Source organism: Apteryx mantelli, chromosome 1 (genome assembly GCF_036417845.1).
Source record: "Apteryx mantelli isolate bAptMan1 chromosome 1, bAptMan1.hap1, whole genome shotgun sequence".
NCBI lineage: Eukaryota > Metazoa > Chordata > Aves > Apterygiformes > Apterygidae > Apteryx > Apteryx mantelli.
The window spans coordinates 138,655,790-138,727,878 of record NC_089978.1 but is presented as its reverse complement, the minus strand read 5'-3'; the positions used below and the strand labels follow the sequence as shown (position 1 = coordinate 138,727,878).

At 41.4% G+C, this 72,089-nt stretch overlaps 2 protein-coding genes across 6 annotated transcripts; one reads left to right on the top strand and one right to left on the bottom strand.

Moving 5' to 3' along the window:
* Positions 1-21,434: 21,434 nt before the first annotated feature.
* NDUFA9 (NADH:ubiquinone oxidoreductase subunit A9) lies at positions 21,435-53,567 on the bottom strand. Of its 5 annotated transcripts, XR_001293422.1 has the most exons (12): positions 53,466-53,567; positions 37,840-38,010; positions 36,991-37,088; positions 36,708-36,799; positions 33,649-33,790; positions 32,298-32,400; positions 31,027-31,094; positions 30,792-30,868; positions 26,756-26,851; positions 26,279-26,361; positions 24,656-25,299; positions 22,032-22,059 (listed from the first exon to the last, which is right to left on the bottom strand). XR_001293422.1 is itself a non-coding variant. In XM_013948753.2 (11 exons), the coding sequence occupies exons 1-11, from the start codon at positions 53,521-53,523 to the stop codon at positions 21,889-21,891; spliced, it is 1,143 nt and encodes a 380-aa protein (XP_013804207.1). In that variant the 5' UTR covers positions 53,524-53,566; the 3' UTR covers positions 21,435-21,888. The 5 variants fall into 5 exon arrangements, 3 of the variants coding, with proteins under 3 accessions (XP_013804207.1, XP_013804208.1, XP_067160567.1); XM_013948753.2 differs by lacking the exon at positions 26,279-26,361 and having other exon boundaries at positions 21,435-22,059; positions 24,656-24,722; positions 53,466-53,566; XR_001293423.1 differs by lacking the exon at positions 26,279-26,361.
* A 7,330-nt stretch (positions 53,568-60,897) lies between these two features.
* Positions 60,898-66,944, top strand: AKAP3 (A-kinase anchoring protein 3). Its single transcript, XM_067293898.1, has 4 exons — positions 60,898-60,990; positions 63,561-63,615; positions 63,834-65,704; positions 66,609-66,944. The coding sequence occupies exons 1-4, from the start codon at positions 60,898-60,900 to the stop codon at positions 66,762-66,764; spliced, it is 2,175 nt and encodes a 724-aa protein (XP_067149999.1). The 3' UTR covers positions 66,765-66,944.
* Positions 66,945-72,089: the final 5,145 nt, after the last annotated feature.

Below are 72,089 nucleotides of genomic sequence, written 5' to 3'. Positions count from 1 at the left end.
TACAAATAAATGATGAATAATAGCAGGCAGCAAAAGAAGGACCTGCCCCCAGAGGCAGGTGTGAACACATGAATATTTGTGCATTAGATTCATTATTATGTACACTGTATTTTGGGCTGCATCTACCAAACCATTAAGGTGAGATTGCCAAAGATGCCTAAGTCAGGACGTTCCCAAAAGAGAAACTCCTGCCATGGAAGTATAAGATAGTTCCACTGGGCCAACACTAAGTCATGTGTTTAACTGCATAACACAATCTAAACTGGACTGAACTAACCATGCACAGAAAACATGAGCAATAGGAAGCTCCAACAGTTTTGCTCTGAGTTTGTATTCAATGTGTATTATAAACAAGCAAAACATGCTAGCATTAAAAAAATGAATACAAGATCCTCTATACCCACTTTTTAAGCACTTAAAAACACATATGTACATGGTTTAATGTGCTTTCTATTCCATCCCTGCAATAAATACAACTGAATTCACAGCACTGTGGGAACGTGAACTGGAACAGTATGTTTCAGTCCTCAGAAACAAAGAACTCAAAGTAGTGATAAATTATTATTCACCAAAATGTTCAATTAATTTTGTGGAAAATAATAATATATTAATATTTTAACAATATTTTAATGATATTGTTATGGTTATTAATTTATTTATTACCGATATTTTATATCATTAATATATTTTATTGTATTAACATTTTAATTAATATTTAATATTAATAAAAATATACATTTACATACACTCATTTCTCCTCTAAATCCAATGCACACCTTCATACTATTAAATGCACCATTTTAAAGTTGTTCCAAAGCTAGAACCTCTAACTACAAAGTGTTTTGATGTTCTCACTGTCCTTGTGCTGCCTTCTTTGGGAACATTAATATTTCATGATTGTCACAGATGGTGTAGAACCACAGACACTTATTTCTTTGCTCCATTGTAGCTTTCTGCCTAGTTCTCAGTGTGCACTGAATTGCATCATAGTTTCTTTTAGGCAGCACATCTTGGCAAAGAAAAATTAAAAAGCAGAAAAACAAAAGATTTCTAGATATAGCACACAACACTCTTGGGCAGCCTTCCCTCTCTTTCCCACTTCAGGCAAATTTTACAATGTGCAGTGACTCCACAAGCAGAATACACACAACTGAAGACAACAGAACAATTACTATTTGGCACACTAGATAATTAGGCCTAATGTACTCCCAGGATAAGCATTAATATGTTCACTCCACCCAAGAAAATACCTGATGAGTCTTGGCTGGTGAGATAGTCATCAATCTACAAGAAAGTAATGGCCTCCACTGCTTCCTGGAACAGGCTGATTCTAGATGTTACTGAGTCGTTGTCTTCTCACTCCCTCTTTATTTTCATTTAGTTTCAGTCCTTGCCACGTGAGAAGTTTTCTTCCTGAAATCTTAAGGTGCTAACCATTCTCATCTCAGAAATTTTACTGCTGTTTTAATTTTCTTATGTTACATGGCTTTAGCATAGAGACTTTCTCAAACCTTAAAAACAGTCAGTAAAACATATCAATAAAACTGATCAATAAGGGTGACTAAGCATTGGATTAGGTTTTCCAGAAAGGTTGCCAAATTTCCATCCTTGGAGAGTTTCAAAACCTGATTGGAGAAGGCCCTGAGCAACCTGCTCCAACTTTGAAGTTGGCTCTGCTTTGGGCAGAGGTTTGGACTACATGACCTCTGAAAGGTATCTTCCATCCTAGGTTATTATATCAGCCTGTGGATCTAAATATACACAGCTTCTTTCTTGTCTGTAAGGTAAATGCCACCATCAAAACACAAGAAACCAGAGCTCCTCAGCTGTTGCTGTAGGAAGGTGTAAGGGAGGAACATGGCTGAATTACTTCTGAGCTAGAACACAGCAAGAGTGCAGGATCCAAGGTGAACATCTGTACGCTTCAAAACACCCCTTGTGCATGTAACACAGAAAGCAAAGGGTCCTTGGGACAGGGCAGAGAAACAAGACTTGGAAAATGTGGATATATTCTATTCGACAGTGAATGCAGTGAGCCCTTTGCTGTAGTTTTGCCTTCAGGTAGACTAAGACAGAAGAACTAGTTCTCACATGACTGACAGGAGGATTGAAACATTTTGTTTCAAGTGGAATGAGGAAAGTAATTTGCAAAGCTACAGACATCTTTATTTTTCAAATCAGTTGTGTGCTTGAACAAAATATCATCTTCTCCTGAACAAGAGATTTTTCCAATAGAGTAACCAATCTTGTGATAGTGTCACATCTTGAAAACCAAAGCTACAAAGTAAAGACAGGCAATTGGTATGTCTGAACATTAGCTGCTGTTTAAAACCTAACATCTGTGAAGCTTTTAAAAATACATTATAACACACTCCTCACTGACATAGAACTAAAGAGGCAAAAGGTATCCTGAGCCCTGAACATGTGTTTACCGCAGATAATTTCACAGTGCTCTGACCTTTTTATTCCAGCCATACAGGTCCACGAAAATTCCCACAACTCTTTGCAAAAGCCAATGTACAACATAAAAATGAATGTGTTGACATTTTTTTGTAGCTCCTCCTGCAAAAGTTGCACCATACTCTGCAAAAATTGTCTTATCAAGAAGATGTTCTGATATTCCTACTATGAAAAATCTTCCTTTTATCTCTATGTAATAAAGAGAAAGGTTGTGAAACTGAGTGACAAAATAAAAAAAATTCCACACGGACAATGAGGGAAATTTCAGACATACTAAGAAGTGGGAGAAGGAAGAGGAGTGGTAAAAGAATATAAATTCAAAGTTTCTCTCTAACCTTAAACAGATGCCCCGGCACTTCTCAGCAGTCCTGGTAGGTGATGTCTTTTGTTCCCAGTTGAATTTAACAGTGCAAAGGAAATTAAGAGATTCTAAAATTTAGTCTTGATTTTACAAATTTAATATGATTAGTTTCATTTGCTATGTTCTTTTGTTTTCTTTTATAAAACAGTTGTTTGATCACTATGTATACCCAGATGTGATGGATGTGGGCTTCTTTTAATGTTTTGTTATACTGAAGTTTGTGTATGATGTGACGTACATATCATATTGCTAGTCAGCATTTGTTTGGTCCTGTATCATCTATACTGACATATAAAGAAATAGTCCCTGGGTCAAAGATTTTAATATACCTAGAGGAAAACAAAAAGTTGCTTGAAGATATCTAATAACAGGAGAAAAATGATTACTGACTTGTGGAGAATTTCAGAGAGCTACTGAAGTTTTATTCAGAGTAAAATGCTGCAGTCAGCATTCCTCCTGGAGAAGAGCAACCCTGCTGGGCTTGCTCAGAGTGAAGTTCTGACTCATTAGCATGACATTGGCACATATTCTGTTCAAGGAGAAAAGTTCTCCAATCATATCCAGCTCAACCTACAAATAAAGTTGTATGTCCTATAATCTCTTTTTCTCCTAGTTCAACCGCAACTGAAGCTAAGTTTTGTGGGCTCAGCTGTGTTTCTTTTCTTATGGACTGATTACTCTAACCAATGAGCTGTTTGATATTGCTAATATATCAAAGTTTGCTCTGTACCACAAAAACTCTCAGATCACCAGGGGGATGGAAAACAGTATAAACTTACACATATTCAGTAGCACAAAGATAAAAAAAATCTGCAAGCCATGTAGAGAACAAGATCAAAATTCAGCATGACCTTAAAAATTTTGATAAGCTATCTGAAATCAACAAGATGAAATTCAGTAAATAGCAAAGTACTCTTGGGAAAGAGACTGACGAAAAACAAAGTGAGGGAACAGCTAGTTAGAAAAAGAACTTCGATTTGAAAAAGATCTGAGGGTCATGGTGTATCCAAAAGTAAATACAAGTCAACAGTGCACTACTGAGGAGCAGCTGAAGGATTACACTTGGGAAAAGTCTCAGGTGAGACTTAAGCCTTCAGTTATATTGTTCTAAAGAAACTGATTGTCCACTCCTGAACCAGAGATGCTCTCAGTATAACAGATAATGGTGGGAATAGTGAAGCACCCAAAACGGATTCCTGGGGAGAAAGGCATTCCTGGTTGCCTCAGAGAGCAACATAAAAGGATGAATCCCAGACAGCTTAGACCAGATGATTAGTTTTTACAGACCTAAAACTAGGTGAAATAAATTCTGTACTAAGCATTTGAAGAACAAGCTATAAGTTTAAAGCCTGAAATATGTATTAACCAAAACGATGCAGAAGATGTTTTTCCCATTGCTCCCAGCTGTGTTCCTTTCTGTCTTTAATACTTTGGTACAACTTTCAGTGTTTCTAATCACAGAATCACAGAATGGTTGAGGTTGGAAGGGACCTCTGGAGATCATCTAGTCTAACCCCCCTGCTCAGGCAGGGTCACCTGGAGCACGTTGCACAGGATCGCATCCAGGCGGGTTTTGAATATCTCCAGAGAAGGAGACTCCACAACCTCTCTGGATAACCTGTGCCAGTGCTCTGTCACCCTCACAGTGAAAAAGTATTTCCTCATGTTCAGATGGAACTGTCTGTGTTTCAGTTTGTGCCCATTGCCTCGCGTCCTGTCGCAGGGCACCACGGAAAAGAGTCTGGCTCCATCCTCTTGACACCCTCCCTTCAGATACTTGTATACATTAATAAGATCTCCTCCCAGTCTTCTCTTCTCCTGCCTAAACAGGCCCAGCTCTCTCAGCCTTTCCTCATAAGAGAAATGCTCCAGTCCCCTCATCATCTTTGTAGCCCTCTGCTGGACTTGCTCCAGTAGTGCCACGTCTCTCTTGCACCGGGGAGTCCAGAACTGGACACAGCACTCCAGATGTGGCCTCACCAGGGCTGAGTAGACCTCCTGGCAACACTCTTCCTGATGCACCCCAGGAGACCATTGGCCTTCTTGGCCACAAGGGCACATTGCTGCCTCGTGCTTAACTTGGTGTCTACCAGCACTCCCAGGTCCTTCTCTGCAGAGCTGCTTTCCAGCAGCTCAGCCCCCAGCCTGTCCTGCTGCAGGGCCTTATTCCCCCCTCGGTGCAGGACCCTGCAATTGCCTTTGTTGAACTTCAGGAGGTTCCTCTCCGCCCACCTCTCCAGCCTCTCCAGGTCTCTCCGAATGGCAGCACAGCCCTCTGGTGTATTGGCCACTCCTCCCAGTTTTGTCTCATCAGCAAATTTGCTGAGGGTGCACTCTGTGCCTTCATCCAGGTCATTGATGAAGAAGTTGAGCAAGACTGGACCCAGGACTGACCCCCTGCGCGGCGACGCTAGCTACAGGCCTCCACCTAGACTCTCCACATCAGTGGAGCACAACCCTCTGAGCTCTGCCGGCCAGCCAGTTCTCAAGCCACCTCACCGGCCACTCATCTAACCCACACGTCCTGAGCTTGTCTATGAGAATGTTACAGGAGACAGTGTGGAAAGCCTTCCTGAAGTCAAGGTAGACAACATCCACTGCTCTCGCCTCATCTACCCAGGCAGTCATTCCAGCATAGAAGGCTATCAGATTGGTTAAGCATCATTTCCCCTCGGGGAAGGCATGCTGACCACTCCTGCTCGCCTTCTGGTCCACCACAGCCTTAGAGATGGCCCCCAGGACGAGCTGCTCCATCACCTTTTGAGGGATGGAGGTGAGCCTGACTGGCCTGTAGTTCCCTGGGTGCTCCTTCTTGCCCTTTTTGAAGAGTGGGGTGATGCTGGCTTTCTTCTGGTCCTCAGGCACCTCTCCTGTTCTCCAGGACCTTGCAAAGATGATGGAGAGTGGCCTAGCAATAACATCCGCCAGCTCCCTCAGCACTCGTGGGTGCATCCCAGCGGGGCCCATGGATTTGTGGGTGTCAGGTTTCACTAAATGATCTCTGACCCCATCCTCCTCAACCAACGGGAAGGCTTCCTTTCTCCAGACTTTCTCTCTTGCCTCCAGCGTCTGCGAGTCCTGAGGGCTGGCCTGAGCAGGAAAGACTGAAGCAGAGAAGACATTCAGTAGCTCTGCCTTCTCTCACCAGGGCAGCCACCCCATTCAGCAGCGGGCCCGCATTTTCCCTAGTCTTCCTTTTGCTCCTGATGTATGCGAAGAAGCCCTTCTTCTTGTCCTTGACATCCCTTGCCAGATTTAATTCCAAATGGGCCCTGGCCTTCCTCGTCGCATCCCTGCAGACGCCGACAACGTGCCTATAGTCCTCCCAAGTGGCCTGTCCCCCTTTCCACATTCTCTCTACTTCCTTCTTCTGGCTGAGTTTTGCCAGGAGCTCCTTGCTCAGCCATGCAGGCCTCCTGCCTCCTTGCTTGCCTTCTTACTCATAGGGATGCTCCGATCTTGAGCTTGCAGGAAGTGATGCTTGACTATCAACCAGCTCTCTTGGGCACCCCCCGCTCCTTCTAGGGCCCTAACCCATGGGATTCCTCCAAGTAGGTCCCTGAAGAGGCCAAAGTTTGCTCTGCTGAAGTCCAGGGTTGCGATCCTGCTTATTGCCCTGCCTCCTCCTCGCAGCATCCTGAACTCCACCATCTCGTGGTCACTGCCCCCAAGGCTGCCCCCGACCTTCACATCTTCGGCCAGTCCTTCTCTGTTTGTTAGTACGAGGTGCAGCAGCAGCACACCTCTCCTCGTTGGCTCCTCCACCACCTGTGTCAAAAAGTTGTCATCAATGCTCTGCAGGAACTTCCTGGAGTGTTTGTGCCTAGCTGTGTTGTGTCTCCAGCAGCTATCAGGCTGGTTGAAGTCCCCCATGAGAACCAGCGCCCGTGATCGTGAGGCTACTTCCAGCTGTCTGTAGAAGGCCTCCGCCACTTCCTCTTCCTGATCAGGTGGCCTGTAGTAAACACCCACCACAGTGTCCCCCATGCTAGCCTGCCCTTTAATCCTTCCCCATAAGCTCTCGACTCGCTCTTCAGCCACCCCTAGGCAGAGCTCGATACGTTCCAGTTGCTCTCTCACCTAAAGAGCAACTCCACCACCTCGCTTTCCTGGCCTGGCCTTCCTAAAAAGCAGGTAGCCATCTAGGACAGCACGCCAGTCATGCGAGCTATCCCACCATGTCTCTGTAATGGCAATGAGATCATGGCCCTGTGACTGCACACAGATCTCTAGTTCTTCCTGTTTATTCCCCATGCTGCGTGCATCGGTGTACAGGCATTTCAGAGAGGTGATTGAGCATGCAGGTTTCCCAGGAGGGATACAAGAGGATCCTCCATAGCCACATCCCATGCGCACTTCCCCGGCTGCATTCACCTGCTGGAGGCATCCTGACTTGAGCTGTCTTTTGCCAGCTACCCAGTCACTCTAACGCTCCCCTTCCCCCATCTTTCCTAGTTTAAAACCCTCCTTACCAGGTTGGCCAACCTGTTGGCAAAGACACACGTGCCCTGCCTCGTGAGGTGCATCCCAGCTCTCGCCATCAGTTGTCGATCTTCAGACAGGGGCCCATGCTCATAGAAACCAAAACCCTCTTGCCAACACCAGCGGCGCAGCCAGTCGTTAACTTGGGAAGTCCGTCTCCTCCATCCCCCTCACTGGCGGGATTGAGGAGAAGATGACCTGGGCTCCCAGACCCTTCACCACCATCCCCAGAGCTCGGATATCCTGTTCGATGGTTTCCAGTTTGCCCTTGGTGTCATTAGTGCCCACATGGAAGAGCAGCAGTGGATAACAGTCTGAAGCGTGGCCAAGCCTTGGCAGTCTTTCCATGATATCTCTCACACGAGCCCCTGGCAGGCAACAAACCTCTCTAGACAAGAGGTCAGGTCGGCAGATAGGTGCCTCCGTCCCCTGCAGCAGGGAGTCACCCACAACAGTCACCCGCCGCTTCTTCCAGGCATTTCAGCAAGGCACAGGGTCTGTTTTCCCAGGTACTTCCCTTGCAGCCATGTCCAGCTCCTCCTCATCCTGCAGGGCACTAAACCTGTTCTTCACTTGCAAGTCCTCGGGAAGAGTAGGAGCCTTTCTCCTCCTATAAGCAGTGACCAGCTTCCAGGCGCCTTCTACAGTGTTATGATGTACCGTTTCACATGGCACAGAGCCCTCCCGCAACTCCACTGCTTTGGGGCCTTGAGACTCCTGGAGCTGTACAGTCTCCAAGAATACCCTGTCTAGCTCCTTCTCATCTTCTCGGATACTACACAGCCTACTGACTTCCTCCCATAACTCCCTTACCTGATGACATAATTCATCAACAGTTAATGTCAGTTACCTGAAGAAGTTACCACAATCCTCACACAATCCTCATCACCATTTAAACCACAATAATTCCAGATCACTTTTTTCCCCTCAAGGTTGGCCATTTCACTTCCTGCACATGTTTACCACTACATTTTTTCCAGTTCCCTCAATATGCTTCTGATTTTTAGGTGATCAAAAAGTCCTAGGGAGGTCTTTTGCTAGGGTTTAGGTAGGGTTTCTTATCTCTCTACTTGGACAGACACTCCACATGCAGCAGCCTCCAAGAACTGCTCTGATACTTTTCTTATCCCAGCTTATCCTCTTGCCTGATGCCTTCACTTACTGATTATTCTCACCTCAGGTATCAAGTGAACTTTTTGAGAAAAGGTGCACATGGTCATTGTATTTATTCAAACCGTAGCACTGCTGACAGAAGTCCACAGACTTGCCCATTTCTGCCATATCTCCTCAGCCCTCAGAGGTTTTCCCTCTTCTTATTTCGCTGAAGCTGTCAGAAAATTAGAAAAATTTGGCCATCCTCCCCTTGCTATTGTATGTCTGTTACTAGACATGTTATTCCTGACACAGTATCCCGTGACCCTCCCGCCCCATATTATGGCTCATGAGTTGCTCAGATATATTTTCCTTGAAACACTGCTGTGAGGTTTGAGCACTGCCCAGTCCGCATTTTATAGATGGGGATGTAAGATATAGAAAGACTAAGGTGATTAGCCCAATGGCAAGGTGCAAGGGAGCAGAAGATTGAATCCAAATCCCAGATCCACACTGCAGTCTCTGAGCCAACCTTCTGGCCTATCTTCCTGCTCCTGCACCCTTGTATGACAAACATTATGGAGGGGGATGCAACGTTGCACTTACCAAGTCACTTCTGAGGGGAGGTTGGCCCTTTAATCCAGTGCTTGTTTCACTCATTGCATTTTGTTATCTGGTTTCTCTAGTGGTTCTGACTCTGAAGTGTTACTACTTGTCGTGAAAGGAGTGATGCACTTCACTCGTAAGAGGGAAGCAGCACTATGTTTATTGCAGTAAGACAGCAACTTAACAAAGTTCAGTCGTGAATAAGAATGATTTAACAAGGTTCGATTGGCAAGGTTCACTCGGTTATTTACTGCATGAAGGACAGGGTCAGATGCATGAGCAACGGAGACCCTCCTGTTGAGTCACGAGGTTCAGACTGGACCCCCTTGCTTTCTAAACTCCTTCGGAGAGGAGCCTAGGTGCGGCTGAATCCAGTCCTAGTCTCAGACTTGGTCAATGGTTTATGTCTAAGGAATTATGTGAGCAATTAGTCAGAGATATAACTCAGCAAAGTTTCGTGAAGTTCGCAAAAGTTCAGCATGCTATTAATCACTTACCAAGTATCTGTCACGGGTAAGGAATCTCTCTCAACCTCAAGGAGTAACCTTGAGAGGGGTCCCTGCTCAAGAGGAGGTTCTGCAGTGCAGCCCCGCTGCTGTGCAGGAGAGCTCCATGGGCTCTGGGCTGCCCTCTATTTATGGGGGGGAGATGATTGACTCATAGTCATATTTGCATACTAGACAGGCCTTAGTTGGCACATGCTCAACTAGCCCCTACATACATGCTGTTTACAGGGAGGTCAAATTGAGGGGGAGAGAACACATCGGGGGGGGGGGGGAGGGGAGGAGCACACCATCACACTACTGTCCTTCTAGGAGGAGTTGCAGAGTCACCAAGATAGGTTATGCTGGCAGAGTTACTGTGCTACCACAGTTACCCCCAGCCTGGGTAAGCAGAACAGAGTAAGCGGTGCAGGGTAGACCATAGGCATCCCCAGTTAATAGGACATACCTTGTTAATTAATGGGAAAGAGAAATGTGACCATGAAAACTCAGCTCCCACTAACTCTCATCAAGAAGGGAGAAGAGGTAGCATAAAGAATGTCCTGGATTTTCTCACAGGGAAACATGTTAAGAGCCAGCCTGTACAAATGTGTTAGAGGGGTGGACCTACACAATTAGGGTGCATCCTGTGCAATTTGCTGTAGGTATGACCATTGGAATGGATACAGAGCAGCCACACCAGCCTGCCAGGACATCCCTATCTTACCCATGCTGCCTCTGAGTCTCTGCACAGAGAGCATTTTGTCCATGGGGGAAAGAACAACGATGGGTGTATGGATATTTTCAGTCTCTGTTCTAATCTCTCTTTGGCCCTGCTTTGTTCTGGCAGCAGAGAATTAATAATAAAAGATACCCCAGCTTCAAATCATCTGTGACAGTTTTATGTTCATTTAGCCTTTCTTTTGAAAATGAAGGGGCTTCTTTCCCCTTTTTAGTCATGGGAATAAAGGTGGCCTCCAATAATGATGACCACAGACGTTAGATGGCAATATCTAATTTTGCAGCCTTCATTGTGCAGACTGGCAGCACACCTGCCACCTCAAGTCACTCAGAAATTTCTCAACCCACCTCACACACACCTATGTTGCAGCATCTCCAGCTGCTTAGTCCTGACACTCCATCTATTCTCTCCAAAGGAGTACTACTACTTCTCCTTAAACCTGCCCTGGAACTATCCCATCTCCCAACACTGTCCTGGGTTCCCTAAACAGCTCCAGCAATGCCCATCACCCTCGTCCTGTGCAGTCCTTCTGCCATCCTAACATGGCTCTGCCAAAGCTCTTCAAGTCTACCTTGATGTCTCCTTACTTTTTAAACTGGCCATTAGATGTTTCCTCCCCCCAAAGCCTTCTAAATATATTCAAATTCTTAATAAAGAATTACACAAAATGTGAAGACAAATACCAAGTGATAAACTTTCTCCTCCTATGAGCAGTGACCAGCTTCCAGAAGCCTTCTACAGTGTTATGATGTACCGTTTCACACGGCACAGAGCCCTTCCACAACTCCACTGCTTTGGGGCCTTGAGATTCCTGGAGCTGTACAGTCTCCAAGAATACCCTGTCTAGCGCCTTCTCATCTTCTCGGATGCTGCGCAGCCTACTAACCCCCTCCCCCCATAACTCCCTTACTTGATGACACAACTCATCAACAGCAGCACACCTCCTGCAGGAGAGCTGACTGTCAGCCCAGGCCTCCCAGAGAGGCCCCAAGCACTCCCTGCAGCCCGAGACCTGTAGAGCTGCATCTGCTGTCAGAGGGTCTGTCTGGGTCCCAGCCTCTGACACAGCCAACGCAGCAACTCCAACAGCCACTGGGGAATGTGCTCTGCAGTGTGTCATGACCATACTTGAGGAAGCGTACACGGGAGGGATCGGAAACAAAGGTGCCTTCTTGCACCCTTCTGTGCAAACTGCTGCCCTCTGGGAGCTGCGTTCTGGGCCTGGTTCTTATATAGGCCTCTCCCTAGCACTGACTCACAGGGTGCTTGACTGCCCTAATCAAGGGCCACCCGGATCAAAGGCCCCAACTCCCTCTGGTCAGGGGCAACCAAGAGAGCTCATCAGCTACACCTAGCTAGAGCTTCTCCCAGGAGAAGTTAAGGCCTCCTGCAGTTGTCCTTGCCTAGCTTCCCCTTTCCTGTTCACAGCAATCACCTTCTAGTTCCTCGGGGGTCCTTAGAAAGCCCCACAACTTCCAACAAGGTCCTCAAGTTCGAGTCAGAGCCCAAACACAGCTGCACAGACTACTGCCTCTGTTTGCTGCCTGTTAGCTGTGCTCACAAGTGAAGGTGATTGTAGCTCCACAGAGCTCCCAACACTTCAGCCTGAGAGGTCTAAGCTGACCCTCTCCATGCACCTAACTCCCTTATCACCAAGGTAGGGATTCTCAGTAGCATTTACTCACTCACCTTTGCCTCCAACCCTCGTGACAGCCACACTTAACTACAGTTGAAGGGCTCCTCAGCTGCAGGCAGTTGGACAAATCAAGGTAATTAGTGTACTGGGTTTCTGCTCTCCACTGTTCTGGGTTCTGTATTTGATATTACAGAATGCTTTGATCAGAGATCAGAAGCTGAGGGTCATCTCCTCCATGTAAAGTCAAATTTGCACAAGCCAAGTTCAGGGATAACCTTGAGAGATGTGAACTCAATAGTTTTGAAGCAAGGAACATGCACCTTCTATTGCCAAAATCCAAAAGGTGCACAAGCCTAAGAAGTTGCATATGCAGGAGGAGTTTGAATGCCCAGCGAGTGACACCTAGCTATAAACAAAGGCAACTAAACTGACCTCAAAGAGGCTAAGCTATTGTCAAAATCTGCTGTTGGTCAAGACCAGTAATTCCATGGTAGAGAAAAATCTTGGGATATAACCATGCCAGTAGACAGAACACATTCAAAGCACAGGATCATGCATTTCCCCATTATTGCCAATGTTGTAAATGTTGACATGTTCCTACTTGCACCATCAAGGACTTCTCCATAGAATACCTGGTGCAAACTGGGTAATAACACTTGCAGGGACTTTTTCCCCAGTAGGAATAGCTTGGGCATGGCCAATGTGTTCTTGAGTGGGCAAGAGAGGAGTTAGGTGTGCCAGCAAGAGCCATGTCCTTCCATTCACTTCTAAGGCCAAAGAGCAATCCTCCACTAGTCTTGCATCGTAGCACAGCAGTAGCTGTATGTACAGTACACTGCACCTCTTTCTGCTCAATGACACTGGCATAGCAAGAAAATCAGATGAAAAAAATCAGAAAAAAAAATCCTACTCAACTGAACAGTGTTTGTTTTGGCTTTTTACAATTCCAGGAATCTACAACTTAGATGAGTCAGTAGGTTGATTTATATCTGTTAGAAAGTTGACTTTCAAATCAAAAGAGATAACGGAAATTAATCCGAAACTCCCAGTCCAAAGCACAAAAGAGAAAGCATTCTTGCTTAAGGTACTCCTGTTTATTTTCTTACATTAAACTTGAAGATCACTTTTGAGGGGGAGAGAAGAGAAGAAAGGAAAGGAAAAGATAAATCCTGGCACCCTCTTAGATTTTTTTTTTGTTGTTTGTTTTTTAAAAACAAATCATTCCAATTTTCCCTTTTTCATGAAGAGTTATAAAGAGAAGGGGAAAGCATTTTCACCAAATATACAGATGATGCTGTTTTCAAATTTTTATGGAAACTCAGGAAAAAACAAAAAATAAAGAGGGACTTCAGGACAGAAATGGCCAGAAAAATGACAAAATGAGATTAATCCTAGAAAAGAAAAAAGCTGAGCGAGCAAGAGCACAGTAAATTTTATAGTGAAGTCCAGTAAACAGTATAATTGGAAACAAACAACTGCAGTCAAATTAACTACAACATAAAATGCCAGTAAAAAGAGGTAGAGCAATTCAGGGTTTCCAATGAGGTGACATGCCACCGTAGGCAGCAAGATAATAGTCTGCTCACTATAATTCCACCAATGCCATTGGTTGAAATATTATGTTGAAGTTTTGCTGCATTTTAGAACCATAAAAAAGAAAACTGGAGCGAGCTGAGGAAAGAGGAACTAGTGCACACAATGGGTCTGGGCAGGTTAATGAGCAAAGAGAAATACGGATAATCTAAATACCCACACCAAAACTAAAGAGATAAGTAATCAGCTGCAAAAGTGGCGACTGCAAGTATAGAATTGCTTGCTTAGTACAACAGAAAGGAAAAGTGGTGAGAGGGAAATGCACAAACCAACAAAAGGTATACTTCAATTAATAGTACAAGTATAATCCAACAGTATTTTAAAATACTTCAAGTATTTAAATGAGTTCTGAAATACTTATTTTTAAAATATTCAGCATTTGGTTAGAAGTACTAACAAAGTATTTCTTTGGTAACAGGAATAGTTTCTGCATGACCTAGGCATATTGGGGTAGGCAGGAGAAAGGAAGTAAGTGTACCTACAAGGGCTGTACTGTTCCATGCACTTTCAGGGCCAGAATGATCCTTCACTGGTCATGCATCACAGCACAGAGACCACTGTGTACAAGACACAGAAGGAAGAAGGGAGGAAGAAACTATTTCTAAGACACAGAATTTCTAAGCACACTCAGCACTCTCCACACCTATCAAGGAAACACTGAGTAAACACTCACACAACTGGAGTCAGTAGGATTTCTGCCACCATCTTCTGCAAACTCAATTTCTACTCTGAGGGCAGAAACTGAGCACCACCCAGGGCAGGCTCCTAAGAACAATGATAGCTTTCCAGAACAAGGAAAGACAGTGCATTAGAACTGGACTAGAAAGAAACGGTCCAGGCCAAGGAAAAAGTCTACATTAGCCAAGAAAAGGCGTTGTTAATCACTCTTTACATTGGTTATATTAGTTCTGGTTACATTGGTTCTGAAATGATTTGAAACCACAGTTTTCAGGAATGGAAAGTCTGGAGGAAAGAGCATAAGCTGGTGTAGACAGTCATTGTTATAAGCAGAGTTATGCCCTTCATCACCACCCCAAGACACACTTCTAACCTTTAAACCATGAAGCAGTCCCATGTGCACCATGCACTATAACCTTCAAGCTGTTCAGCATATTTCTTTCCCAGTAGCTCCTTCTCACTTGATGTCTGACGATTTTTCTCCCCCAAATGCACTGGTCTGTATTTTTCCTGGCTGATATATTTTTGTTCTTTCCTGTCCACATTCCTAACATCTTGAATGTCCATTCACATGCCTTTATCCTCATAGGTCTTTGCCAAGCTTTTGAATTTAGAACCACTGGCAAATGTCCTAAATGCACCATCTGACTCATCCTGCAAATCATAGGGAAAAACTGCATTACATAAAAAATCATCCAAGTGTTCCTCCTCTTTAAATCAGCACACTATGGCTGTGTACACTGTTGTCAGCACTGTATTTGGTTTGCAGTCCTTAAGCTTCTCCAGCTGCATTTAAATCCACATTCACACTGAAATCCCCATCAATCTGAACCACATTTTTATATTGGAAGGAATGCATATGGGTGTGCTGGAGTCAGAGATGGAACACTGCCAGGATCCACTCATTTTGTCATCAAATTTGAAGAAACTGACACATGCTCTCCAAATGTTCTGTGGTTCTTTTATCCTGTTTCTTCACAATTATTTGCCTTTGTATTGTCCACCTAGGTTTTAAAGCAAGATACTCAAACTGATAGTTGCTCAAAATAGATGGAGCTGGTCTCCCTAACTAAAAATTGAACTATGTGGTTTCCAGTTTATTCCCAATCATGCAGGTTTTGCCAGAGCTGATCCAAAATTTTCAGCTATTTTTATGAAAGTAAGTTTTTCAATTGAAATATAGAAATGTTTGGTTGCCCAAGATTTTCTCAAGCTCCCTCTCTCTCATGTTTTTCTTCCCCTCCAAGTAAAGGAAAAGGAGGCAGCATAGCAACATGAAACATGAAGTACCCAATACAGCCATGATAAGCCCTGTGCCAGGAAATTATTTTCATATTTCTGCAGAAGCCATCAAGTTGTCTCCTTTTCTCCTTTTAAGTTATAATTTCTTGTATTATACCAGGAAACTTAAGTATAAAATAAACAAATTCTCCTTCTATGTATATATTTAAAGCAGAAAACTTTGAAGAAAATTATTTAATGTCATTTCAATCAGTTTTACCAGTCCAGAGGATAAATGGTGGCCAAGAAAGAAGTTACAGCAGAGGTGGAAAACCTAGAAATACAATTGCTAAATCAGTACTACCGACTACTGATTGATTAAATTCTAATCATGGTTCTGGTAACACATAGGCTGAACCAAAGGACATGCATTATTATGTATGTTCCTCAAATCAGGCAGTCAGCTGAGCACTGTGTCCTCCTCCAAATCAGAATCATAATAACAAAATCTCCAGGATCTGGATGATACTCCCTGGTGACAATCAGAAAAAAACTAATTTTCATTTTATAATTTTCACCAAGAAATCAAATGGGCTTTGCCTACTAACATTAAAACATCCTCTGAAATCTTGGAAGTAGATCAGCTGTGATTTTCAGTTGCTGATTTATATACAAGCCAAGACAGAAATCTGTGACAAAACATACCTAAGCAAGCACAAAGGAAAAAGTAGAGATTCACTAAAAGACAAATCTGGCTTCATTCAGAATTTTGTCCAAAAGGTATCATTTGCTTATTAGAAATATTTTGAGGCAACCAACTTTGTAAGCTCTTTCAAGAAAGAACAGTGTTCAGGGTGAGTGAATCCTGTCTATAACTAGCCATTACAAGGATAGAAAGAAACCATGGCAGCACACTGTGGCTCCATTCTCAGCTCTGCCACCAGCCTTCCTTTGTCACCTATAGTGTCCTTCATCTTCTGCAAGAAGCAGGAGAATATTTGGGAGGGGAAGCATTCTACCAATAATGGTCTTATTCATATAATTTCTCTACACACCAGCCAAAATCTGCCTGAAAACATCATATGAACTACAGTTCATATGTACTCTACATATGTACACATGTAACATATGTACAGTAACTACATTCTTCAGAAGTGTCGACTTCTCCTTCCTGTCTGAGTGCTGAAAGTGAGAAGTGATGTTTTAATGACACCTATGCACCACTTCCTTTTTTCTTCTCAGCATCAGGGAAGTGCATACTTTCCACCAGACTGTCCAAGGTTGTGTGTATACACATAGACCACTAGCTATATATGGGTGTGCATGCATATACATACATGCATGTATATCTACTTAGATACATACAAATAAAATGACTGCCACTGTGATTGCTTTTCCTACCTCTTCACCCATTATTGGTCCTTAACCACTGCCTTCTAATGGTATACAAATACACACATATACATATATGTAAATATATACACATATACACGCACACATACATACAGAGCCATGCAAACACAATCCAGCTGGTCCACAGAGAGCTGCTGCCAAGAGTCTACTTTCCCATAAGAACCTCTAGAGCAGGCTAAAGGTGGGCTATAGGTTAGATTAATATGGTGACATTCTACAGCAAGCTACTATGTTTTCCAGAAGACCCTATAGGTGTCCCATTATAAATGACGGATACATACCTACACTAAGTAATGGGAAAGGGCCAAAGCATGTTCCCTCCCTGTGTTGGGTACCAGTACCATATATTATTTTCATGACACTGTATCTAAATTTATCCATGCACAGTTTAGGGACTGACCTGAAAATCCCGTTCTGGGCAGCCTTCTGCCCGTGTGCACGTAAAAAACATCAGAAATGTCAAAGTCCAAGCAGGAGACAACTGCAAATGGTAGAAGTTGCTAGCGTGCCTAAAGACCGCTGCCACTTTCTGCTCTAGCAGTGACCTCTTGTGGGCAGGGCAGAAAATAACACCTCCTCTTTCTCTCCCCATCAATACTGTTGCTTTGAACAACATCCCTTCCAAAGGCATCAAAATTTGTGCCTCTAAATTCCACCTGCTTAAAGAACCTTCAGTACTTTGCAACTTGGCAAGAAAGCAACTGCAAGCTAAGAAACTAGAAACAGTGTAAGAAGGAAGATCTTCTCACTGATAAACGAGTAGGAATAAAATTACAGATTAAATTCAATGTTTTTTTCCATGTGCACTACTTTATCCTGATAGGTTCTAAATGAGATACTACTATTTAAAAAAAAGTGATCTTGGCAATATTGTAAACAATGCTACGAAAACATTAGTTCAGTGCTCAGTAGCGGTCCAAAAAAAAAAAAAAAAAAAAAAAAAAAAAAGAGGCTTATCAGATGTTAGAAATTATTAGAAAAGGAATACAAAACAAAGCAGGAAAATGTCACTGCACCACTCTGTAAACCCACAATGAGCATATCCCTTGAATGCTGTATGCAGTTATGCCTTTCCCCTCATCAGACAAAGGATATAACAGGACAAAAAAAGAGACAGTGAAGGGCAGAAAGGAATACAGCAGCTGCTAAGTAAGACCAACAAAACATATAGCACTTAAAGGGGAAAATAAACAAACAAAAAAGAATAGAAGTTTATAGATTGACAACAGTTAAAGGGAAAGCAAATAGGGAACCATTATTTCCTCAAGCTTGAAAATAGAAGAGAAAGGGATCATCAAAATGCAGTCAATCAAAGGAAACACTGAAAATGAGGAAATATTTCTTTCATGCAGTATGTCCTCAATTTGCAGAGCCACAACATTTTAAAGAATGATGCAAGTTTACTTAAGATTTAGAAAGTAATTAGGCAAATAAATGGAGGATCAGTCCACTGAGAAGTATTAGATGTCCAGCTCAGGAAGACTTTGAGCTACAAACCGCTGGGAGAGGGTACCCAAAGAAGCACCACTCTAATTGCTCTGTTGCAGTATGTTTCTCTAGGCATCTGCTATTAATTTTTGTCAGTTACAAGATACTGGGCTAGACAGACTTTTCTCTGACCCAATACAGAGATTTGTTTAATGTATCCAGCAATTTACCACAGGATATGCCACTACAATAGAGTGGATATTCAAGTTGGGATTATTCCGGTTTTTTTTCATAAATAAAATTGAACACCAGGAGAACCTAAATTATGCCCTCTCCTTTCATCATGGGAATTTTCATATGCATTTGCATTAAAAAAAACAAAAAAACAAAAAAACAATGAAAGCTCCCTACCACCTAGTTATTATTTAGGATTTAACTTGTTTTGAGAAAGACTGAAAAACAAGCCAGTATTTTATCTTTTATGTTTATTCTCCAATCACCTCCCTTTCATACTCACTCTCTTCAGGGCATATATATATATATATATCCCTGCGCTCTTCACAGATTTAGACAATTAAGCACCATAAAAAAGACTCTCACTTCTCCAACCACAGAAACAGATGCTTGCATATCAAAGCAAGGGCAGGGCTGAGACTAGGACACTGGTTTTCAGATCCCTACCAAGGGCACTATTCACATTCTACTAGAAACATAAGAAGCATGTGCTGATGATTCTGTGTCTTTAAAAGGTTCTTCATCAGTGTTGTACTACATTTCTCAGGCAGAAACATTTTTTCTAAATCCAAGTGATAGCAACTGCCAGAAAGCCATAAGCCAGCTGGGATAAAACTGATAGATGAGAAAGCATTGAAGGAGTTAAGTAATGAAAGAAACAGACTGTGTAACACAATGCACAGATGAATCCTACTGAATTTACAAGTGTGTTTTGCCTCCCCTGTCTGAAACCATAGGTGTCAGGTCACTTAGCTGCATCCACAGAAGAGCCTTTACAACACAAGAGATATATGGCCACCTGCATTGGGCAGGTGTGGGGGATTAAAAATAAAAAGCCATCCCACTAGATTGGATGCCTCATCTACAAATAAAAACTAAATATATTTTTAAAAATTCATCACTGAGGCTGCAATATCAGAGTCCCAAAGACGGGAAATGTCACAGTTCAGGCCTCATACACTAGCTTAATTTGTTCCCCTTGAATGTTATGTTGTGGACTGTATTACAAAACATAAGTGACTTATACATTCAAAATCTCTCTGTGCTAGAGAGAACGCTTTGGAGGGGTAAATAATGAGAAATAATACTGCACCTTCTGCAAGAAAGGAAACAGAAGTGCTATGTAAGGCAAAATATTGTGGAAAATCGAAGATTTTCAGCAACAGCAGCTGAACACTACTGTGACTCTCCTCTTACCAGTATTCCCATCTGGTGTGGAGCAGGTTGCTTAAACCAAATACTTTTCACAGCTATTCATCACCCACAAGTTCTCCATTTAGTGGCTGTCTGAATTAAGATTCTGCATTATTCTCTATGTTGCAAATGAAGTTACTGAAAAAGCAGCACTTTAAAAGGAGAAAAAAAAATCACCAGGTTATGGTAAGCGTTCTCAGAATAGTAAGTCATTTCAAATTGGCTCACATCAGTGGAGCATTGCCTTTGGCAGTTTTCTTCGGCCTCAGTTTGCCACCTGAAAAAGGAAACCGTCCATTATCCACACATGAATATCATGATAATTGTGTATCCCTGCACTCCATGTGAGATGATCCAAAAAAAATTACAGTTTTCACAGTAGGATTTGAATAACTTGCAGTAAATCAAATATATGCCACCTATATTAAATGAGCTCAAACAAGGCCATTTAAAGTTATGGTTCTATGGAAAAAAAACATACAATCAAGTAAAAAAAATTTAAAAATCATAACAGTTAAGGATCAAATTAACAATACAGACTTCACTTCTAGTTTTTGCTAGCCTTTGAATGTGTGACTTGGCAAACCTATTTTTAAAGTGAGTGAACTTACTTTATCAAAAAAGAGAAATGAACAATCCATGAAAGCCAACATGAGTAGGCAGGATCAGAAAACCCATACTATCACATGGACCGGCCTCCTCCCAACAGCGTAAACATTATCAGAAGTAGGCTGCACATCAAAGAGCAACACGGGACACCACTGAAATTAAATAAACACTTTGCCTATGGTTTTACAGTAGTTTGGTGACAGCAGAGAAACTGAGGTTCTGATCTTTTGCTCCAGCAATGACTGTGATGTAATGGAGAGATTTGTGTGCTTCTCCTCACCTTGACCTCTTTGCCCTTGTTCTTTTCAATCTGCTCATCTTTTTTTTTTCTTCTTCTTCTTTTTTTTTTTCCTCCTTTCTCCTATGCTCCATTTTAATCATCTACTCAGCCCCAATCTCCACTTCCAGTTTCTCCACCACCATTAGGTTTCTACCTTTGACACCCTAATCATCTGTCCATCTTGTCCCAGTTCCTCCTCTCCTGATGTCACATTCAGCAGAGGCAAGTAGTAGGAAACTTGATGGTGAAAACACAAGATGTTCTGTCACTCCCCGCATCCCCTCTCCCAGCCCCAATTAAAACCAGGTTTCTCACCAATATCAGCTCATCCTAGTTTATGCAACTTGGCCTTCTCCAGAACTGGCAGCTCCCTCGATTCAAGGAATTTCTTCCTTCACTTTTCTTGGAGCCATCAGAACACTGCACTGAAAACAGAAGACCTAGATCTCTGCTCAGTCCAGTGCAGAGATCTTACTCTGTCCTAAGCTGCACCATACCTAATGGTGCCCCTGTCAAAATTTAACCAAAGTTTAACCAAATAGAAAGCACAGTACTTGGTCAAATTCAGGCAGGGTTCTTTCTTTGATCTTTAAATAATAATAATTAGTAGTAGTATTCAACTTTGAAACAAAGCTCATCCCCCTTGCCAAAAATCAAGGCAATACCCCAACACATTAAAGCTTTGAGCATCTCAAAATAATGAGATTCTCAAATTCAAAAATGGGGGAAATGACACATTTCCCCATGTCTATGAGACACAGCACACATTTATTACAAGAGACCAGCTGATATGCACTTTGCATGCAACTTGTTTGCCTGTCTAATCCACCTTTCTTGATCTTAGAAACAGCATATGCTATTTTGGTTGGTATTTTTTTACAAAAATTCAGCTCAGGGCAGATGGAAAACAAAGCTCAAAAAAGTCAACAGCAACTAAGAAAATGATTTTATTTCATATCTGATAATCTGAAGAGGTGGCAGTACTGGCTCTGCCTATCAGAAAAGACATATGCCAGATCACATAGTTTTGAACTGTAATGTTCTTCAAATCATTTAAGGAAAGCACTTACTAAAACCCAGTGAAAGGCTTGCTTTGAGAGTATAGGGAGAAACTGACTATAGAGTTATGACACATTGCCCCTCATCCCAATATTTTAATGCTCACGAACTACGGAACAATATGCAAATTTGCTTTCATAACCTTTTAAAGGGAAGAATTACACATCACTGAGATTCTTCCATAATTAAAAATGAGACAATAACACTAGCGAAATATAGTTTACGTGATTAACAGATTTTACTCAGTATGTACACGGTTCTCCAAACTAGGTCACAGAAAGGCAGTTTAAGAAGCATGAGTAACCACCTTGGCAAATGTTACACAGGATATGTCTTTGCTGGTTTTGCTTCCTCCAGCTCAGCCTCCAACCAGCGGTATCTGCGGTGACGGCGCAGAACTTCAATTGCTTTTTGTTCTAGAGGTGTTGGTTGAATACCCAGGTCCTCCAGACCAGGAAGATCAGGAAATGTCATGTCAGTTGTGTGAAACTTTTAAAAAATAAAAAAATAAAAATAAAAAAAAGAGAGAGGGGGGAAGTCACTTGACAGAATGAACAGCATTACAGACGATGTAATTATGCACTACAAAATACTATGTACTTAAACCTGAGATCACCTTTTTCTTTTATAGAAACAAACTAGCACAGATCACTAGCACTAGAAAAATTTTAATATACCTCAAAACAATTTTCTACAGATGGCAGGTCCTGGGAGATTCAACTGCAATTACTTAGATTTTCATTTGAAACACACCTTTTAACAAAGGCTGCTGAGGTAAAATGTTTCCCCCAAGAAAGAACCCTGCAATACAACACACTGCCACATCTTGTACTCGATCTGAAGAATTATTCAACCGCAAGTTTGGGCTCAGCTGACTATTTATCAACCCCAAATCCCTGACAATTATTTTGTGTGTTTATTTTTCTTGGGAGGAAGGAACTATACAACATGGCCCTACAGAACTATGGCCTAATTTTCAGAGATAGTAAGCACTTAATCTACTTTAATAGGAGGTACAGATGTTCTGCAACACTACAAAAAATCCTTCAGATTTGGATTTAGGAATGAAGAGCAGTAACAGATGCAAAAATTTTATTCATTTTCTCCCCTTCATCTAAATATTATCAGGAAATTTAGGTCAAACTTATAAAGGCATATTTGAACTGCAATCGTATAAATCTTACTTTGTCAAGTAAGGTCTTACTTTTGACAGAGTGACAGAAATCTTACTTTGTCAAAACTCACATTGAATTATCACCTTTGAAACGTTGGTTTACTCAGTTTATGGTTTAGAACAAGCTATTGTTACAGTAAAAATCATTTTAATTTTATTACCATATTTTCAACACATATGACCTGTACCTTAGCAAACTGGGGCCTCTTTTAAAGTATTATTCCTTGAAAGGTCTTAAGTCAACCACATCTGATTGTGTGTGGATTATTTGAGGATGAAAAGCTGGGAAAGGGGGGGGAAGAATCAGATACAGGAGTGACTTGCCATGCTGTAGCTGAATTGCAGTAGTTTTAGAGACTGGTGCAGGGTTCTTCTATGAAATATTTATTACCCTGTAAACTACAAAGGCAGTTAGAAGTTTTCAGAAGATGTTATATCTACAGCCTGGGTCAATACAGTCAGAGTGATGGTGGCAATTCTCTCTTGCGTGGGGGAGGGTCAGCAGTTTGAAAAAAAGCTTTGCACTAGACCATGAATAAAACTTAACATCTTCACTATACTTACTGCCCATGGTTTTTCAAAATGATTTACAACAGGATAGGAAACTGCTGTTTATTTCACAGAATGAGAAATTTAAACATAGAAGCTAATTGCTTACAGCTATCAATAAGTAGCTCTACAAATAGGATCAAGTTCCCACAGATTCACTGTAGTACCCTGTCTCCAATTAAATTTGGGATTATCAGATCAGAATAGGCTATTGATACTGCATCAAAACAAAAGACATCAAAACTTCAACTTTGTGGGAGAGTACCTGCAAACTTCAGAGAATAGCATGCATAGTGTCTAAGTGTTAGAGTGCACAACCCTACCTTTGCTAACCTGCATATAGGCCAATAGTTTTGACATTAATACTTGTTAAATCTACCATTTCTTTACTTGCAGTATGTTTTTTACAACTTATTTGTCCACATACTCCACTACTCGCATACTCTGAGAAGTCAGAAATAAACATGAAGCTGCAACTTCTTCATTAGTTATGGAGTCTAATGTTAAGCATGAATTTTGGCTGTAACCAGTGCAGTTAAGTTTAACTTGAGTTGTTAAAAATTCCATTATCTGGATACTATAAGCCCATGCTACCAATCTGAATGCAGCTAGAGGTACCTAAACTCACTAGTTACCTAAGGTGGGAAGCATCCATCCACAAGGAGGAAGGAGGAAAAAATATATATCAGCTAGCTGCACATTGGATCTCTACTTTGGCTTTTCTGTTCTGAATATTGCTTTTTTGTTTGGTTGGGGGTTTTTTTGTTTTTGAAATAGCAAGCAGCCTTGACCACTTTTAACACCTGGAAGGATGGGCCCTCCCCGGCCATGTTACTTTTTGCTATACAACCTTCCCACCAGTTGTTTCAACCTTTATTAAATATATTTAGAAAAAGTTGTTAACTACTCTTCCTCCACCAATGCTAGCATTAAAGACTACATCCTAATGACACCTTTAAGAAAAAAAAAAAAGTTAGTCTGCTAAGTCTTTGCAAGGCTAGACCAGAGGAATCTCCAGACTGCTTTGACAGTGCATCGTACCCTTTGCAGCGTAGCAGGCCTGGACAGATAATTGTGAGATTGCAGAAGAGTAGATGAAGTAGTTGTATGGCAAAAAACATAGCCATTTTTGAGGAAGGTGACATAATCAACTTCAAAAATGTAAGCTGTTGTACAATGCTCACACAGTCTGAAAGCAATTCTTCATAATCAAAAATTCACTAGCCAGTGAACTGACTGAAATACTGCAACACGTAATATGCACGCATTTCAGCACTCCTTGAATGGCAAAGTTACAAGCGGAGGTTACAAGCACACAGCAAAACATTCCCAAGAACAACTTTTGGGCTGTCCTGCACTTACCCGATCCACTTTGTCTCGTGTTAACCATGGTTCAAATGGATTAATCTCAAAGCATCTTGCAATTAAACTGTAATCAGAAAGAGTATTGTAGAAGTATAGTCATTATCCAGACACACAGGAGAAAATAAGAATTGGTAAGAGCATTTCAGACTCAATTTGCCCATAGTGAGCAAGAGGTTGTTTCGTGGCTGCTCTTCTAACCTAAAAATTCATTTAAGCAGTGAACAAGCAAGTCAGCAAGTTCTTAGCTGCATTTCTGGTAACACTAACTTTGCTACAAATTCTTCAATCCCCTATTCTTCCACTTCTGAAGTGAATGGACAAGCAGATATCTGGAAGTAAAACTGTGTCTTAGCGAGTGGGGAAAGTAAACCTCCACTTTCAATTCCCCACACACCACAGGGTTCAGTCTTGCTCCCATCTCTGCTCCAAACTGTGCTCTCTAGTGGTGTAGGCAGTAATCCAGTTAGTCACAAACTTTGATTCATTGCCTCCATGGGAAAACACACTTGCTGACAACTAAATGATTTAACAGCCATATAAACAAGATGATGGAATCTGGAGCAATCTGCATCTATAAAAAGGATGAGGATCAGAGTACTTGCAGTTTCCAGAAATGAAACTTCCCTTCAAAGTAAGTAAATCTGGCAGAGAAAAGAAAATAATATAACAATTTTTCTTCAGTGTCTCAGGACCAACAGTATTTAAGGTAGAATCTCTTACAGAAGTGCCCACCTGGCAGGCTAGAAGCTCAGATAATTAAGTTACTGCACATAAACAGAGCTAGACCTATCAGCCTTAGATGCATCTTTCCTCAAAAATATGAAATATTACTTAGTTTAGCCTACAAATAAAGAGGCTTAACCTGGCCTGAAGAGAATGTAAACTAATAAGAACAGCTGCATTGTTACTTTTCAACAAGCTCCCCTGTGTCACCTGAGCCATGTTAAGCTACTGATGGCCAATTTCTTCAGGAACAGTTGCAACAGTTTAAGATGTTGTTCTAGTATTATTCATCATCAGTTACAAGAATGCAGTGTGGAGACTGGTTAGAAGATTGGTAGGAGGGTTCTAATACTGGTGACTTTTCTAGCTAAGTAACTTACGTTGTACTAAAATGGAGGAGATTTACCCAAACATTAACACATCTCAACAGTGCCAAGGGTAACTTTTGAAATGGTGTTTAGTGCTCAAGGTAGCTCTTCAAAAGGATGTCTGACTATACCTTAAGGACTAAGCCTGGGCTCAGATTAATACCGCACTTTTTAATGCAATATTACTTACTAGTTATGATTTGGCAGATCAGTCTCCCCCCTCATTTACCATCCCAGTGCCTCCAGCATGTAAGATGTGCAACTGCAGATGACATTCAGTGCATGCAAACTGAGCCTTCACAACACATCTACTGTAGTCATCTGAAGTGGTACACAACCTTTCTCTTACTCCCTCCCCACTTATTACTATCTTCTAAAAATGTTACTACCCTCATATCACAGATGACAAAGAAATGTGGGTTCACAACTGCATTGCTCAAATTCCCAGGCCAGCATCTCAATACAAACTTACCTCCACCACTGACTCAAATCAAAGGACTGAACTAGAACAGTCAAAATACACACATACCCATCCTTATACCAATTCTGCTTCCAGGACAGCAGTGTTCAACAGACAGGAAGGAGAGCTGACAGTAGCAATACATTAAGCAGCTGTAAAACAATCTGTCAGAGCCTACAGTCAAGAGCATACACACAGATTTTCTCTGCGGTACTATTAAAAGTTCACTTAATTTTCTAGTAATAGTCTATACTTAGGACCTTTTACTTCTTGACTCAGCAAAAGCAAGGCCATTCAAAAACTCTGTAATAAATAGTTAAGTCTTTTACAAGTACACATTTAATACCCTGGTTCCTAACAGGCAGACTTGCTGCTGAGCAGAAGACTCAAAGTTAACTCATGAGTACTTAGGGAAAAGCCAGTCTTCACAACCCTACAATATTAAATAACATTGACAATATTGATATTAAATGACCAATGCAATAGTTATTTAGGCTTCTGTGCTACTTGATGGATCATAAATTCTTAGAGAAGGATTCCACTTACTGATAAAGAGGACGTGGAAGTGGATATGGAAAAAAGGTTCGAAAGGAAACAGCATAGACGTACTCTACCAAGTCATAAAGGAGGTATCGATTAGGTCTGGGGAAAAAAAAAAAAAAAAAAAGCAATAAACAGTATAGGCAAATTAGGCTGGGGTTTTTTTCTTCTTTTTTGGGGTGGTAGTGGTGTTCAATTTTTTGTCTTTTGCTGCAAATATTTAAATATACCTATCAACGGCCTGTTTTCTTCATTCTAAATGATTTGTCATTTTCCTCACAAAAGGGGAGCAAATTCTGGTTCTAAAGATTCTATACCGTTTGAAACAAAGAGAAATTAAGTTAGAAAAACATATCATCAGACACCAGTGATGGTAACAACATACTTCATCAACTGCAAAATTGTTTCAGCAGACAATGAAATTTATTCTGAATGTTTTTAAAACACACTTTTAAAGTGCTTCCTCCATGTAAGGACTGACTCAAATTCCGAATACAAGATTTTCAGCACTGGGACAGGACTGAATTTTAGAAGCCCATTCAGCAGCTTACAATAGAAGGAAGCCAGAAAACAAACGGTGAATTTAATAAGGTTTGCTAACAAAACATTCCATCTTTGGTAACAAACGGCAGCAAAGAAATCAATTCACTTGACTAAGAACATGGCGTTCTCTCCAAGAGCAAGAGGAAGAAACTAAGACAAATTCCCCCAAAAGAATGCATGTATCCTCCCAAAAATGGAGGGAAGGAAGCAATCAAGTTTCCTGCATGCTTGCAGTAGCTTAAGAGAAACATATAGCATTGGGAGTTCCCATTCCTTTCCTGTTACAGCTTCACCTTGGAATTTTAATATTCTGGCTTAGACTGACAGAAGAATCTCCCTTGGCTTTTAAGATGACTTGCTGGTATTTCAAAACATTCTGAAAATCTTCATGACGACACCCCAGCACATGTTGCTGAGCTCTGACATGTCACTTGGTGCTTTCAGCCTTCAAAATTCCATCCTGCTGTTCATAATCAAAAGAGCAATAAGCACACCAGAAGCGTTTTTCTCCTAATGATTTGCTATCACTTTTCAGCTAAACCGAAGGCCTCAGTAAGATGACAATCCCCTTGCAACAGACCACTTCCTAAACATAAGACCGTACCTACTTCATCTTCAACATTTTTTTTTTTAAATAGGAGACACTGAATTACTGTCAGATCTCAAATTCCAGAAGAATGAAACCACGTTGGCATAGACAGTTTAAAGATGCAAAACTATTCAAACAGTCCAGAAATCCAAGGCTGTGATGCAAGTAACATGAATTTCAGTTTGCTAAACCAAAGATCTGATTTCAAGGTTTGAGGTTCCAGGCATCCAAACTGAGGCTTCAGTACACTTACTCTTCACAGAAAAAAACGTGTGCATAACCACAAACTAAACTGGCTGGTTGATGCTAGAAAAGGGACAAAACCTAAAATCACCTTTTTCTTCTTCTTTAAGTTTTTAAAAGCTAAATTAGGACAACACATTCACAAAGCTAGGTGAACATATTCAGGAGAATTCAAAAGAATTCTGCACATCCTTACCAAGTTTATCTCAGTGTTTACAGAACCTGTGAGATTTGAATTTATGAAGTTAAATTAAAGGACTATCATCAGAAAAAAGGTATTAGTTTTCCTCTTTTAATAAAACTTCTGAGAGAAAGATAGCAAAAAATGGATAATGTCAAATTACTTATTCAGCTGCGAAAAAAGGAACTGAAGTATTCATTAGTGATTTTTACCACATTTTCTGTCCTTATATCTTAACATTCTCATGCTTATTTATCCAAAGCTAGTAAAAGTCAATTTCAGTTCCATCCTAATAGATGAGATCACTTGAGGCAATACAGTATACCCACACTTAAAAATGTGAGAGTAAAGAAAAATAGTGTTTGCTCCTCTACACATTACTGAATAGTAACAATACAACATCACTAAGAAAACAATCACATCAGAGCCTTCTTATGTTAACCACAATACAAGCAGAGCGTAAGCTCTACAGAGCATTAGCATTCAAGATGCAAGGTTTAACAAGTGGATGAAGCAAAACCAATACCAAGGGGAAAGAGGGAAAGAGAGAAAGACACAGAAAATACTCAGTCATTCAGAAATGGCAATGACACCACCAACTGTTATGGTTAAAATTGCTTTCTACCACAGAGTATAACAATATTCTTTTACAAGATCAGTATTTTAAATCTCAAATTGCTAACTCCTGTTAAAAAAAAAAGCCTTATACAGCTTTATTCAAGGGTTACTCTGCAGACTTGATATGAACCTTCAGTTCAGACAATCATTTATTCAAAGTCTTTTCAGTCACTGCTAGGTGCCTGAAACTCTGAATTCCTTGCACTGAAAGTCTGGCATCCTTCCTTGAATTCCTGCCTCTGAAACCTGGGCATTGAACTTCTGGCCTTCTGCAAACTGCCAAAAAAATTAGACTTTGAAACTGTAAGAATACATTCAAAGTTTAGCCAACTGCCCTTGCATTTGGCTGCAAACAGTGTTCTATTTAATATGCAGGCTTCACCTTCTCCTGCAGTTGGAGCAGTCGCTTCTGCTGAACCAAAGTGAGGAAGCCAAAAACATCTCTCTTTCCTTGTCTGGTAAAAAGACTTTGAGTACATGTTAACTCATGTTCAAGTTTGCCACCAGCAAATAAAGCAGTCATGCAAAAGGTTAATTCCAACACACCTGTGCTGGCTAGAAAGACTTCCAAATCAGGTGCATTTCTGCATTGGTTGTGCCCATCTGATACATATGTATCTGTTTTCTTCAATAAAAGTCTTTTTGAATGGCTGTCTAGCATTGGTTTCCACTTGTTGTTTAAGGTGGCACTTAACATCATCCCAGTGATTGGCTTCTTCATCTTACCTTGCCAGTTTTTGAGTAAAAGCTCCTCAGCATGACCCACAAGAAGTTGAAGACCTGCAGCTTTTTCCAGTACACCAGTACACAGCACACTTAGCCTGGCTGCTAAGACATCTTCCTCAACAGCTTAATTACAGTACCGAAGAAAGTGAAAGACTAACCAGCAATGATCTCTGCACTACAGGGGTAAAGAGCTGCCACGGTAAGAGCGTCAGAAAATGAATATGGAAAAATCAATGAAGTCACTGACACCCCTTTTGCAAACTCCAGACACTAAACATATTTCCAGTGTAAAAGGGGGGAAGACAAAAAGATAAGCATACAATAGAAAGGAGGGGTGTTCAGCATCATTTGCAGCTTGGCTGATTAGCAACTGTTTTCTTCTTCCATGTATGTAAAGCTCCTTTCGCCACATATTGGACAAAGACCAACTCCAATGCCACATTACAATACTGAAACATGAACCTTGGCCTTTACCATGCTGTGTTTTCTTAGAGCTAATGACCTATTTTGCCTTGGAGTTTTGGTACACAGACTATTCAAAAGGATCCACTGCCTCCATCTGTTCTTATTCCAGGTCATTTTCCACACATTTTAAGCAGAATTTTCTCCAAAGCTATAGCTTTCTCCATTAGTAGATGTGCGTATCTGGCCCTGCTTTTAAATTCTGGAAAGCTTTGCTAAAGTTTTGTTTACTCTTTCAATTCTTTTACACGATACTGGCTATATGCATGGATTTTATTCCTCAGTTCTGTAAAACAAATATCAGGTTTTTTAAACAGTCCAGGAAACAAGTTTTATATCATGTCCAACAGATACCTATCCTGGAAGATCAGGCATGCTGAACTCAAACTATTTGCCCACAAGCCGAATCCCTCTCTTCCACCTATCTATCTTGTCTAGTAAGTTTTTCAAGACTGCCTACTTCTTTGTATGAATATACATAACATTAAACGCAATGGGGCCCAAACTAGGTTTATCAGCATATTCACAATAACAGCTTGAGTCATTTTTCCTCCCAAAAAGGAGGTGGAATTTATTGCAGCTCAAACTGTGTGCATGGATGGAGAAATTAAATGTGCTGTGCAGCATGCCAAAAATGACACCAAAAAGAAGTACTTCAGTTAATTAGAAAAGTAACCTACCCAGCCAAGGCATATGTTTTTCCTTTAGCATCAGGATCCTTAATTGCATTAATAATTGCCTTTGCAACATCAACCACCTGAGAGAAACAAATTGGAAAAGTTACCTTTAGAAAACACAAATGTACAGATACACCCTTCTTCCAGAAGTGATGCGGGGGGGTGGTGCGAGGAGAATTCGTCTCTTACATACGCACACACCAGGTTTGGGATTGTCTTGTTTTTCAGTAAAACTTACATATATTGGTTGCTTCACTGTTTTTTTGCCCAGAGAAATAAGAGGCACACCACCAAACCAGCGCATGTCTGAACAGAGAGACACATAAGTAACTTAAGAATAAGAGTGCTAAATCCTTTCAATAGGCAAATAACTGACATGCTGCACTGCAGCAAAACAAATCCAGAATGCACCTACAGTGCGGATATTTCCTGGACAATGACTTCATCAAAAAACAAAATGCACACCCAAAAAAACAAAATGCACACCACCAACCAAAACAACAACAACAAAAATAAACAAAAAACCCCACAAACCCCACAAAACAAAGAACAAAAAAAGCCCCAAAGCCTCCCCCCAAAAAAACAAAAACACACAAAAAACCCAACCCCCCCAAACCCCCCAAAAAAACAACCCCCCAAAAAACAAAAGCCACCCCCAGAACCCCCCCAAACACAACCCCCCCAAACCCCAACCCCCCCAAAAAAAACAAAACAAAAAAAACCAAAACCCAACCCCCCCAAAACAAAACAAAAACAAAAAACCCCAAAACCCACCCCCCCCAAAAAAACAAAAACAAAAAAACCCCCAAACCCAACCCCCCCAAAAACAAAAAAACACCCACCACCCACCCACCACACACCCCCCACACCGAACAAACCAACCCCCCCCACGCAAACACACACACAAGCAAAAAAAAAAAAACCAAACAAAAAACAAAAAACACTACTATCCAACTTCAGTACCTCTGTTTTCAAATAACATTGTTTTCTTATCAAAAACCACCAGACAATTGTGTTTACTGCTTACCCAGAATGGTTCAGAGATCTCTCAACTTTGCGAGACAGAAACAAATCCTGCTCTATGCTGTCTAGCAATTTTGCTGATGATACATCAGAGTCATTACTCTTGCTTTGTATGAGCCCAAAAGAACTCAAGTCAATTTTTACATTCCAGCATTACCAATGTGAAAAACTCGTTTCAGAGGTAATATTTCAAACCTTAGCTCAGACGTTAGCTCAGAACAATCTAAACAGCAATAATACACAAAATCATCAAACAGTCACTCAGTCTAACTGGATCCGGAAAGAATTCAGAAGCTATCATTTCATCATAAGGTGAAAATTTATTATATTTTCACTACACAGTGTTCAGTACAGCTAACAAAATACAGTCTATTTCTGATAAAAATATACCTTCCTGCTTTTCAAAAAGAAAAGATCGCATTCTCCCCTTTCTCCTCTAGATGCAGGTAAACAAACCAGACAAAACTTTATTTCAAGAATACATACTTGCATAATGATTGAGAAAGCGGTCCTCTCTCCCAAACATCTCAGAGGGCTTCAGAATTATAGCATCTGGCAATTCTTCCCTCACTGCTTTCTCTCCAACTGCCTGTCATTAAATTAAGATGAACATATGAAACAGTTGCGAATTGGACCCATTCTGCATAGGCCAAAATAGGATACCCTTTCAGAACTTAGTTCATCCTCACTACAGCACTCAATGAAATAATACTGGCAGTAGCACAAAACTATTTCTATTTGACCAATTTCAGCTTTGCAATGTTTCGGTAAGAAGCAGGTCTCACAGAAAGCCCCAGAAGTCCCATAAGCATGTAGATAATTTATACCTGAGATCCAATACAGTCTCAGCAGTGAAGAGTTACACGTTTAAAGTGACTAAGTGCAAAAAGTGAAGAAAATACTAAGTATTTCTCTAGCATGTCAGTATCATTAAGTACTTCTCTGGCATAAGTCAGACCAGGGTTTGCAAGAAATCAGAAGGTTTACAGATTCCTACTATATTATTGGAACACTCCAACAACAGCTTATGTATAATTTAAAATTCAGTGGCAGCTATCTGCTTTCCACATGGGCCTGGTCAATACAATAAAGCCTAACTATCCTATAGAGTCATTGCACATTGATGGATACCACATTTTAACCCTGTCTTGAAAACTGTGTTCATAATATAAAGTAAAACAACAGAATCCAGTGGGCTTAAAAAAAATCTGAAACTGGGGCAGCAGCCATCTGAAAAGAAAAAAAAAAGAAAAAAAAGGAAAAAAAAGAGAGAAAGAGAGAGAGAGGGGGAAAAGCAATACCAGAAACCGATACCTCCTAATTAAAAAGAAAAAAAAAAAAGAGAGAGAGACAGAGACAGAGAGAGATATCTCAAAAAAATTTTTTTTGTACTGAAAGAGGTAACAATCCCACTACAAAGACCTATAATTGTGTCACTAATCTGTCCTTGCAGCAGTCATTTTGGCATCAACTACTTACATTTGCTAGGTCATTCCAGTCTTAGATGTTAGGACTGATTTCAGATCCCAGTCCATCACCAAACTAGTTCTTCTTTTGTAGTGACAGTAATTGTACATGCAGGACATATTCAAGGATAGAAGGAAGGAAGGGTTTTAAGGAATGCATAATCTACTTCCCTTCAAAGCAGATGAAGTACTAAGCAGGATTTGTAGCTCCAGGAAGCACATAGTTTAATTCCACACACACAGAAATTACTTTCAGCTGAGGAAAAGATTCTTCAGTAGAGAAAATTCATACAAAGATTTCCTTCAAACAAATCCAGTTAAAAAAAAAAAAGAGCTCTCTAAAAGTACATTCAAAAGAATTCCATACTTACTTTACTTCTGAGGTATTTGGAAGGACTCTTCATGTTAGCATTCAGGTGAGATATATGCACAAGTGTTTCCACACCAGCTTCCCTAGTTACCTGGGCAATACTTCTAGGAATATTTACAAATTCATCTTCAAAACTGAAGTTTCTAAAACAAGACAAATACAAGTTTTAATTTAAGAGCAACAGTGGTTGCCAACCAACCAACAGCAATTAGCAACATGCTCATTGTTCAGTTATCACCTGAACACACTTCACAAACCTATTTTGATGCCCTTTATTAGCAAGTTTCCTTTACTGAGAGACTCTTCATAAAACAAAAACATGATGCAAATCAAATACAACAGTAAGCTGCAATTACAGCAATAGTATCACCTGTCTTTTTCCTCTGTTAAGATTAAATGACAGTTTGAAAAACTCTTGCCCATTTCTCTGTGACAAAAAAACTCTTCCCAACTGAAAACAGAATTTTTAAGTGCTGCTTTTTAAAATCTGAGCAAAGCTGTCCATTTTCACAACACCTGTTTAAAATTTGACTTGATTTGATGTCCTCAATTACAGAGGAGCTCAAAAATCCTGAGCAGTCTCAGAGATAGGACAGATGCTGGAATTGGAAACGGGACAAAAAACAGACCAAAGAACTCACAGATACTTAAACAAATGGAAAATTTTACACAGATGGAGCAGTTACAACAGTTTCATAGCAGCTGTAAGGGACTTCAAGGAAAAGCACGCAGAAGAATACTCAGTTTACAGCATTCAAGGGGACTAAATTAGGGGATTCAACTGCAATCTCATTTGGCATCTGATCAAAAATAATGCAGAAGCTCACTCTCCAAGTAAAACTGACATTATAGCCTGGCAACAACCCCCAAATTTCTTCAAACTATCCTAAGACTGGCAGGGAGGAGGGGGGGCCGGGAGGAGCACAATTGACCTCTCATGTTTCGATACTGTCTTTGTAAGCACCCTGCTCCATCTTTTACATCTGCTTTTGGGTAACAGACATTTTGTTCAAATGCCTGTCTCTGTCCTTATCTATTCCCACAACTCTTCAGATCCGTCCAGAGTCTAAAGAAAGCCTTAAAATTAAAAGTTATTTTAGACCCATCAATAGCTAATCTGATCCTGGGAACCATTATTGCTGTTCTACTCACAAAAATAGATTTTAGAAACACACAAGAATGAACAACATCCCTCCTGTAGCTATGGAGTTCTCCAACAACATAGTATACACAGATGAGACTGTATACTAGTACTAGGCGAGGAGAAAAGTATTTAATGGCAGGCTTTACTTTTTTTGACTGATTTACATTTCCAATCTTACTTTTTTTTCCTGCTTATGTTGTTCATACATTTTGGGATGATTACAATTTAACTGGCCATATTTAACTGGCCACAAAATTTTACGGCAGGGTTCCAGCATCACCACTGATGTCAACATGGCAGCTAACATATATGATAAGGGCTTCTGGGCAATGTAGTAGCAATTATTGTAAAATCTAAACGTCCTTAACATGTACCAAGACCCCTCTCTGTTTTTGGCACTGTTGAAAGAGACCACAGTGACCAGGTTTGAGGGTTTTTTAAAAAAAAACTTCAGTGAATGTTTGGTTTTTTGTTGTTGTTGCACTTCCAGAAGGCTGTATTTCAATAACCAAGCAGCCCTCCCTTACATAAACCACATATTTCACATAAGCCCAGAAATTTGGAGGAAGAAAGTGCATGTGAAAAACATCTGAATGATAAATGGAGATTATGTAGTTAATAATTGAAATTATTCACTTCTACTCTGAGCAATAGGATTTTGAAGTTTTATATTTGTATTTTAGTAACAGCATGTGCTAATCTTGGCAGGTTGGTTTGTATGTCATTACCTATATCCCAAAGTCTGAAAAAGACAAAAAGAACCAAAAACCTTGTCAGATGTACAAAATCAGACCTTGACAGATGTACAACAAGATGGGTTGTGGTCTTTCCCCCCCCACCACCACCAATTAAACTATACTATAAACTCCAGCAGTGGGATAAGGGGCTAAATGACATATCAGAAAAAAAAAGTGCCTCTACAAATTTGAATGTCAAATCAAAGTGTCTCCAAGAAGTTATATATGATATTTGACTAGACAAGAATAAGTTGAAATAGATGCTTGCCAATAGACATACTATTTTAGGAAAAATAATTCTAGAATTTGAGACTACAACACCAAATGACTGTCCACAAAAATGGGCAACAGAGGCATTAGGCTTATAAACATAGATTACACCAAGATCTACATTGGTTTCTGTCTGCTACAGTAGGAAAATTATGTACCGACTAAAGGCAAATCACACAACTAATGAGTACTTCTTTGGCAGTTCTCCTCTAACAAGGTTTTAAATAAAGCAGACTTACTTGCATGCAAAAAAACCCAGATTATTACAGGTATTTTTAACCTAAAATAAATATTAGATTTCATGGATTTAAAAAAGGAACTATTTAGAAGATCAGCAAGTTATCAGTACAACAAAACTGCTTAAGATGCTAATAGTATCTGTGTCAAAATTCTATCAAGGAATAACGTTATTAATCATACCCATAGAAACTCTCCACTAGCTATTCCCATTTGTTAACATTTACCAGAGAATAATAAGAACATGACTACAGCTTATTATACTAGGTTTTAATTCATCAGTACACCAGAATGATAGGATGAAAGCCCACTTCTGTAACACCATAAATATGAGCCCAGAGATTTGTAAACCTCTATCACCTATAGGAAGCCACGCATCAAACAACATCAGTAAGGTGTACTAAAGTAGTAAATTTAACTGTCTGACAGAGCAAAAGTTGTGCATTAGACAATTATGGAAAGAATGTACTTTCTAAGAGCAGATCATAAGCAAAATTCCAGTTAACCATTCAAAGAAATGGAAGCACTTTCATGCACAAGATTTCAATCTTGTCTCTTCATGGAAGGCGAGTGAAATATCAGTGTCACTGTGTACTGTAAACATGCTGTAAAATGCTGCTACAATGTCCAATACACATTGCAAATTATCCATACAGAAAAAAATGAAATTACTTTGTTTCCCACTCCTTTCCAACAAGATTAATGACCACACTGCTGTGTTCCACGGCTCTTCGGATAGAGTCTTTATCCTTACAGTCCCATTCCTGTAACCAGAGGATCAAAAGGGAAAGAGATGAGATAATGTGCAAACAGGCATAATCAAAGAAAGCTCGTTCACATCACTTCCATTTAGAGGCTAAACAATAGCTGGAGTTTTGACTTTGAGAATGATTAGCAGACTTCCTTGTATAGCAATGATACTGTATTTGATCTAACACCAAAGCAAAAGACTTACTAAGAAGAGAAGTTGCCCCAGGTCACCCATCGGTCGCAGATACATGAGGTCATACTGATCACAGCGATAGGGGATGATTACTTGAGATCCAACGCGACCTAAGTGTTCAAAGAATTTTTCATTTATATCAAACTACTACATAACTTTAAGGAGATAATCTTCTGAATGTATGTCATTTCCCTTTTTTCACTGGCATTAAAACACAACTACTAAACATAGATAATTTGAATACTCATCTGCAAAGCTAAAAGTAGCACAGAAGTTTCTCAACATATAGTATCAGAGGAATTCTTAAGCAGGGATGTACTTGAATAGTTGGGTGAACTAATAATCAAATAATCTTATAAAACAAAAGATCTTTTCAATCAGTACGTATCACAAATGTAGTACAATACCTAAAAATGTGTCACATCTACAGATATTCATGTGTATAGATTTTAATTTGCATTTTTAAAAGCTGGACAGAGAAAAGAAGAAGGAAGAAAAGGGAAAGAATTATTTTTTTAAAAAAATCAAATTCATAAGGGCAATCCTAACGAATTCTGATCAAATTCCAGATTGCTGCAAACATTTTAGCAAAATGTCATAATATGGCTGAAAACAGAAGAATCAGCTATGAGCTTCACTTCCTAGAATTACATCTCATGAGCTCAAAAAAAAATACTAAATGAAAGAGAATGACTTATTGTAATGATTTGAGCAACCTCCAAAAGCTTCAGCATTTTCCTGCATTAAAACTATAGTTAAAAAAAAAAAAAAAAGATTTTTAGGGCTATTCTATAACCTGAAGAAAGACTAGAGTTTGGTTAAGCACCTTAACTTTTAATTGGCACTCCTGGGAAGACTTACCTAAACGATTGACAACATATCGTCCCAGGAAACCTGTAGCCCCAAAGACAGTGGCCACGATGCCACTAACAGAGGATCTTCCGCTTCTTCCATGAGGGATTAGCGCATGATGAACTTGGCGGTGCTGCTGCAATCTAGGTGGCAATGCAGCTAATGCAGAAATGCCAGGGCCTACAACACAAAATGGGAGCAAGCATGTGATATAATTTAGGAGTTATTATTGTCCATCTGTAATTAAAGTCACAGAATCGCTGAGGTTGGAAGGGACCTCTGGAAATCACCTAGTCCAACCCCCCTGCTCAAGCAGGGTCACGTAGAGCACATTGCACAGGACTGCATCCAGGCATGTTTTGAAAATCTCCAGAGAAGGAGACTCCACAACCTCTCTGGGAAACCTGTTCCAGTGCTCGGTCACCCTCACAGTGAAAAAGTATTTCCCTCATGTTCAGATGGAATTGTCTGTGTTTCAGTTTGTGCCCGTTGCCTCGCGTCCTGTCACTGGGCACCATGGAAAAGAGTCTGGTCCCATCCTCTCAACACCCTCCCTTCAGATACTTGCATACATTAATAAGATCTCCTCCCAGTCTTCTCTTCTCCTGCCTAAACAGGCCCAGCTCTCTCAGCCTTTCCTCATAAGAGAAATGCTCCAGTCCCCTCATCATATTTGTAGCCCTCTGCTGGACTTGCTCCAGTAGTGCCATGTCTCTCTTGTATTGAGGAGCCCAGAACTGGACACAGTACTCCAGATGTGGCCTCACCAGGGCTGAGTAGACCTCCTGGCAACACTCTTCCTAATGCACCCCAGGAGACCATTGGCCTTCTTGGCCACAAGGACACATTGCTGCCTCATGGTCAACTTGGTGTCCTCCAGCACTCACAGGGCCATCTCTGCAGGGCTGCTTTCCAGCAGCTCAGCCTTCAACCTGTACTGATGCATGGGGTTATTTCTCCTTAGGTGCAGGACCCTGCACTTGCCTTTGTTGAACTTCACGAGGTTCCTCTCTGCCCACCTCTCCAGCCTGCCCAGGTCTCTCTGAATGGCAGCACAGCCTTCTGGGGTATCAGCCACTCCTCCCAGTTTGGTACCATCAGCAAACTTGCTGAGGGTGCACTCTGTGCCTTCATCCAGGTCATTGATGAAGAAGTTGAACAGGACTGGACCCAGGACTGACCCCTGGGGGACACCGCTAGCTACAGGCCTCCAACTAGACTCTGCACTGCTGATCACAACCCTCTGAGCTCTGCTATTCAGCCAGTTCTCAATCCACCTCACTGTCTGCTCATCTAACCCACACTTCCTGAGCTTGTCTATGAGGATGTTATGGGAGACAGTGTGGAAAGCCTTCCTGAAGTCAAGGTTGACCACATCCACTGCTCTCGCCTCATCTACCCAGGCAGTCATTCCAGCATAGAAGGCTATCAGATTGGTTAAGTACAATCTCCCCTTTGTAAATCCATGCTGACTATTCCTGATCACCTTCCTGTCCTTCATATGCTTGGAAATGGTATCCAGGATGAGCTGCTCCATCACCTTTCCAGGGATGGAAGTGAGGCTGTAGTTCCCTGGGTGCTCCTTCTTGCCCTTTTTTGAATATTGGAGTAATATTTACTTTCTTCCGGTCCTCAGGCACCTCTCCTGATCTCCATGACCTTTCAAAGATGATTGAGAGTGGCCTTGCAATGACATCAGCCAGCTCCCTCAGCATTCATGCGTGTATCCCATCAGGGCCCATGGACTTCTGTATGCCCAGTTTGCTTAAGTGCTCCCTAATCCATTCCTCCTCCACCAAGTGAAAGTCTTCCTTTCTCCAGACTTCCTGGAATGGGTCTCCAGGGTCTGGGTTTCCTGAGGGAAGATCTTAACAATAAAGACTAAGGCAAAGAAGGCATTCAGTACCTCAGCCTTTTCTATATCCTTTGTCACCATGGCCTCTGCCCCATTCAGCAGCAGGCCCATGTTTCCCCTAGTCTTCCTTTTGTTACTGATGTATTTAAAGAAGCCCTTCTTGTTGTCCTTGACATCGCTTGTCAGATTAGACTCCAAATGTGCCTTGGCCTTCCCAGCCCCAACCCTACATACTCAGATAACATCTCTATATTCATCTCAGATTATCTGTCCCTGCTTCCACCTTTGGTATAATTCCTTCTTCTGTTTGTGTTTTGCCAGGAGCTCCTTGTTCCTCCATGCAGGTCTCCTGCCCCCTTTGCTTGAATTCTCTTTGGGATGGACCATTCTTGAGCTTGGAGAAGAGGATCCTGGAATATCAACCAGCTTTCTTGGACCCCTCCTCCCTTTAGGGCACTATCCCATGGGATTCTTCCAATCAGGTCCCTGAAGAGGCCAAAGTCTGGTCTCCTGAAATCCAGGGTTGTGATCCTGCTCTTTGCTCTGCTCCCTCCTCGCAGGATCCTGAACTTCATCATTGCATCGTCAGTGCAGCCAAGACTGCTCCTGACCTTCACATCCCCAACCAGCCCTTCCTTGTTCATAAGTAAGAGGCCTAGCAGAGCACCTCTCCTCACTGGCTCCTCTATCACCTCTATCAGTTTTCATCGATGCTCTCCAGGAACATCCTGGATTGCTCGTGACCTGCTGTGTTGCCCCTCCAGCAGATATCAGGGTAGTTCCAGTCCCCCATGAGGACCAGGGCCTTGTGAACATGAGGCTACTTCCAGCTGTCTGTAGAAGGCCTCATCTACTTCTTCCTGATCAGGTGGCCTGTAGCAGGCACCCACAACAGTGTCAGCCAAGTTAGTCTGCCCCTTAATCCTTACCCACAAGCTCTCAGTCAGCCCACTGACCACCCTCAGGCAGACCTCCATTCATTGCAACTGCTGTCATGTAAAGGGCGACTCCCCTCCTCGCCTTCCTGGCCTGTCCTTCCTAAAAAGCCTGTACCCATCCATGGCAGCATTACAGCCATGCGAACTATCCCACCACATGTCCATAACAGCAGTGAGATCATAGCCCTGAAACTGCACACAGATCCGTGATTCCTCCCATAAGATAAAAACAATGCTTTTTCTGAAAACCCCATTCCAAGCCATGTCTTTCTTATATTAATCACTAATTTTGGATGGAAGTCATGTATGCAGCAAAGCATATGTCATCCTGCTGAATTACCCCAGTCAGGAAACAGCAAAGAGCTATACCTTTCAGTCCTGAACTGCCAAGATTTTGCAAGGCATATGACTGTCACTTGAGAAGAAGAAGAGTCTGAGGCACAGCAAATCGCATTACTTTTAGCACTGTCACTGCCATCACTTTCGCTAGTTCTTCCCCTAGAATCTGTATTGCAGGAAACTGGAATGAAAACTCTTCCTTAGTGAGAGGATCCATTGCTGTTCCTGGTACTGCTTCCCTTTTCTTTTCATCTGCCATATAGAAAAAGGTTGCAAGACAAATAAGAGCAAGAACTAAAGTGTCCTGAAAAGGGAGTAGTAGAGCAGGAAAAAAGGAACAAAGAAGAAAAACTTAGAGAATATCAGAGGAACAAGTAATAGTCCAGTATTGCACTTATTAACTCTACTGATACAAATAAATGATGAATAATAGCAGGCAGCAAAAGAAGGACCTGCCCCCAGAGGCAGGTGTGAACACATGAATATTTGTGCATTAGATTCATTATTATGTACACTGTATTTTGGGCTGCATCTACCAAACCATTAAGGTGAGATTGCCAAAGATGCCTAAGTCAGGACGTTCCCAAAAGAGAAACTCCTGCCATGGAAGTATAAGATAGTTCCACTGGGCCAACACTAAGTCATGTGTTTAACTGCATAACACAATCTAAACTGGACTGAACTAACCATGCACAGAAAACATGAGCAATAGGAAGCTCCAACAGTTTTGCTCTGAGTTTGTATTCAATGTGTATTATAAACAAGCAAAACATGCTAGCATTAAAAAAATGAATACAAGATCCTCTATACCCACTTTTTAAGCACTTAAAAACACATATGTACATGGTTTAATGTGCTTTCTATTCCATCCCTGCAATAAATACAACTGAATTCACAGCACTGTGGGAACGTGAACTGGAACAGTATGTTTCAGTCCTCAGAAACAAAGAACTCAAAGTAGTGATAAATTATTATTCACCAAAATGTTCAATTAATTTTGTGGAAAATAATAATATATTAATATTTTAACAATATTTTAATGATATTGTTATGGTTATTAATTTATTTATTACCGATATTTTATATCATTAATATATTTTATTGTATTAACATTTTAATTAATATTTAATATTAATAAAAATATACATTTACATACACTCATTTCTCCTCTAAATCCAATGCACACCTTCATACTATTAAATGCACCATTTTAAAGTTGTTCCAAAGCTAGAACCTCTAACTACAAAGTGTTTTGATGTTCTCACTGTCCTTGTGCTGCCTTCTTTGGGAACATTAATATTTCATGATTGTCACAGATGGTGTAGAACCACAGACACTTATTTCTTTGCTCCATTGTAGCTTTCTGCCTAGTTCTCAGTGTGCACTGAATTGCATCATAGTTTCTTTTAGGCAGCACATCTTGGCAAAGAAAAATTAAAAAGCAGAAAAACAAAAGATTTCTAGATATAGCACACAACACTCTTGGGCAGCCTTCCCTCTCTTTCCCACTTCAGGCAAATTTTACAATGTGCAGTGACTCCACAAGCAGAATACACACAACTGAAGACAACAGAACAATTACTATTTGGCACACTAGATAATTAGGCCTAATGTACTCCCAGGATAAGCATTAATATGTTCACTCCACCCAAGAAAATACCTGATGAGTCTTGGCTGGTGAGATAGTCATCAATCTACAAGAAAGTAATGGCCTCCACTGCTTCCTGGAACAGGCTGATTCTAGATGTTACTGAGTCGTTGTCTTCTCACTCCCTCTTTATTTTCATTTAGTTTCAGTCCTTGCCACGTGAGAAGTTTTCTTCCTGAAATCTTAAGGTGCTAACCATTCTCATCTCAGAAATTTTACTGCTGTTTTAATTTTCTTATGTTACATGGCTTTAGCATAGAGACTTTCTCAAACCTTAAAAACAGTCAGTAAAACATATCAATAAAACTGATCAATAAGGGTGACTAAGCATTGGATTAGGTTTTCCAGAAAGGTTGCCAAATTTCCATCCTTGGAGAGTTTCAAAACCTGATTGGAGAAGGCCCTGAGCAACCTGCTCCAACTTTGAAGTTGGCTCTGCTTTGGGCAGAGGTTTGGACTACATGACCTCTGAAAGGTATCTTCCATCCTAGGTTATTATATCAGCCTGTGGATCTAAATATACACAGCTTCTTTCTTGTCTGTAAGGTAAATGCCACCATCAAAACACAAGAAACCAGAGCTCCTCAGCTGTTGCTGTAGGAAGGTGTAAGGGAGGAACATGGCTGAATTACTTCTGAGCTAGAACACAGCAAGAGTGCAGGATCCAAGGTGAACATCTGTACGCTTCAAAACACCCCTTGTGCATGTAACACAGAAAGCAAAGGGTCCTTGGGACAGGGCAGAGAAACAAGACTTGGAAAATGTGGATATATTCTATTCGACAGTGAATGCAGTGAGCCCTTTGCTGTAGTTTTGCCTTCAGGTAGACTAAGACAGAAGAACTAGTTCTCACATGACTGACAGGAGGATTGAAACATTTTGTTTCAAGTGGAATGAGGAAAGTAATTTGCAAAGCTACAGACATCTTTATTTTTCAAATCAGTTGTGTGCTTGAACAAAATATCATCTTCTCCTGAACAAGAGATTTTTCCAATAGAGTAACCAATCTTGTGATAGTGTCACATCTTGAAAACCAAAGCTACAAAGTAAAGACAGGCAATTGGTATGTCTGAACATTAGCTGCTGTTTAAAACCTAACATCTGTGAAGCTTTTAAAAATACATTATAACACACTCCTCACTGACATAGAACTAAAGAGGCAAAAGGTATCCTGAGCCCTGAACATGTGTTTACCGCAGATAATTTCACAGTGCTCTGACCTTTTTATTCCAGCCATACAGGTCCACGAAAATTCCCACAACTCTTTGCAAAAGCCAATGTACAACATAAAAATGAATGTGTTGACATTTTTTTGTAGCTCCTCCTGCAAAAGTTGCACCATACTCTGCAAAAATTGTCTTATCAAGAAGATGTTCTGATATTCCTACTATGAAAAATCTTCCTTTTATCTCTATGTAATAAAGAGAAAGGTTGTGAAACTGAGTGACAAAATAAAAAAAATTCCACACGGACAATGAGGGAAATTTCAGACATACTAAGAAGTGGGAGAAGGAAGAGGAGTGGTAAAAGAATATAAATTCAAAGTTTCTCTCTAACCTTAAACAGATGCCCCGGCACTTCTCAGCAGTCCTGGTAGGTGATGTCTTTTGTTCCCAGTTGAATTTAACAGTGCAAAGGAAATTAAGAGATTCTAAAATTTAGTCTTGATTTTACAAATTTAATATGATTAGTTTCATTTGCTATGTTCTTTTGTTTTCTTTTATAAAACAGTTGTTTGATCACTATGTATACCCAGATGTGATGGATGTGGGCTTCTTTTAATGTTTTGTTATACTGAAGTTTGTGTATGATGTGACGTACATATCATATTGCTAGTCAGCATTTGTTTGGTCCTGTATCATCTATACTGACATATAAAGAAATAGTCCCTGGGTCAAAGATTTTAATATACCTAGAGGAAAACAAAAAGTTGCTTGAAGATATCTAATAACAGGAGAAAAATGATTACTGACTTGTGGAGAATTTCAGAGAGCTACTGAAGTTTTATTCAGAGTAAAATGCTGCAGTCAGCATTCCTCCTGGAGAAGAGCAACCCTGCTGGGCTTGCTCAGAGTGAAGTTCTGACTCATTAGCATGACATTGGCACATATTCTGTTCAAGGAGAAAAGTTCTCCAATCATATCCAGCTCAACCTACAAATAAAGTTGTATGTCCTATAATCTCTTTTTCTCCTAGTTCAACCGCAACTGAAGCTAAGTTTTGTGGGCTCAGCTGTGTTTCTTTTCTTATGGACTGATTACTCTAACCAATGAGCTGTTTGATATTGCTAATATATCAAAGTTTGCTCTGTACCACAAAAACTCTCAGATCACCAGGGGGATGGAAAACAGTATAAACTTACACATATTCAGTAGCACAAAGATAAAAAAAATCTGCAAGCCATGTAGAGAACAAGATCAAAATTCAGCATGACCTTAAAAATTTTGATAAGCTATCTGAAATCAACAAGATGAAATTCAGTAAATAGCAAAGTACTCTTGGGAAAGAGACTGACGAAAAACAAAGTGAGGGAACAGCTAGTTAGAAAAAGAACTTCGATTTGAAAAAGATCTGAGGGTCATGGTGTATCCAAAAGTAAATACAAGTCAACAGTGCACTACTGAGGAGCAGCTGAAGGATTACACTTGGGAAAAGTCTCAGGTGAGACTTAAGCCTTCAGTTATATTGTTCTAAAGAAACTGATTGTCCACTCCTGAACCAGAGATGCTCTCAGTATAACAGATAATGGTGGGAATAGTGAAGCACCCAAAACGGATTCCTGGGGAGAAAGGCATTCCTGGTTGCCTCAGAGAGCAACATAAAAGGATGAATCCCAGACAGCTTAGACCAGATGATTAGTTTTTACAGACCTAAAACTAGGTGAAATAAATTCTGTACTAAGCATTTGAAGAACAAGCTATAAGTTTAAAGCCTGAAATATGTATTAACCAAAACGATGCAGAAGATGTTTTTCCCATTGCTCCCAGCTGTGTTCCTTTCTGTCTTTAATACTTTGGTACAACTTTCAGTGTTTCTAATCACAGAATCACAGAATGGTTGAGGTTGGAAGGGACCTCTGGAGATCATCTAGTCTAACCCCCCTGCTCAGGCAGGGTCACCTGGAGCACGTTGCACAGGATCGCATCCAGGCGGGTTTTGAATATCTCCAGAGAAGGAGACTCCACAACCTCTCTGGATAACCTGTGCCAGTGCTCTGTCACCCTCACAGTGAAAAAGTATTTCCTCATGTTCAGATGGAACTGTCTGTGTTTCAGTTTGTGCCCATTGCCTCGCGTCCTGTCGCAGGGCACCACGGAAAAGAGTCTGGCTCCATCCTCTTGACACCCTCCCTTCAGATACTTGTATACATTAATAAGATCTCCTCCCAGTCTTCTCTTCTCCTGCCTAAACAGGCCCAGCTCTCTCAGCCTTTCCTCATAAGAGAAATGCTCCAGTCCCCTCATCATCTTTGTAGCCCTCTGCTGGACTTGCTCCAGTAGTGCCACGTCTCTCTTGCACCGGGGAGTCCAGAACTGGACACAGCACTCCAGATGTGGCCTCACCAGGGCTGAGTAGACCTCCTGGCAACACTCTTCCTGATGCACCCCAGGAGACCATTGGCCTTCTTGGCCACAAGGGCACATTGCTGCCTCGTGCTTAACTTGGTGTCTACCAGCACTCCCAGGTCCTTCTCTGCAGAGCTGCTTTCCAGCAGCTCAGCCCCCAGCCTGTCCTGCTGCAGGGCCTTATTCCCCCCTCGGTGCAGGACCCTGCAATTGCCTTTGTTGAACTTCAGGAGGTTCCTCTCCGCCCACCTCTCCAGCCTCTCCAGGTCTCTCCGAATGGCAGCACAGCCCTCTGGTGTATTGGCCACTCCTCCCAGTTTTGTCTCATCAGCAAATTTGCTGAGGGTGCACTCTGTGCCTTCATCCAGGTCATTGATGAAGAAGTTGAGCAAGACTGGACCCAGGACTGACCCCCTGCGCGGCGACGCTAGCTACAGGCCTCCACCTAGACTCTCCACATCAGTGGAGCACAACCCTCTGAGCTCTGCCGGCCAGCCAGTTCTCAAGCCACCTCACCGGCCACTCATCTAACCCACACGTCCTGAGCTTGTCTATGAGAATGTTACAGGAGACAGTGTGGAAAGCCTTCCTGAAGTCAAGGTAGACAACATCCACTGCTCTCGCCTCATCTACCCAGGCAGTCATTCCAGCATAGAAGGCTATCAGATTGGTTAAGCATCATTTCCCCTCGGGGAAGGCACGCTGACCACTCCTGCTCGCCTTCTGGTCCACCACAGCCTTAGAGATGGCCCCCAGGACGAGCTGCTCCATCACCTTTTGAGGGATGGAGGTGAGCCTGACTGGCCTGTAGTTCCCTGGGTGCTCCTTCTTGCCCTTTTTGAAGAGTGGGGTGATGCTGGCTTTCTTCTGGTCCTCAGGCACCTCTCCTGTTCTCCAGGACCTTGCAAAGATGATGGAGAGTGGCCTAGCAATAACATCCGCCAGCTCCCTCAGCACTCGTGGGTGCATCCCAGCGGGGCCCATGGATTTGTGGGTGTCAGGTTTCACTAAATGATCTCTGACCCCATCCTCCTCAACCAACGGGAAGGCTTCCTTTCTCCAGACTTTCTCTCTTGCCTCCAGCGTCTGCGAGTCCTGAGGGCTGGCCTGAGCAGGAAAGACTGAAGCAGAGAAGACATTCAGTAGCTCTGCCTTCTCTCACCAGGGCAGCCACCCCATTCAGCAGCGGGCCCGCATTTTCCCTAGTCTTCCTTTTGCTCCTGATGTATGCGAAGAAGCCCTTCTTCTTGTCCTTGACATCCCTTGCCAGATTTAATTCCAAATGGGCCCTGGCCTTCCTCGTCGCATCCCTGCAGACGCCGACAACGTGCCTATAGTCCTCCCAAGTGGCCTGTCCCCCTTTCCACATTCTCTCTACTTCCTTCTTCTGGCTGAGTTTTGCCAGGAGCTCCTTGCTCAGCCATGCAGGCCTCCTGCCTCCTTGCTTGCCTTCTTACTCATAGGGATGCTCCGATCTTGAGCTTGCAGGAAGTGATGCTTGACTATCAACCAGCTCTCTTGGGCACCCCCCGCTCCTTCTAGGGCCCTAACCCATGGGATTCCTCCAAGTAGGTCCCTGAAGAGGCCAAAGTTTGCTCTGCTGAAGTCCAGGGTTGCGATCCTGCTTATTGCCCTGCCTCCTCCTCGCAGCATCCTGAACTCCACCATCTCGTGGTCACTGCCCCCAAGGCTGCCCCCGACCTTCACATCTTCGGCCAGTCCTTCTCTGTTTGTTAGTACGAGGTGCAGCAGCAGCACACCTCTCCTCGTTGGCTCCTCCACCACCTGTGTCAAAAAGTTGTCATCAATGCTCTGCAGGAACTTCCTGGAGTGTTTGTGCCTAGCTGTGTTGTGTCTCCAGCAGCTATCAGGCTGGTTGAAGTCCCCCATGAGAACCAGCGCCCGTGATCGTGAGGCTACTTCCAGCTGTCTGTAGAAGGCCTCCGCCACTTCCTCTTCCTGATCAGGTGGCCTGTAGTAAACACCCACCACAGTGTCCCCCATGCTAGCCTGCCCTTTAATCCTTCCCCATAAGCTCTCGACTCGCTCTTCAGCCACCCCTAGGCAGAGCTCGATACGTTCCAGTTGCTCTCTCACCTAAAGAGCAACTCCACCACCTCGCTTTCCTGGCCTGGCCTTCCTAAAAAGCAGGTAGCCATCTAGGACAGCACGCCAGTCATGCGAGCTATCCCACCATGTCTCTGTAATGGCAATGAGATCATGGCCCTGTGACTGCACACAGATCTCTAGTTCTTCCTGTTTATTCCCCATGCTGCGTGCATCGGTGTACAGGCATTTCAGAGAGGTGATTGAGCATGCAGGTTTCCCAGGAGGGATACAAGAGGATCCTCCATAGCCACATCCCATGCGCACTTCCCCGGCTGCATTCACCTGCTGGAGGCATCCTGACTTGAGCTGTCTTTTGCCAGCTACCCAGTCACTCTAACGCTCCCCTTCCCCCATCTTTCCTAGTTTAAAACCCTCCTTACCAGGTTGGCCAACCTGTTGGCAAAGACACACGTGCCCTGCCTCGTGAGGTGCATCCCAGCTCTCGCCATCAGTTGTCGATCTTCAGACAGGGGCCCATGCTCATAGAAACCAAAACCCTCTTGCCAACACCAGCGGCGCAGCCAGTCGTTAACTTGGGAAGTCCGTCTCCTCCATCCCCCTCACTGGCGGGATTGAGGAGAAGATGACCTGGGCTCCCAGACCCTTCACCACCATCCCCAGAGCTCGGATATCCTGTTCGATGGTTTCCAGTTTGCCCTTGGTGTCATTAGTGCCCACATGGAAGAGCAGCAGTGGATAACAGTCTGAAGCGTGGCCAAGCCTTGGCAGTCTTTCCATGATATCTCTCACACGAGCCCCTGGCAGGCAACAAACCTCTCTAGACAAGAGGTCAGGTCGGCAGATAGGTGCCTCCGTCCCCTGCAGCAGGGAGTCACCCACAACAGTCACCCGCCGCTTCTTCCAGGCATTTCAGCAAGGCACAGGGTCTGTTTTCCCAGGTACTTCCCTTGCAGCCATGTCCAGCTCCTCCTCATCCTGCAGGGCACTAAACCTGTTCTTCACTTGCAAGTCCTCGGGAAGAGTAGGAGCCTTTCTCCTCCCATGAGCAGTGACCAGCTTCCAGGCACCTTCTACAGTGTTATGATGTACCGTTTCACACGGCATAGAGCCCTCCCGCAACTCCACTGCTGTGGGGGGTTGGGACTCACGAAGCTGCACAGTCTCCAAGAATACCCTATCTCTTGCTCCGCTTCTCGGATGCTGCGCAGCCTACTTACTTCCTCCTGTAACTCCCTTACCTGATGACACAACTCATCAACAGCAGCACACCTCCTGCAGGAGAGCTGACTGCCAGCCCAGGCCTCCGGAGAGGCCCCAAGCACTCCCTGCAGCCTGAGACCTGTAGGTCTGCATCTACTGTCAGAGGAGCGGTCTGGGTCCAAGCCTCTGACACAGCAACTCCAACAGCCACTGGGGAACACGCTGTGCGGCGTGTCACAACCATACTTGAGGAAACGTACACCACAGGGAACAGAAACGAAGGTTCCTTCGTGCGCCCTTCTGCGCGAACTGCTGCACGAACTGCTGCATCTGTTCGCTGCCTCTGTTCACTGCGCTCTGGGAGCTGCGCTCTAGGCCTGGCTCTTATATACGCCTCTCCCTAGCACTGGCTAAGAGGGTGCTTGACCCGCCCTAATCAAGGGCCACTGGGATCAAAGGCCCCAACTCCCTCTGGTCAGGGGCAACCAAGAGAGCTCGTTAGCAGCAGCCACTCCTAGCTAGAGCTTTTCCCAGTAGCTTTTCCCAGGAGAAGTCAAGGCCTCCTGCAGTTGTCCTTGCCTAGCTTCCCCTTTCCTGTTCACAGCAATCACCTTCTAATTCCTCGGGGGTCCTCAGAAAGCCCACAACTTCCAACAAGATCCTCAAGTTCTAGTCAGAGCCCAAACACTGCTGCGCAAACTGCTGCGTCTGTTCGCTGTGCTCCAATTGACCAATTGGCATAAGACATTACCTACACAAACATCAAGTAGGTATATGACTTCCTAAAATGCAACTCTCCTATGAAAAGGAACCAAGCTTAAGAACACTGAGATTGGGCATGGTGTCTGTCTCAAAGTGACAGATAGGCAGGGCATCTCCATTGCCAAAGTGAAGGCCTTGAGACTAAATATGAAGAAAAATCACTCTGCGACAAGCATCCATTCAAAAACAGAGTTTGCCAAAAATCTGCTGGAGTTTCATAGAAGAACACCTACATTTATAAGTAACTCTGTTCATAAAAAAGCCATGCTTTCTCTTTTTAGATATTAATGAGACTGGATGTTGTGAAGTGTATTTTTTTGTGAGTGAGTGTCACACAATCATTCTAGTTTTGCTAGAAAAACATATTGAACCCCCAATCAAAAAATTTACCATAAGTTTTTAATTTCAGAATTCTGTTTACTTGGTTTCTTTGTGTTTAAAGAAAAAAGAAAAAAATCACTAAAGAACAAATTTGCAAATGAAATCAGTATATACCAAATGCTCAGCAAAGAGCAAAGCTGATGGTAATGCAGTGGGTTCCTGGATAGCAGAGATCAAGTAAGCTAAGCATTAGCAGCTGACCTGCTGGTGAGCAGCTTTGCAGGGAAGGACCTGGGGGTGCTAGCAGACAAGTTGAACATGAGCCAGCAATGCAGTCTCATGGCAAAGAAGGCAAACAGCATCCAGGGCTGCATTAGGAAGAGCACTGCCAGAAGGTTGAGGGAGGTGATCCTGCCCTTCTACTCAGCCCTGGTGAGGCCACGTGGAGTACTATGTCCAGTTCTGGGCTCCCCAATACAAGACAGACATGGAGCTACCGGAGAAAATCCAGTAAGGGCCACAGAGATGATTAAGGGACTGGAGCATCCCTCATATGAGGAAAGGCTGAGAGAGCTGGCACTGTTTAAGCTGGAGAAGAGAAGACTTAGGGGGAATCTTATCAATGTATATAAACATCTGAAGGGAGGGTGTAAAGATGACGGGGCCAGACTCTTTTCAGTGGTGCCCAGCAACAGGACAAGAAGCAACAGGCACAAACTGAAATGCAGGAAATTCCACTTGAACACAGAAAACATTTCTTTACTGTGAGGGTGACCGAGCATGGGCACAGGTTGCCCAGAGAGGTTGTGCTGGTTTCCATCCTTGGAGATACTAGATAGCAGAGGGGTTGGACCAGATGCTCTTCAGAGGTCCCTTCCAACCTGAACTATTCTGTGATTCTGTAAAGGGTAATACTGTAGCAGAGAGTTGGATGAACTTGCTACCTTCATTCCTGCAGTGTTCTAATAACCATGTTTTTACTATTTAATTTTGTTTTTGGACAGACTCATTCAAAGAATATTATTTGGTTCTTTATAATTAGTAGGATTCCTTTATGTGCACAAAATAGTTGCTTTGTATCCTGTTTGAGATGGTGAAAGACAAAGCTGGGTGACCCATAGTACTTTTCAGTACTTTGTTCACATACATTTCACATATATTTCTCTTTCTCAAGGTTTGAAGAAAATGTGCACAATATGCATATTTAAAAAATTACCATCTCCATTATTGATAGCTGAGAACATTTCAGTCCTTACGATACAACATCCGGAGAACAATAAGACTTTAGTTCACTATGAGCACATGTTATAAAACTCATTATTAAACAGATCAGCCTATGTAACAAGGGCAAGAAAGTTAATCTGAAAAATTTCTACACCTATCTTTCAACCACTTTAAGGTTCCTCTGCTATTTCTACAAAAAAAGTGTTGATGACAGACTCTCCATGTTGCTATCACTGTCACATTAACAAATAATATCCAATTACTCTCTTGTTTCTTTTCTACCTATGTGTCCATACACCTGCTGTTATTTGCCTTACACTGTAAGTTCTTTAGGGGCGTACATCTTTTTGTTTCATAACTGTACAGGAGCTTCACAATATATCACAATTTAATTAAATCTGACTAAATACCCAATTACCACTGCAATATGAATAACAACAAAGATGAAGAAATAATGAATAAGTGAAAAGCTCAGCTCTTCTGCTCTATAGTTTTAAGGGTATCCAATATTCAACAAAAGCAAGCTAGAGAAATCCTGCCGCTAAATTCACAACCAGGAAAAGCCCATCTATATGGTGTGGAGCACAACCAAAATGCAAGGCTTAGTAAATCCAGATAACTCAGATTAAAAGAGCCCTTCAGCTTTCACAATCCATATTAGTGTTTTCAGGTTAAGCACACTGCTTAAAGCGTTTTGCCCTATACTTGTGCGTGAGACAGACTCACCCAGGGATTTTTGCCCAAGAACAGCAGGATTCTGTCTTCCTCACTGACTAGAATTTGTTTGTCACTGGATATTTACTGTTACAATCCTGATTTGAAGCAAGTTATGAACACTGATCTGAATAAAATCTCAGAAGTCCACAGTAAACCAGAATCATCTTCCCCTTGGAAAAAATCACTATTGCAATTAAGAGTGTGTTCTGCACCTTTACCACCCAAAATATTCCATTTGCCAACTCCTACTTTTCATAACAGAGAAATATGTGCTGTACCCATGTAATTAAAAATAGATTATGTTTTGGTGGCAAAGGCCCAAATCCAGGATTATAATATAAATTTGGCACCTGAGCATGCTTACAAACCGAGGCCAAACTGTCAAGGTTACCTACAGAGTCATAAAAATAATCCAAACCTTAGGCTGCAGAACAGCGTTACATACACAGAGATTTTAACAGTACCGATGAAATATTATTATGAAGATAAGCTTGTAGATTAAGCAAATTCCATGTTTCACTGTGGGCTACAAACTACAGCTCTCCAAAGAGGGGTAAGGCAAAAAACAGATGGCTTCTGCCACAATGCATCATTTTAGCCAGCTGCTGTCCAGATGGAGCCCTGTGAGCTCCCTCACCCAGCTCTACCCAGAGAAGGGTGCAGTGAGACGAGAGCAGCCCACGGGCGTAGGCTGGCACAGCACCGCACAGCCTAGTTGCGCCCCGCTTTCTTTCGAAACGAAGCATAACGCACAGAGGCGGGCAGGCGCAGAGCTGCCACACATCCCCGCCCGGGGGCAGGCGGGACCGCGCCCCGGGGCCGCCACTAGCCATTACAGGCAGCGCCCACCGGCCTGTCCTGTCCTACCTCGGGCCGCCGAGGCAGAGAGCGCAAGGGCAGCCTGGCTGCCAGTGCTCCCCCAGGAAAAAGAGGCACCGCGACTAAGGACGGGACGCGGCAACCCGCAAGCCGCCCTCAGCGGCGGTGACACTCACCTGCCCTTGGCAACAACAGGCCACGAGAAGACCACCAGTAGCGCGCCGCGACCGCCATCTTGCCTTACCCACAAGCCCTCGCGCCGGACGGAATGCAGGCGGGGCCAAACCTGCCCGCCAGTGCATGAGCAGGAGCAACCGACTCGGCAGGAAAGGTTGGTGGGGAGAAACGTCTGTCAGCAATGCCCGTGCAGAGCCCCAGGGCGCATATTCTCACTGCTCATGCGCTCAAGGTCGCTGCCGCGGCACGTGCCGCCCCGGCTGGATGGTTGGGCGGAGCCCCGCCCTCTCTTCTGAAGTGCGGCCGTTAGCAGCGCGCGGCCCTGCGCCGTCTTCGCTGTCTTCCGCCCCTGTCCGCTTTGGGGCTGTCTGTCAGGGTACCTGGCGTGGTTCAGGCGAGATTTATGAAGGACAGGTGAGTTTAGACTCACAGCTCTGGAGAGGGGGATTTTTATAAGCACCCAAGAGAGATTAATTTCAGTGTGAGTGTGATCCCCAGCTCCTGCTGGTACAATTATTTATTCAATTCTCTAGAGGAACTGCTGTTTTACAAGTACTTGTGCCAGCTTCTGAATGCCAGTCCAGCTGGAAGTAAGTCAAGTCCAACAATTAAGTGACAGTAATTTTTGGCCACTGCTGAGCTGGACTGATGTAAAACATTTTCAGTAACTCATTATTTATGCCTTAAATTATCTGGCCTCATTAAATTACCCTTAAATGGAGATTAAGCAATTATGTTAATTTTTTTATATTGCCTGTCTTCTACAGATATCTAACCACTCTAAAATTCTTCACTCCTTCTGTCATCCTATGTCTTCAACATTTCAGTAAGATTTTTTTTCCCCTCAGCAAGTGCTGCTGTGAATGTTGCATCATCACCACACAAACAGGGCACTTTAAATCTGCCACTTGCACTACTATAGCCTCACTTTTCCCGTGGATTCCCATTGCCTTGTCATCTACGTTGAATACAAATAGCCATTCTGTTGTAACCCGGCTTACACCACTGTAGCCAGTGCTCATATTCACCCAAATACTTTTAAAATGTGAACACAGTAAAAGGTAGAACAGAATATTTCTGGTACTAAAGCCAGTTTGGTGCAATTTCTAAACACTTACTGGGTTTTAGCTCAACTCCCGACACAAATCTAAAGTGGCAGTTCTGCCAGAGCTGTGGCATAGCAGGTGATTCAGGGATTTGGACAAAAATCTACATTTGTTGTGAACACTGGCTATTTCCAGTTCCCAGACACAATACACTTTTTGTCTTTAACATGTAAGACAGGTGCACAACAAATTAGGTGTGCTCATCTCTTTTGCTGGTTCCTAGGAATCACAGCAGCAGGCTCCTTCTACCTCCCAACCCCAAACTGCCTTCCCACCATTTCTCTCTTCACCTTCATTATGCCTGACAGTCTCACCACAGCTCTTATGAGTGAGCCAACCTGCCCCAACCCCTGCAGCAAATCTCATCAGTACTGCTGTGTTTAGATATGCTGCAAAAAATTGTTCATGATCAGCAAATACAATGAGTACTCATGGAAAGCAGTGGGAAGTTACAAAACAAAACTGGATACCCATCCTCTTCAGAAACTGTGAAGATCTACATAAAAGTTAATATCTAATTCCTATATCTCCCATGGCTGTTTTTATTCTTGATTTAGCCTGAGTGAGAACCTCTCACTGTGGAGACTTGTCCCTCATTTATTTTGTACAGTGCCATACATATCCACAGGAAGGGAATACATAAAAAATTCTAAGACTGGGCTAGAGAATAGATTGAGGCTAAGGCTATAGACTACAAATGGGGAGATGTGTCTTCTGTTCCAGGTTTGCCACCATCTTTGGCTGTAATTTTAGAAGAGATGATTCAGAGTTCTGTGGTTTCCATTCTTTATTTCTAAAAGAACACTTGCTATTTCAACTGTGCTGTTGTAGGCATATTATGTGCTAGCTGACCAGAGATGCTCATGTGTTACAGTGATGCAATCATAAAAAAAGGCACTAAGGTAATGGATACATCCAGCTTGTTACTGCTCCAACTACAGGTTAACTAGGTTAAATGAGCAATTTAGAGAGAGCTGGATTTGATTTTAAAAACAATTTAGAACACTAAAGTGCTGATTAGTGGCTATCTTGCTGTATTTGAAACCCAGGGAAGTAAGAGCCAAACATCTAAAAGCAGCCTCAGGGCTACTGAACACCTAAAATGTGTGAGGATTTACTAAAAGCTACATGGGTGCTTTTGGCATCTCTCAGCACTCCCACTCCAGGCAAAAGGCAGGCTAGTTGCACGTGCTAGCTTTAACAAACGGTGTGCCTCAGTTTCCAGGAGCCCCTGCACCCTTGGTCTCCCAGTGGCCTTGCTGTTGCTGTGGAAACACTGGTGTTCCCAGAGGCATTGTGATGTCACTGCTTTCCAGTTGGAGCAGAATAAGAGGGAGACCACAGAGTCTCTCTGGTGAGAAAAACTTAATAACTTGGTTATAAAACCATCCTTTAAAAGCTCTCTGGGTCCAACACACCAATGCTGCTGAGGTAGGAAAGTCCAATCAATTCTGTTTTACAAATGCTGACCATGCAAGGCTTAAAAGGTAACACAGACAAAGCTTTCTTGGGGGCCTACTCAGAGACAGGTAAATCAGAGATTACTTAATGCATGTGAGAGAAAAATGAGACCATGAATTACTGACTGGAGACTCCATTTGCTGTCTGGTTTCACCATCCTTTGAATTTGTCTGGATGGCTCTGCAGCTTAAAAAAACACTATGAAATAGTTTTAGATTATTTGCTTCTGAATCTTCCCCTCCCCATAGTCTCCCTTGTTCCCTATCTGGCTTTTGTGAAAGAGTCTCTGAAGAACAGCAGGCAGATACTCTCCTTCCTTTGAAGAGCTGCAGGTAGAATATTCCCCTTCCTTTGAAATTCCACCTTCCTCTTCTGATGGGTTTCTCTGCTGAAGTGTTTGGGTGCCTTAGTCTGGCAGTCAGGAGGAAGGCAGTCAGTATGGAAGAAGATAGGAAGTACCTCTGCTATGTACATGCTATGTTGCATCTGTTTCATTTGCTAATGCCTATAAACTGTTTGATTTGTAAGATGTAATGTAACTTTCCCAAAGTATTAACTTTTCATGCTGCAATTAAACCATCCCAAACATCGGAATGAAGGCCTTTCTGAGTGCAAGAAAACAGATGCATGCTGTTGAGATCTTCGTGTGATAGGGTTTTTCCTCTGAGGCTACTTATAAACTTGACTTAGATGAAGCTTAACTATTTACTGTAGATGGCAGAAGGGGGTCACAACATTGTCAGTGATCAAGCACAAAGCTGGGACTCAGGAGACCTGGGATGCATACTCAGTTCTACTGCTGGTCAGTTCTGCGACTTCTGGAAGTCACGTCACCTTCTCATGTCTCAGCTTCCCCATCTATAAAGAGGAATAATAGTACCTCATTTGTGAAACATTTAGAAATATAATAATGAAAAGCACTATAGTAGAACAGCGTATTGATATTATTGTTATTGGTTAGCTTTATTTCCTGTAGGTAGCATATTTCTGGAGTTAAAAACTCAATCCTGCACCTTCCTCTGCTTATACAGAATTCTAACTTTTATAATACCTATTTTGATTTTTTTCTTAATTTTTCCTTATCTGTGGGATAGTGTTATTGTTTCCTTTATTCTTGTAAGAACAGTAAGCTAATTTATCCTAGCTTCCCTACAAATTGTCTTTCTCGTAATATACAACAGTAAGTAACTGAGAAAAAACAATGTGATCACTTCATATAAGACCCATATAAATGTAATATTTTAGCACTGACATAAAAGCCTGCTTTTAGATAAACTAAAAGCTACAGCAGGCTGAATTCAGCCTTAGCTGAAAATGATGTTAGACTAGATCACTGAGACTGAAAGTGTCATAGGAAGAGGAAGCTGAGGGTGTACCGCAAGCACATCTCCTGTAACTCAGTGCAAATACCCAAATCGTGAGATACCCATGACATTCTTAGGCTCTAGTGTGGCTACTGTGCTCCCCAAGGAAAGCAGTGCACACCTATGGCATCTCTCCTGCCAGAACTACCTGTCCCAGTAGTTGAAACTTGTGCTGTCCTGGACCCCATTCAGCACATCTGACCCACTGTCAGAGTCCAATACCCTCTGATCAGGTTCTTTTAGATATTCCACACTTGGAGGGTTTAATGTTCAGTACCAAATTTCTTTATCTGAAGTTATTTGAAGTTATGTGAAATTTTGACTTAGCAGAGTGATACAGCAATGTACTTAAATTACAATACAAGTAGAAATTACACTTAACAGACTATAGTAAATAGAGTATATAGCTGAATTGTGACACAAATGTGTTTCTCATTATGGGTCTCACCATCAAGACCCTAGGTGTCCCTAATCATTGGGAAGGGTTGAAAACAGCTCAAGCCCATTGTTCTCTTCAAAGTTCTTTTTGCTCTTCGTTTGATTTTTATATTATATTTTAGGCTGAGCCACATATTTACCCCCCACATGTTGGTCTGCCTAACTCAGACATTTGCGCTCTTTTGATTAACTCAGGGATGAACAGTTACACAGCTGTTTGATTCACTCAGCTGAGAGTTATCTAGAACAAAGGCCACCATTCGGTCCTCCTTGTGTCAAGATAAGTTCAGCTTTATTTGCAACAGCAGTGGTCAGTCACTCCATACATTCTTCCCTGAGCTTCATGAGCACATAGCCCTTGCATATCTCTTCAGAGCCTTTTTTCCACTGTAGGGGGTTCATTGATTGGTCTCACCCAGGGTTTGTGTAAAATGTTGTCTCAAACAGTTACCAGAATGCCTTTATTTTTGTTGTCTGTAATACACAAATCTTAATTCCAGCCACCTTTTCTTCAGCCAGCACCAACTGTCTTATCAGATAAGGGATTCACTTTCTGGGTAGGCTGGGGTGAATTAATCCTTACAGTTAGGCTCAGTGACAACAAGACATCTCTGGGGCTTCCCATTCCCATCTATCCTTCTGCTGAATTGCACTGACAGCATTGTTTTTCTCCATCCCCTTTGCTCTCCAGCAAGGCAGGCTTTGTTTCCCTACACACTGGGTGTAATGAATTGAGCTGTTTTGCTTCTGATTTAAAGAGAAACAATCAACTTGAAACCTAGTCATTTGCAAAGAATTATAGGTAACATATCTGTTCTTGAGTCTTCCTAATGGTTTTGTAATCCAAATTGTAAGCATTTCCTCCCCCTTTAGCAATATGGAACACCCAAATAAAGAAGGAAAGTGGAAAAGAAGAAGAAATCATTGAAAAAGCTATAAAAATGTATGTCAAATGCACAAAGTATATGATAGACAATTCAAATTCCTCTCATGACTACGATTAGTAATCTTAGATGTTTTTTGTACCATTAAATAAATGAAAAACATTCATGGACAAGAGAACAACTATGTAATTGACAACTTCCGTCTATATCCATAGCCAAACCTTTTTAGCAGTAGTAGTTGCAGCAGGCTGGAAATTGGGTGGCGTTTTGTGATGCTTTAAAAAAATGAGGTTTAATGAATGCAGTAGGATAAGTCAGCATGTGTTGTATTGCATTCTTTTTCAAACCTGAACATTTACTGAAGTACACTTGATGAGTAGGCTTATTGAAATCAATGGAAAAAAAACACAAATTATAAAATTAACCATCGGCATAACTTTGCAGGATTTGGAGCATAAAGAACTTTCGAGCCCAGCTCTTTCTCAACATTAATGAATAATGCTAGTGTTATAATGTCTATTCTGTTAATTATACTCTGTTTTTGGTTTATGCTTCCCCATTCTTCTTCATTTATGCGTTTCCTATTCTTCCCCCATTCTTCCTGTTATGGAGATTGACTGGTTGCAGAGCCAGAGAGGGCTCTGTAAAATGGATCGTTATGCTCCTGGAGACAAGAAAGAACACAATTGGACAGTAAGAAATGTGGGTTTTTTTAATTATTTTGCATATGCATTTGCACATAGAAAAAATACCCAAGAAAATTAGAAAAGAAGACTCTGTCTGTTTAAATATTTTTAAGAAAGTTACACCTTTTCATCAGTAAATTTACGGAAAAAACTGAACACTGCACTGAAGTGCAGTATCAAATATTTGCATGTATGTAACAACTTGGGACCTTTCTCATTGCTTTATTTGAGATCTGTCATCCCTTGAATGTAGGAAGGTCTCTGTCACTTACATATGATAGTACTGCTGCCTTGCAATAAGCAATTTGTTGTCTAAATAAGGGAAAGGAAAATTTCTCAATTTCTTGTACTGTAAATTGGGTAAGCACATGCAGAGAACTGAGACTTAGAATTCCTCATCTGATATATGCATGTTATGTAATCAGCCAAAGTAAACCACTGCATGCTTTTCAAGACTGTAAGGGGGTTGCTCAGTGCTTAACTTTGGAGCCCAACTCCTTCTCAACATTAATGAATAATATTAGTGATATAATGTCTATTCAGTTAATTATATTCTGATTTTGGTTTATGCTTCCCCATTCTTCTTCATTTATGCGTTCCCCATTCTTACTGTTATGGAGTTGCTTATATTCAAATGCAAAGAACAGAGAAATTCTCTGGAGAAAGCTGGGCATGTGGTATTGGGGCAAAGGTATTTAACACAGAATGAAAGGCAGTTGGTATTTGACAAGAACTTAACAAGTTCTTGTTTTGCTCATTTTCTTTTTTTGACAATCAGTTAAAATTTTAGCATCTCATGAGATTTGGAAATTCTGATAATATTGCTGCATTTGATTTATGTTGTTCTCAAATACATTGCAACACTCTTAGTAAATTAAAGGTTAGCAAAATTAGAGTACTAGCATTACCATTTCACGAAGATATCTTAGAAACAATTTTTCTCCATTTTAGACTCTGATTTTATATGGCTGCCTACAGGAGTTGTTCTTGGAAATTGTGAGGAAAATCACAACCCTTCAGACTTTCACAGGCATCCTAGGAAAAAGGAAGTGATTTCAAAAACTTAATTTAATTACAGCTCGTTCCAAAAGAAGCAGGGGACATTTTCTAGAGTTAAGGCATTAAATTAGAACTTTCTATGCCTTTCATAATCCATGTGTAATATACTCAGCTGCACGAATTTTCAAAATTTGCAGGCTCACCCTACAAAAGCATCCTTTATTTTTGATACTTGTATTTTCATTCAGACAGAAATTATTAGAAGAGCTTCATTTTCTCTGAAAGATCCCACTTTCAGTGTCATTCTGTCCCATCTATCCAAACCCATTGTTCCATAAATGCGAACAAAGTGTAACACTATCAGATTAAATCCTGACTTCTCTACTGAAAATTTGAAAACCTAGTATTTCCATAATTCACCACATACTATAAACCCTTCTTTTCTTTTTATATCTGTGCCGTCCTAAGATTTTTTTTATTTTTTAACTCACAGATGTCTGAAAATATTGACTGGTTGCAGAGCCAGAGAGGTCTCTGTAAAATGGATCGTTATGCTCCTGGAGACAAGAAAGAACACAATTGGACAGTAAGAAATGTGTTTTTTCTAATTATTTTGCATACGCATTTGCACTTAGAAAAATTACCCAAGAAAATAAGAAAAGAAGACTGTCTGTTTAAATATTTTTAAGAAAGTTACACCTTTTCATCAGTAAATTTACAAAAAAAAATGAACACTGTACTGAAATGCAGTATCAAATATTTGCGTGTATGTAACAACTTTGGACCTTTCTCATTGCTTTATTTGAGATCTGTCATCCCTTGAATGTAGGAAGGTCTCTGTCACTTACATATGATAGTACTGCTGCCTTGCAATAAGCAATTTGTTGTCTAAATAAGGGAAAGGAAAATTTCTCAATTTCTTGTACTGTAAATTGGGTAAGCACATGCAGAGAACTGAGACTCAGAATTCCTCATCTGATATATGCATGTTATGTAATCAGCCAAAGTAAACCACTGCATGCTTTTCCAGACCGTAAAGTGGTTGCTTAGTGCTTAATGTTGTTGTGGCACAAGCCAGGAGTATTTGCATTAATGTTTAGTGTGTAAATCCAAACCGAGTCATCTGGATTCTTGCCAGGGTAACTATAAAGGTTTATTTCCTGTATCTGAGGGCTTGGATGTCAAAGGGGAATACTTCCAGAAGCATGCATACTTCAGTCTGCGTTCTCTGCGCACCCATGGTGTATTCAGAATCTTTACTGAACAATTTTTTTTGGTTTAGGTTTGAAAGTGCCAATTTTCTATCTCTTCAGATTCATGCAGCCACATATCCTGAGATTATCAGAAAGTTTGGTGTTTGTTTAACTTCCAAATACTGATATAGACAAAGATAGATACAAAAAATTTGCAAATGCTCTGTATTGTGGATTGTTTGCAATGGCTTTAGAGTGAAACTAGATACAGTATAACTGGAAAATTCCATGTCTGAGTAGAAATTAAAGAAGAAAGAATAGGTGAGAAGAAAAAGAAGTAGAAAGAAGAAGAAGGGGGCACAGACAAAATAATTTTGTTTCCACTGAATCTTTATGTTAGGCTCAGGTTTCAGATTGCAGTATTTATACCTTTTATAAATGATGGAAAAGATGGCAGAGTGAAAGGAGCCAGTCTGAGGAAGCAGCAGGAAGGAGAGAGAGCTATATTCAAAGGAGTCACTAGAAGAGCAGAGATGAGAAGATAAAATGGAAAGTTGTAGAGGATTGCAGTTCTTTACCCTGTGTTCACCAGTGCATGCCAGGGTAAATCAAAAATCTGTACAATATTCAAACGGTCAGGTAGACATATAAATCCATACCTTATAACATTTCCTCCATAAGGAGGTGATGAGCGAGACAGGAGGAAAGTAATCATTGTGGTATAGCCACAGCATGAAAGGTACCTAGCTGATCACACAACTGTCCACTGAAGTATATGTCATATGTGCTGACCATCCCAGCTAGCAGAAGTATGCCATTAAGAGCAGTCAGAAGGACCCAAATATGGTTTAATGCCAGTCTGAAGAAATTGAAACTTTCAGGCCATAAGGAGTGGCACAGCTGTAAGCTTTGTATGTCTGATGTTTCTGTTGTGGCCACTTGGCTGACCAAGGTGCCACTGGCAAAGCTGCATATCATGAATTCTAGCAGGTGACTAGGAGCTCCTTAAATCAAGTCCCTGCCATTCTGAAGTTACCTAACTGAGCTGCAGTTATCTAAGTGAGCTCATGCCTATCTTGATAAGAATACCCCTAGCAGTGCCCACAGTTTGGAAGTCTACCACAAACTTACCCTAGCCTCAGTGCTAGGTGTAAAAGATTTTCTCCATATGCAAAACCTTCTTATACCAAAGCCATTTTTTGGCATTGAGAGGGAATGGGCTTAAGAAATTTGCCTCTAGAATTAGTTCTGCCTCTTGAAGTGGAAAAGGGAGTTTTTCCTAGTACTTACTGCACTGCTTATACTGATATGTATACAATTTTTCATAAAATTATGCTGCAGACACTGACTTGAGAGCAATGCTAGGCAAAAGGGCTTGTTGTTTCAAGTCCCCCGACAGGTTCAGAAAATAAAAATATTGAGATACCTGTCCCTAAATTCCCTCACTGTTCTGGGCTTTTTCTGTCACTTTTTCCTATTTAAACATGTTACTCCTCTCCTTTTGCTGTAGAAAGATATACAGGAGGGGTGGCTGGCTGACTGTACATTGATTGTAAGGAACAGCAGCAGCACAGAGGGATAGGAGGTTAGACACTATGTTCTTAATCTAACATAAAATTAGAAGTATCCACAATATGAGATAGCTGAGCCATCACTCATAGAGCAACAGTAGCCCTCAACAGAAACAATAAGAAAAGCCTTAGCAGCATGATGGCAAAAACACCAAGGCTTTGTCTGTGTTAGCATTTACATAGTTACTGTCACTTGTAGAGCTAGTTTGTGTCATTGATATCATACCGCTGATGTCAATACACATACTGATTCTTCTGTAATCACTAAGACCAGTCAGAATTTCATCAGGTACTTGCACATAATTACTTGACATGGGAAGAACCTTTGTACCAAGGGTCATATAGACTGGGTAATGAATCTTTATGCATTTCCATTTTGTTTTATTCCTCAGACTGATTCAGCAAAAGTTTTCAAACAAGTTACATCTGATCCACTCAAAATCTTGAGCTGGCTTTGAAAAGACCTTGAAAGATGTGCACTCAGTATTCAGGATGTGCTGAAGACTGCTGAGCAGCAAAAGGTTGATGGAAACTCAAGAGAACTGTCTACTGGGGGGCAGAGCTTCCAACAGCATAGTGTATCACCAGGAGGATTCAGTGTATATGGTGAACATATTAGTATGGATGTCAGATCCAACACTGGGTCACCAGACTTTCACTTGGAGGTGAAAACCACTTCAAGGACACATATGATCAGGCTACTACTATAGAAGGCAGCCAAGGGTTAGATGAGGTTTCCTTTTATGCTGACAAACTCTCTAACCTTGTCATTGCAATGGCACATAAAGAGATTAGTGAAAAGTCAGACAGTCCTGATTCGCGTATACACAAGACACATTTTGCTGTTCTTGGGGAACCTGCTCATAAATCTGTTGGAGTAGGTACAAATGAAGATAAAAATCCATCAGAGAATGTCACTCATGCCAATATGAAAGAAACTAAATGTGAAGAGAATCCACCTTCCAAGAAAGCATTTTTTTATAAAGAAGTAAGACAGTCTTCCAGTAGAGATGAGCCTGTCCAGGAAAACAAAAAATGCAATCACAGAAAACGGTTTGGCCAAGATGAATTTACAAATACTCTAAGCAAAGGGATACTAAATTATGCCAATAATGTGGTTTCAGACATAATGGTCTCAGTTATGAAAACCATGAAAGGTCAGGCAAATGACTCAAATATAGCTTGTATTGTGCTGAAAAGTGTGTTACTGAAGCACTCTAAGGCAGTAGTTTCAGACTTCATTGACTCCTGTATGAAAAACTTACATGACGTAACAGGCAAACTCTTGACTAATTCAGATTTTGCTTCTTCAGTGAAGCAGACTCTGTTCACAGTAGAAAGTCGCAAGGCTGCAGAAATTGTACAAGCAATGTTGAATCACTTGCATTCTAGCTTAATAGTGCAAAAACCTGGAGGAGATAAATCTCAGTCTCAGAGTCTATCATATGCATCTATGAAGGCAAGTTCAAGAACAGCAGATGCAAAGGCTCAGAACTTGAGGTTTGCAGCAACAAAATCTGAAACATTGCCAAAAGAAATGACCTGTGCAGAAGTAGTGGGTAACCACATCCTTAAGCAAGGGCTTGCCCTCTGGCATGAAAACCAAAACCAGTGCAGCCAGTGCTCAAAATCACAACCAGGAAGGGAAGTCAGAACAAGATCACCAGACAACATGCCCTGGGGTTCAGAAATTCAGGATGTTGACAACAGCTCACCAGGTTCATGGGCAGAGCGCTTGATTGTGACTGCATTATTGCTGTTACAGTATCATCTAATCCAGCAGGAGAATGCCAACAAGAACGAAACAGAAGGTAACAATGCTAGCAAACCAGGTCCCACTGCCTTTGGGCTCTTGTTAGAGGAGTCCTATGGTCCCACCTTCCAACCAGCATCAGAAAAAAGTCAGGATTCATCAAAAGAAGCTGAAGAGTCAGATTCACAGTCTGACACTGAAAGACAAAAGTCTGAAAATGGCATGTCCAGTGCTATGTTAATGCTCGTCCGGAAGTTAATAAATGAAACTGTATGCAAAATAGAAGGTCAGCCTGGAAATCCAGTCATGAATGAAATGAACCAGAATTCTGTCAAAAGCACTGAGAGACATATTAGCCTTGCAGACGTTGAGCGGTTCTGTGAAGAGGCCATGTCTGGACTGACTAAAATATTTACTGATCAGCTTGACCTAAGTGGAAAAGATGGGTGCAGTGCACAATTTATTGATAGTCTGGTGGATACAGTGACAAAGTTGAGTCTTATGGTAGCAAAATACAGCAACCCTGAGTCATCTCCGACAGAGACAGGGAGCAGGGAAGATTTCACAGGATCAGTAGGCTCTAAGGGCACAGGAACTGCTGACTCTGTGGTTGGGTCCAGTGAAGAAACTGTATCAGGTCACAGGGTGGTAGTGATTAATCAGAATCCTTCTGAAAACATATATAACAAACAGGTCCGAGCCCTCTTGCAGTGGATGGTTGCCTCTCAGACAGACATGCCTGTGCTGTACTTCTTGGATGATGAGGAGGAATTCCTGGATAAGGTAAGTAGGACAGAAATTAGAATGTGTTTGGACTCAGTTGTCTGTTCTGTTCCCCCAATCCCCAATCTTCCTGTCTTTCAGGGAACAAAAAGCTTTTTCTCAAGAAAATCTTTTCTAGATATTTCTTTTTTTAAGCAAGTACCTGGGATAGCAATGTAGTAAAATTAATGCTACTGTCTTGTTACAAGGTAATAAACTTATAGGAATTAGAGATATAAAGAAATATATGTACATCTAGTTTGGTACAAAGGTGGTGTAAAATTATAAGCTGTTTTTTCCACAAATCTGATGGGTCTAATTTTAAAGGTAACAAATACATTTGTTTTCAACATTTATTACATAAAGATTTTTATATTCATAACTGTTTTAATAGCAATTCCATTGAACAAAGAAATACTAACATTGTAAAGATTATGAATTGTTCACAAACATTTTTACCTGTGTTACTAAATTGCTATGAATTCTGAATATCAAAATAATTCAGAATCCAAAATTACTTTTCACTCTGTATTCTCAATATATATACTTTATTTTTTTCAACTTGAACAATGAAGAGCAGCCTGAGTTGCGTTTGGAGTCATTTTCCCTTTACTGATGACCTAGCAAACTGCAGATCTTCACCTGCTGTAATTGTTTCTAGGGTGGCAGACTCTTAGAGTCCAGCCACAGAGAATATAAGCCTCCAAAAGGAGAATGGAAGTAGATGACTGAGATGCATCTTCTACATTACCATCTCTCACACACACACACACACACACACACACACACACTCTCACACTCTCTCTCTCACACACACACACACACACACACTCTCTCCTCTTCAGTTCATCTTAAAAATAATCAACCTTAGCAGAACTTCTGGTATATCACACTTGTGTTTTGCTGTGTTTCTGTTTTTCCACAGCTTCAGAAACTGTCATCAATAGCAGTGGAGAAGGGATACAAAGTTGGAGAAATTATACAAGCAATGCTGAAATATGAGAAGGAAAGGCAGTATAGTGAGGCTCTGGGGAACGCTGATCGGTTGCCAGTCCTGGACTGGCTGCTTAATAACCTGTGAGCAGAGCCATTGCCTCTCATGTCCTCACCAGCAGCATAATGCTGGCCAGTCAAGCATGAAATTTTGATACCAGCCAAGCATCTAGCAGAACACCATAATTCCAGACTCATTTATCCACCAGTGATTTGGAGGAGCTGATATTAATTGTACTACTCCTGCTGAGCAAGCATATGAATTAAAAAAAAGCATACGAAATACCTCAGAAAATCTGTCTGAAAACTTTTGGTTGTAAGCTCCCTTTTGCCTGCCTCCACAAGCAAAGTGTGGCTGCCTCCACCACAGAGTTCCTATCCTTCCTGAGTATCTTTCTTGAGGCAGATTTTGGCCTGGTACAGAGGGACCTAAGTTCTTTACCTAGAATTTTAAACGTGCTTGGAGTCAAGTCTGATGGATACTGACTGAGTGGTTACCAGGTTTGGTTCTCCTCTGCAAAACACTGAACATGATACAGCTTTCTTCTTTCTCCATTTATAGGATAACTGCCTATGAATGGAAAGAGAAAGTGGGAACATCCAAGGAAGAGCAAACTCCTTGCTCTCTGGAGTGACTCAGAGGTTGTAACAAACAAGCCTATGAGTCATGCAATCTGGCCAGTCCCTGTTTCCCAGCAACCATTTAGCATTCCTCAAAGTTAGCTCATTATCACAAAACATTTGCAAGTGTGAGACTGGGGTCTAAGCATGTACAAAACCAAGTTCTGTGTTCAACAGTGCGTAGTCTGTTCTTTAGAAATCTGTACAGCCATCAGATCACTGTAAGAATTTCTGTATAAATTCACTCTGCTGAGTGACATCAGAAAAATCAGAGAGATCCAGGGAAAGCATGTTGTGACATAAACTTTGGGCCTGGAGATTAAGAGTGATGTTATATAATGTGGAAAATGGAGAAAATAGTATGCTGTTGAAATTTCCATATAATGCTAATTAGAAAAAGACAAAAATTACCACTGAGGGCATAGACTATGACCCAGAAAAATTGTAAATATGGATAGAAAGTGTCAGAAGAGATAGATAGAATTTAGAAAAATACAAGGCAGAGCAGAAAAATAATCTGAAACACAGATATGCAGTGGAAACAGAAGCCAGGAAAACAGCACTGAAAGAGACCTAGGAATGACAGTGAAGATCAAGTGAGATGTGTTTTAACATACAGTTTTATTCAGAGGCAAAGAGACTGTCAGGAAATACATTAAGACCTGACTTAATAAGGTTCAAGGGTGCAAGTGTCCTCAGTTGTACACTTCCACCAGATTGCTCCTTGACTAGCAAATCCACTACTTTAACAGAAAGATATTGAAATAAAGGAGCAAATTTAGAAGACACAAAGTGACTAATGGGCTATAACATGTGATTTTTTTGAATAATTAAATATATCTACATGGTTTATGAGATGATTGAATGGACGTATCACATAAAGTCTGCATGTGCAAGAGATCTGTAAATACTACAAGAAGAAAGGAATATATTTAGAAATGTACAAGAAGGCATAACTAAGAAAACAGAAGTAATTACCCGTAAGTAATCATCATTAGCCTTCATCAAGATTTACACCTGTGTACTTGATAGCTGATATTGGCCAGTCATTTGTGTTACTTTATGAACACTTATATAGTCAGTATATATACATTAATGTTACAGAGAAGGTCAGTGAATTGAGTAGTCATACCCTTCTGATCTTTGCAGCCTACTGAATGGATTTTGAATGCATTGAATGCCCAAGTTTGATCTTGTTTGCACTAGTGTAAATCTAGAATGACTCAGTTGAATTCAGTAAACCAAATGGTTCTCTGCACCTTAAAGGGCATCTGTGACGGAACTAGGACTGTGGTGTGGAGGTATCATGAGTCAAGTCCAGTGGCCTGGTCTATACCTTCCCAGATGGCTCAGCTCCCTGCCTGGGCAGATTTTGCCGATCCAGTGCTTCACAGCAGGAGACTGGCTTGGCTTATGCCAGTAGTGGTGCTCTATTTTCCACCATTGGAGGCCCTCAGAGAAGATCCTGCCAACAGAACCCAATAAATGATTTTGATCTTATCCAGCATGGCTTCTCTGTGTTTATGCTGGTGCAGCCCACCATCAATTTTTTCCTTGTGTTCATAAGATACAATCATAGAAAAAGAAAACATCACATAACAAAATTCCTTTCATAGTGAGCAGGAAAAGTTTCATGAGGAAAAACACTCTGCACAGCTGGAGGACCACACAGATCAGCCTCATTTGCCAGAATATAACCAGTGATCTCATTTCAGTGCATGATGTATTAAAACAGGGAGGTCTAAATAAAGCTTGCTTTGAATAGAGAAATAATATCAACAGCGGGAAGAAGTGGAAGGATTGGTTTACTCTGTGACTATCATCTCAACAGAGCTAGGAGACAGACTCCTTAGACTGTAGGTTGCTTGTTCCAGAAACATTACCTTCAGTTTCCTACGAAATGAACCAGTAAGAGCTATCAAGAGCCAGTGGGAACATCCAATTGGAACAGATAGGGAAAAGACAATCATAAAGTGAGTATTGGAGGCAGAGACAACCAAGCTAATCTTTTTATCTGCTAATGGGACATCTTACTGCATGTAAGTACAAATAGATTTGCTGTGGGAGTCTGTGGATATCACAGAGTAAACACAGAGATTCCCATTACTGCCATCAGCTGATGCAAGTTCTTTCATAAAATAGTAAAATGTGCTTGGACTTGTGTTTATGGCAGGAGCTGCTGAATGTACTACTGACAGAATGGAAAACTTTGTGTTAAAACATATAAAATTATTGCTCCTGGACTTCAAGGAAATAAAAGTCTCTGAAATTAACATGTTGTTTTTCTCTATAACTAGGCAAAATTGTACTGCCAACAGTATACAGAGTGGGGTGTAGTATTTCTGTCTGTCCTGACTACCCACATTTTAAAGCTTCTGGTGCAAGCAAAGATCTGGAATTCAAACTGATTGCCCTATTAGGTGGGGACGGAATTTTCCTAGATGGCTTTAGATCCGCCTTTAGACACACAAGTAGTTAAGGTAGCTGCATCAGATAGCCAAGGCAGAAAAAAGACACTATGTCTAATAATTTGTTAGAATTGAAAAAGCAAGCATTTGTCAATTTCTGTAGTTATTATTTTTATGAGTTTTTCTTTTGTTTTTTGTGATTTATCTCATCATCTGAATTCTTCCCTACCTAGTTGCCCATTTTTTTTCTTCCAGATCATCTCAGAAATTTTGAAACTCCTTCCTTGTACAATTCTGTGTCAATAGAAGCCAAGAGGAGGACTATCAATGTCTACTAATGTCAGTGAATCTGGACTCTTGTTGCTCAGACTTTCTTACTGTACATAAATTGGGGGGAGGAGGAGCAGAGTGCCTATCCGCCTTATTCACTCCATTGGAAAACAGCGTTCAATCAGATCTTCATCAGACCGTATCACTAGAGCTGACTGTTGGTCTGCAGATGAAATACAATGGACTCAACACCACCACTATTTCCCAGGGTGGGTGATCAGTTTAATTTTGCATTGTAAAATACCATGAATTTATAAACACTTCCAGACAAATTTTCAAAGAAAGTATAATCAGCTTGTAGAAGGTTACTCTGAGTGTTAGGGGATTTACTGATGGGCCTCAGTTATAGCAGCAGCAAACTTGAGTTTGAAAGTCCCAGCTGAGCTGCATCCATTACAATAGAACTCTACACATCAATCTAATTTGCTGTCCTCAATCAGCCATAAGACTCTTTTGCAACATAAATGATTTCCAGATTTCTTTTTCCCATTGAGGATATTATTTCAGATTACATTTCCCCAAATATGTTAACATGCATATTCCAGGCTGAATCCTGTTTTATTTTAAGCCCACATTTCAAATGCCTGTATGCTATTTTTTGTTCTCTTTTATTTGCAGCTCCTCATATGTATATTTAATTAATCTTCAGTTTGTATACAAATGGATTTAAATCATTACTACACACCTTTCCAAGTTTAGCACGTTTTTGGCTGACAGTCCTTTTTGTTTGTAGGCACAGAATCATAGAAGATGCATTTACAGGAGACATTAGTAGGTCTCCTGATCTATTCCCCTGCGCCACCACAGGATCAGCACTGCCTAAAACAGGTAGTGCTGCAGCAAACAGTTGCCTGATCTCTGCTTAAAATCCTGCAGAGCTAAAAACTTTATGTCTCTAGGCAATGTATTCCATCCTGTTCTATTAACCACCCTTATCAATAGAAAGTTTTTTGTTTAACTCTCCCATGAAAGACTTGAAGTGGCTGAATAATCTCCACTTTGGTCCTTCATCTTAACCAGTTTTCATTCTAGGGTTCTCTTTCAGGTTTATCTGAAATTTGTGCCCCCTTAAAGACATGCTTCTAGGTAATTTTCAATGTGAATGGAAAGAATATTACCAGTTCCTTAACAATCTCATCATTACTTTTTTTTTCCCCAGGTTTAGCTTGAGAATGGTCCGTAACTAAAGAGGATTTCAGACGAGATCTCAAGGAAACACTTTCACTTGCCATTATAAAACTTGTGACAGTGCAGCAAACATAGTAGCTAATAGCCACAGAAAGACATCTTAGGAAACATTTCACGTGAGAAACACAGTGAGAGCAGATTCTAAAAAGTCTCAGCTGTACTTGGTGGTGTAGCAGTTGGAGGTCAAGTCTTGGATTTTTATTTTAAAAGCAGCAGTTTACTGCTGAAGAAAGGAGTCAGCCTGACAGACTCACTGACTTCAGCCTGGAAACCTCTGGACCAAACTTCTTAGGTAGTACAGAATCAGATTTACATTTGTTTAACTGTTTCTTGAGCTCCCTTGGTGGGGGCCACACTCGGACTGGTAAGCTCATTATTGCGCCTGGGCAGTTTTCTTCCTGGGCAATATTTCCTTCTTGGGCTTCTGGCTGCAGATCACTCTCAAGAATAACAAGTATATTGTGTCTGCAGCCATTGGTCAGTAAGCATGTTACTGCAACCATCTTTTCACATAATACGACTCATTGACTAGCCACTGGTTGCTAGCAAATTCTGGTAACTATGGGCCTTGATTAGATTTCATCCAGTTTCTCGGAGATCAATTCAACACTTTCTGAGAGACAGAGAAATCCTTCCATCAACTTTAAAAAGCATTAGGTTGGGCTGTCTCCTTAGGGTTCATGCTCTATCACAAAATTCTAAGCTATTTAGCTGTCACTTGTGACCTTTTTATCTATTATTGAGTCACAACTGAAGCTAAAGACTCCTGTAAAAATGCCTGTAAATTATATTTTAATTTTATCTCAGTCCATAAATATTTGACACCAGTGTATTACTGGAAGAGAATCAAGCCCCAGACACCAGAA

Excerpts from the sequence above, each read along its gene's own strand:
- NDUFA9 (XM_013948753.2), bottom strand. The coding sequence starts at position 53,523 with ATGGCGGTCGCGGCGCGCTACTGGTGGTCTTCTCGTGGCCTGTTGTTG. Across the intron at positions 37,089-37,839 it reads ATATGTTGTCAATCGTTTAG|GTCGCGTTGGATCTCAAGTA; the intron begins GTAAGTCTTCCC and ends TTGAACACTTAG. Across the intron at positions 33,791-36,707 it reads GGAAAGGAGTGGGAAACAAA|AAACTTCAGTTTTGAAGATG; the intron begins GTAATTTCATTT and ends GTCTTGTTTTAG.
- AKAP3 (XM_067293898.1), top strand. The coding sequence starts at position 60,898 with ATGTCTGAAAATATTGACTGGTTGCAGAGCCAGAGAGGTCTCTGTAAA. Across the intron at positions 63,616-63,833 it reads TGATCCACTCAAAATCTTGA|GTGAAAACCACTTCAAGGAC; the intron begins GCTGGCTTTGAA and ends TTTCACTTGGAG. Across the intron at positions 65,705-66,608 it reads AGGAGGAATTCCTGGATAAG|CTTCAGAAACTGTCATCAAT; the intron begins GTAAGTAGGACA and ends GTTTTTCCACAG.